Consider the following 72,089-nt stretch of genomic DNA (forward strand, 5'->3'; position numbering starts at 1 on the left):
ACTGGATTCACCGGGCAATTCCCGGCATAAAGGTCCGATGCCTGTTTATGCAGTTCACCAAGCACCTGCTTGTGTTTTTTCGCTTCATACGGCTGGGTTCTCAGGTGCCGTATTTCCTCAAAATGCTTACGGAGATGACTCCTTAAGCCCCTAGGCGGTGCTGGTTCATCAATCAGATGTCTGTTGGGATGCCCAGGTTTCTGGGTATTCAACAGGAACTGTTTGGTCAGCATCTCATTTCTCTCCCTGATGGGGAGTATTCTCGCCTCATTATGCAGATGGTGTTCTGGGGACATAAGAAGACAGCCCGTGGCGATTCTGAGAGCAGTATTTTGGCAGGCCTGTAGTTTCTTCCAGTGGGTAATTTTTAGGCTTGGCGACCATATGGGTGACGCGTAGCACGTAATCGGCATTGCTTTGTATGTTGTCATGAGCGTTTCTTTATCTTTTCCCCAGGTACTGCCAGCGAGGGATTTGAGGATTTTGTTACGGCTCTGAATTCTCGGAATAATTGCGGCTGTGTGCTCACCAAAATGTAGATCCTGATCAAACGTCACACCCAAGATTTTGGTGTGTAGGACAGTCGGTAGCGTAGTGCCATCGACGTGGATGTTCAAAATGGTCGACATATGGGACGTCCATGTTGTAAATAAGGTCGCGAAAGATTTAGTCGGTGATAATGCCAGGTTTCGCGAGGCAAAAAACTGGAGAGATCAGGGAGGTAGCCGTTTATTTTATTGCATAGCGCATCGATCTTTTGGCCTGGGCCTGTGGCCATTATTGTGCAGTCATCGGCGTAGGAAACGATTGTGTCTCCTTCCGGTGGTGAAGGTAGCTTAGATATGTAGAAATTAAACAAAAGGACACCACCCTGTGGCACCCCTTGTTTAATTCTCCTTGGTTTTGATGTTTCGTTTCTAAATTGCACCGATGCCTGCCGACCACCCAGATAATTTGCGGTTCACCTTTTAAGACATGGGGGAAGGGTAGACCCTTCCAGGTCTTGCAGTAACGAGCCATGGTTGACCGTATCAAAAGCTTCTGATAGGTCTAACGCTACGAGTACTGTTCTATGGTGGGGGTATTGATTTAAGCCGCAATTTATCTGGGTACTAATGGCATTTAGCGCGGTGGTAGTGCTATGGAGTTTTCTGAAGCCATGCTGATGAGGGGCTAGCTGCAAATTTGCTTGGAAATAAGAGAGCAAAATGGCCTCAAGCGTCTTTGCCACTGGCGATAGGAGAGATATCGGACGATACAACTCACCTATTTTGGCTGGTTTCCCAGGCTTTAGTAGCGGGACCACCTTGGCCATTTTCCATTTCTCGGGTATGACAAAGGTGGGAAGAGACAGGTTGAAGACATGCGCTTAATATTTGAAACCCTCTTTCCCTAAGCTTTTAAGCATCGGCATGGCTATGCCGTCTGGGCCCACTGCTTTGGATGGTTTAGCGCGACCAATGGCGTCCTCAACCTCTTTAGCGGTGATGGTGATTGGTGACGCGCTGAATTTGTTTTTATGTGCGTGTCTATTGGCTCTCCGCCTATCTTTTTCGACCGTAGGATGCATTACATATTGTCGGCAGAAAGCGCTCGCGCATTTTTTCGCATCCGACAGCACTTTGTCGCCAAAGGCGATGGAAACTTTGTTGTTGTTGTTGTTGTAGCAATGCTCGCCCCACCTAATAGCCGCGACCAATCACAAATTGTCATCAATATCCTCTAACGGGAGTCCAAGGAAACTTGCCGTTTCAACAGGGGTGGACCATGAGGAAAGGGGTGTTAGAGGCGTTGGTTCCACATTACAATTGAAGAGATGGTTGGTGTCATGTGGGGACACATTGCAAGCGGGGCATACATTTTGTATGTCGGGGTTGATTCTGGATAGGTAAGAGTTTAACCTGTTACAGTATCCAGAACGAAGTTGAGCAAGAGTGACACGCGTTTCCCTGGGGAGTATGCGTTCCTCTTCCGCAAGTTTTGGATAATTTTCGTTAAGTACTGGATTCACCGGGCAATTCACGGCATAAAGGTCCGACGCCTGTTTATGGAGTTCACCAAGGACCTGCTTGTGTTTTTTCACTTCATACGGCTGGGTTCTCAGGTGCCGTATTTCCTCAAAATGCTTACGGAGATGACCCTTTAAGCCCCTAGGCGGTGCTGGTTCATCAATCAGATGTCTGTTGGGATGCCCAGGTTTCTGGGTATTCAACAGGAACTGTTTGGTCAGCATCTCATTTCTCTCCCTGATGGGGAGTATTCTCGCCTCATTATGCAGCTGGTGTTCTGGGGACATAAGAAGACAGCCCGTGGCGATTCTGAGAGCAGTATTTTGGCAGGCCTGTAGTTTCTTCCAGTGGGTGATTTTTAGGCTTGGCGATAATATGGGTGACGCGTAGCACGTAATCGGCTGGCTAGTTGCTTTGTATGTAATCATGAGCGTTTCTTTATCTTTTCCCCAAGTACTGCCAGCGAGGGATTTGAGGATTTTGTTACGGCTCTGAATTCTCGGAACAATTGCGGCTGCGTGCTCACCAAAATGTAGATCCTGATCAAACGTCACACCCAAGATTTTGGGGTGTCGAACAGTCGGTAGCCTAGTGCCATCGACGTAGATGTTCAAAATGGTCGACATTTGGGACGTCCATGTTGTAAATAAGGTCGCCGAAGATTTAGTCGGTGATAATGCAAGGTTTCGCGAGGCGAAAAAACTGGAGAGATCAGGAAGGTAGCCGTTTATTTTATTGCATAGCGCACCGATCTTTGGGCCTGGGTCTGTGGCCATTATTGTGCAGTCATCGGCGTAGGAAACGATTGTGACTCCTTCCGGTGGTGAAGGTAGCTTAGATATGTAGAAATTAAACAAAAGTGGGGATAGGACACCACCCTGTGGCACCCCCTGTTTAATTCTCCTTGGTTTTGATGTTTCGTTTCTAAATTGCGATACGACTCACCCTTGTTAGCTGGTTTCCCAGGCTTTAGTAGCGGGACCAACTTGGCCATTTTCCATTTCTCAGGTATGACAAAGGTGGAAAGAGACAGATTGAAGACATGCGCTAAATATTTGAACCCCTCTTTCCCTAGGTTTTTAAGCATCGGCATGGCTATGCCGTCTGGGCCCACTGTTTTGGATGGTTTAGCACGACCAATGGCGTCCTCAACCTCTTTAGCGGTGATGGTGATTGGTGACGCGCTGAATTTGTGTTTATGTGCGCGTCTATTGGCTCTCCGTCTATCTTTTTCGACCGTAGGATGCATTATATATTGTCGGCAGAAAGCGCTAGCGCATTTTTTCGCGTCCGACAGACTTTGTCGCCAAAGGCGATGGAAACGTTGTCTTTGTGCTTAGTCGGATTCGATAGGGACTTTACGGTGGACCAAAGTGTACTCACACCGGTAGAGAGGTTACAACCTCTTAGGTGCGCCTCCCATTTCGCCCGCTTGTGTTCATCTACAAGCCATCTGATGCGTTGGTTTATATTCCTTTATTTGGGGCCGCCTGGGTCAAGTTGTCTTATAAGGTCACGTTCTCTCGCTAAGTTTGCGGCCTCCGCCAGGAAGTGGGGCCGGATTTCGGGAATTCTCCCGGCGGGAATGAAATGTGCCGAGGCGGATTTAATGACCTTATGGAAGGCACGCTCCCATTGGCGGGCATCAGTCGGGATAGGGAGGGCAGCTAGGCGGCTGTCTGTAAAGGATTTATATTCTTCCCACTTTCCTTTTTTGAAGTTTATGAAAGTGCGTTTTTCAGTGACGATGAAGTCGGCGTTACGCTCAAGCGAAATAAGTATGGGCAGATGGTCGGATGCCAATGTTACCATCGGCTGCCAGTTGACGCAGTTTACGAGTTCTGCGCTCACGATTGAGATATCTGGCGAGCTGTGACAGCTTCCTACCATACGTGTGGGGGCGTCTCCGTTTATTGTGCAGAACGTCGTTTCTTCTATTTGATGCGCCAACATCGCACCCCTACTGTCCGCCCGCAAGTTTGAATGCCATAGATCATGATGGGCATTGAAATCGCCTAAGATAATGCGATTGTTGCCAGTGAGTAAGGACCTGATATTAGGGCGGTATCAACTGGGGCAGCAGGCGGCAGGAGGGATGTAGATGTTGATGATTTCTAGGTTTGCATCGCCTGACCGGACAGATAGGCCTTGACGTTCTAAGACATTGTCCCTGCGGTCGATGCCAGGATCAAATATACAATATTGCACAGAGTGGTGTATGATAAACGCGAGACTGCCTCCATTTCCGCTCTCGCGGTCTTTCCTGTGGACGTTATACCCAGAGCAGGTCTGCAATGCAGATCTTGCAGTGAGTTTAGTCTCTTGAATCGGAGCAATGCGGAAGTTGTGCCGCTTCATGAAATCGACTATCTCCGTAATCTTCCCAGTTAGTCCATTACAGTTTAACTGCAGAATTCTGAAGTGCATAAGGGGAGACGTCGCCACTCTAGGGGTAAGTGACGGGTGACTACGCCTGGGTTGGGGAAGGCCAGGACGTAATTGCTGTTGTGGCCCTAGGACTGGGCGTCCTTGGGCAAGCATTGGGGTACCCGGATAATTTGGGTTTGCGACCTGGCAACATGGCGCGATGAAAGCCGTCGGGGGGTTGCCGTCGCGGAGACCAGAACATCTAGGGGAGTGGCACCACCCAAGGCAGGAGCTGCATTGGGCGGATGTCGCAAACATATATATTCTGTGCTGGCAAACGGTGCAAACGGAGGTAGGGACTAAGAGTCTGTTTCCCTGACCTACACGATTGCTGCCGGAAAAGAGGGGGGGGAGAAGACGGGGGCAGGGGCTGTTGCTCAGCATTGCTTCCGACTCTACAACGAAGATTGTAGTTATGAGAGGTAGCAGCTGTTTGAGTTGTTGGCGCCGTGGGGCGCGAGCAGCAGCGGGTGCTTGTTGTGGCTTGCTGAGCAGCGGGGCTGCTGGAAGGTAGTGGGGGGGGGGGGGGGGGGGGGCGCTTAGACGTAGACTACGGGACGCCCTTGGGCGTGAACAGCAAGGAGCCACGAAAGATTTATAAAAGTTACGTGGACGTCGGGTTTTGGGATCAAGCCCAGAACAACCTGTCCGATGCAACCATCCCTTGCACGAGACACACTGAACAGAGTATGACCGTCCTAAAAAGATTCTTTTCCGGCAGATGCAGCAAAACCATGTCTCAGGACCGGGGTCAGGAGACGGACCCGGATTGGATTCGATGCCTTCCCGGAGTAAGAGAATATGGACCAGTCCTGCTGCAAGGAGCTGCTGGGAGGATGACAATTTGTGGGAGGGACGAAACAAATTAGATGGGGTCACACTGAAATGACAGTCCTTGGTCGGGAAAAATCCCGAGTCGCTCCGGTACATAGAACCGACTGCCTTGGGAAGCGATGCAAATTTTGTCTTTGTGCTTAGTCGGATTCGATAGGGACTTTACCGTGGACCAAAGTTTACCCACAGCGGTAGAGAGGATACAACCTCTTAGGTGCTCCTCCCATTTCACCCGCTTGTGTTCGTCCACAAGCAATCTGATGCGTTGGTTTATATCCCTTATTTGGGGGTCGCCTAGATCAAGCTGTCTTATAAGGTCACATTCTCTCGCTAAGTTTGCGGCCTCCGCCGGGAAGTGGGCCGGATTTTGGGAATTCTCCCGGCGGGAATGAAACGAGCCGAGGCGGATTCAATGACCTCACGGAAGGGACGCTCCCCTTGGCGGGCATCAGTCGGGATAGGGAGGGCAGCAAAGCGGTTGTCTGTAAAAGATTTATATTCTTCCCCACTTTCCTTTTTTGAAGTTTATGAAAGTGCGTTTTTCGGTGACGATGAAGTCGTCGGTACGCTCGAGCGAAATAAGTATGGGCAGGTGGTCGGATGCCAATGTTACCATCGGCTGCCAGTTGACGCAGTTTACGAGTTCTGCGCTCACGATTGAGATATCTGGCGAGCTGTGACAGCTTCCTACCATACGTGTGGGGGCGTCTCCGTTTATTGTGCAGAACGTCGTTTCTTCTATTTGATCCGCCAACATTTCATCCCTACTGTCCGCCCGCAAGTTTGAATGCCATATATCATGATGTGTATTGAAATCGCCTAAGATAATGCGATTGTTGCCAGTGAGTAAGGCCCTGATATTAGGGCGGTATCCACTGGGGCAATAGGTGGCAGGAGGGATGTAGATGTTGATGATTTCTAGGTTTGCATCGCCTGACCGGACAGATAGGCCTTGACGTTCTAAGACATTGTCCCTGAGGTCGATGCCAGGATCAAATATATAATATTGCACAGATTGGTGTATGATAAACGCGAGGCCACCTCCATTTCCGCTCTCGCGGTCTTTCCTGTGGACATTATACCCAGAGCAGGTCTGCAATGCAGATCTTGCTGTTAGTTTAGTCTCTTGAATCGCAGCAATGCGGATGTTGTGCCGCTTCATGAAATCGATTATCTCCGTAATCTTCCCAGTTAGTCCATTACAGTTTAACTGCAGAATTCTGAAGTGCATAAGGGGAGACGCCGCCACTCTGGGGGTAAGTGACGGCTGACTACGCCTGGGTTGTGGAAGGCCAGGACGCAATTGCTGCTGTGGCCCTGGGACTGGGCGTCCTTGGGAAAGCATTGGGGTACCCGGATGATTTGGATTTGCGATCTGGCAACATGGCGCGATGAAACCCGTCGGGGGTTGCCGTCACAGAGACCAGAACATCAAGGAAAGTGGCACCACCCAAGGCAGGAGCTGCATTGGGCGGATGTCGCAAACCTATATATTCTGTGCTGGCAGACGGTGCAAACGGAGGTAGGGACTAAGAGTCTGTTTCCCTGACCTGCACGGTTGCTGCCAGAAAAGAGTGGGGAAGACGGGGGCAGGGGCTGATGCTAAGCATTGCTACCAACTCGACTACGAAGGAAGTAGTTATGAGTGGTATCAGTTGTTTGAGTTGTTGGCGTCGTGGGGCGCGAGCAGCAGCGGGTACTTGTTGTGGCTTGCTGAGCAGCGGGGCTGCTGGAAGGTAGGGGGGGGGGCGCTTAGGCGTAGACTACAGGACGCCCTTGGGCGTGAACAGCAAGGAGCCACAAAAGATTTATAAAAGTTACGTGGACGTCGGGTTTTGGGATCAAGCCCAGAACAACCTGTCCGATGCAACCATCCCTTGCACGAGACACACTGAACAGAGTAGACCGTCCTAAAAAGATTCTTTTCCGGCAGATGCAGCAAAACCATTTCTCAGGACCGGGGTCAGGAGACGGACCCGGATTGGATTCGATGCCTTCCCGGAGTAAGAGAGTATGGAGCAGTCCAGCTGCAAGGAGCTGTTGGGTGGATGACAATTTGTGGGAGGGACGCAACAAATTAAATGGGGTCACACTGAAATGACAGTCCTTGGTCGGGAAAATCCCGAGTCGCTCCGGTACATAGAACGGACTGCCTTGGGAAGCGTCCACCTTGTCACAGTTATTGATGGAGAAAATGCGAAGGCCATATTTACCATCCAATACCGAAATGGAACTGTAGAGGAAGAAACATTTTATAAAATTTAATAAAATCAAAAAATGATAGTTGTGCTAAAATGGGGCAAAGTATTGTATGTTAAAGTATAGCGGTGTCTCAGCGCCTTTGTTCTGGTCAAAATTGAGTTTGAATAGCTTTTATTCTTCATTCTTAGAAACATGTACGAAGGTACCTGGTAAGATATTAAAAATCCTCAACGCTTTTTTTGCAATAACATAAAAAAAAACTCATATTCAAACTTCTGCTTAGCTTCTACATATCAATAGCTACTTTTACCACCAGGAGTCACTATTGCTTCTACGCCTATGCTATTGTTTCCTACATCGATGAGTTTTGTAATAAAATAAAAGCTATCTCCCCAATCTCTCCAGTTTTGTCGCCTCGCGAAACCTGATATTGTCACCAACCAAATCATCGGTGACCTTATTTAAAACATGGCCGCGCCAAATGTCGACAATATGACATTACCCTACCGACTGTCTTACACCCTAAAATTTTGGGTGTGACTTTCGATCAGGATCTACATTTTGGAGAGCATGCACTAGCAATTGTAACGAAAATCGTTGTTGGTGTGAGGGCTTAGCCGATCTCCATAGCGTCCGAATATGAGCCGGAGCTGTTTAGGACTGGCATCTACGCCGTTTCGCCTCATAGGAGGGCGGCGGGATGTCGGTGACCAAGAACTGTCAATCCCCTAATCCAGGGTGTTATGCGGACCGTGCCTTTGGACCATAGAAAAAGACAAGTAGGCCCAAAGCTGTAAGACAGATGGGCCCCAATAGCGAGGTAGCAACTACCTCGAAGGCTGCGAGTCAGAGGGAAGTTCCAACTATGGAAGTAGGAGATAAGCCAAAGGGAGATAACGCTAAGACTCCGACTTTCTCGAAGGTGCTAAAGGGAGCTAAGACTACGGCTTTCTCGGAGGTGCCAAAGGGAATTAAAACTAAGACGCCGGCTTTTCCCGAGAAGATGAATGATGTGGCAAAGCAGTCACTGACTGTGGCGCTGGTTGATCGTAGCGGTCCTTTCGAACAGATGACTAGCGGAAGGTGGAGATCTGTAGAAAGGGAGCTTATTAGCATAATGCTTAAGATGATGCGGAAATAACCAAGTAAGCGCCTTCCAACCTTTGATTCGGGGGGATGGTATAATGGTATGAAGATGATAGCTTGCGACAACATCGCGAGTTTGCGTGGCTGGAGGAAATGGTTCCAAACCTCCAAAGGCAAGTCACGGACGCGCGGTTTGAGGTGGTGGATAAAGCGCAAATCCCCACGGTACCAAAAGTCAAGGTATGGATACCATGCGTGATGAAGTCGGAGGATGCACTGCGACCTTTGCAGAATCAGAATCCGAACATACCGACATAGGATTGGAAGGTACTTACTGTATCTCGGCCTACGGAGGAAGGTCAGTTATACATCTTCCAAATAAACAAGCAGACGGATGATATATTGTACACGCAGCTTGGAAAAATGTCCTTAGCTACAGGCAAAATTTATATGCGACTCAGGAAAAGAAATCCTGGGTATTAAAATCCTAACACGCTGGAAGTGGCCGAAGTAGAAAAGGACCTCAAAAGCCTAAGGGAAAAAAGACAGGTGGAGGTAGCCCACGTCACCACGAAGGTGTTAGAAGGGGACCAACCGCCAGATGGTGCTGTGAGTCGCACAGAAGAACACCCGTCACAACAGTTACAAGAGGCTGAAGGGGGTTTCGAACACTCTAAACCAAAAGGGCAAGGGGAGGACGACGACGTCACGATGAAGGTGCTGGAGGGGACAAGCAGACCATTTGTGCTGCGAGTCCTACAGATAAACCTCCAACAGAGTAAAGTGGCGTCGAGCGAAACCCTCTCAACCCTTGAAGTGGGTTCGTTTGACGTGGCGTTGACCCAGGAGCCGTGGTCTCATCGGGAGGAAAGGTTTCTGGACTTAGCGCGCGCGGATTTGGCGTTTACTATGCGCAAACGGAAGGACGGGTGCGAGCTGTAGTAATGGTAAGGAAACAGCTGCATTCATATATGCTGCCTAATTACCGTACTGAGGACCTCGTAGTGGTGGTGAAATCGCCGGGCTCAGATGGTATATGTCCGGCCACGCTACAAGTTTCAAGTAGGGTGGTCGTGGGATGGCTTAAAATAATATTCGATGGGTGCATAAACTGAATCTTGTACCGCACTCTTGGAGAACTGCTCGTGCAGCTTTCCTACCAAAGGCGGGGAAGATCGGTCACGTGTATCCCAAAGATTATAGACCCAATAGCTTAACATTATTTCTGCTCAAAACCTTTGAGAGGCTGATAGATGTGTACATAAAGTCCAACGTGGATGAAAAGCTGCTCTCCACAACACAACAGGCGTACACCAAAGGCAGGTCAGTAGACACCGCATTGCATAGGGTGGTAATAAGCATAGAAAAAGCCCTGGAATATAAGGAATATGCTCTAGAAGTCTTCTTAAACATTGCCGGGGTTTCCAACTTTCTAAATGGGCGATTATGGATGGTCTTAATTACGTTAAAGTACATCCAGCCTCACCCAGATGGATCGACTGCATGTTAAACTACACTAAGATTACATCGCAATGGGGATTGTACGCGGCCACGAAATTAGTGAACAGGGGCACTCCGCACCTCTGCTGTGGACGCTGGTCATTAAGCAACTGCTCAGGTGATTCTACGAGGGACCAGCAAAACTTACGGTTTAAGCAGATGACGTTGCATATGGTCTTGTTTACAAAGAGGTACAAGCTCCCTAATTGGACCAGGCCTAAGTTAGGAGGGGCGACCCTACGGGAGAAACCTTGCACAAAATATCTAGGAATGATCCAAGACAGTAAGCTGTCATGGAAGCTCAACGTGGAGGAGAGGGTGAGGAAGGATTCAACGGCAGTTTATGCATGTAAAAGAATCAAAAGAACCGGTATATAATATCAGAAGGCACTCGAAGACGATGTCTCAAAACTAACAACCAAAAGCAATAATTATCATTTCACTGACACAAATTTTATAGTTTTATTCTTCGGGATTTGGACACAATGTTGTTCTTGTTGTTGTAGCGATAAGGTTGCTCCCCGAAGGCTTTGGGGAGTGATATCGATGTGATGGTCCTTGCCGAATACAGATCCGGTGCGCTCCGGTAACACAGCACCATTAAAGTGCTAGCCCGACCATCTCGGGAACGATTTATGTGGCCACATTAAACCTTCAGGACATCCCTCCCTCCGCACCGCCAAGTTCCATGAGGAGCTTGGGGTCGCCAGATCCTCGTCTGTTAGTGAAACAGGATTCGCCGCGGATAGGTGAGGTTGGCAATTGGGTTTGGAGAAGCTATATATTGCGCTGGCAACCTGAAGGGTTGCGCTACACAGGCCCTTGAATCTGGTATTTTAGTCGCCTCTTACGACAGGCATACCTACCGCCGGTAAATTCTGACCCCCTAACCCGCTGGGGGGTATTTGGACACAATCTTTTCATTATATTACTTAACAATTAAAGGCTTCATTCTGTATTGCGAACGATAGCTCAGACGAACGATTCGCCCCCAAACGATTTCGTCTAGCAATGGTATTCTCTATCATATTCGTTCGGTCTTTACGTTTCTAACTAACAGGAAGGCAAAAGTAATTGTCAAGTGATAAGTTGCCATTGTTTAACATAGTGCAAATACACTAGCGATTCGTCTTTGATCCGCAACGAAAGTTCGTTTCGTAATACAGAATGAGACCCTAAGACTAGAAATTTTTTTCAATTTGTATTTTGACTTACCAGCAACAACAGAATCATGTTTAGTTGTACGCCGCACATGCATTATAGCATCATGTAACGAAGCTCAGTTTCTTCGAAAAATTGTTCAACACTGCCACGTAAATCAATGTACATGTTCTATCATTAACGCAACCTTTAAATAATTATAAACTATAAAAATAAAATGTATGTCAAACCCAATATCAAACCTTGGAAAATGTTGAAAGGTTCACCACCAACCTGACGTTCTTCAAAGTAATTACATTGACCCAAAACACTTGAATTAATATCATTAGCTGTAGTCATAACAGCACCACCACAAGCTTTCATTCTACGTTTCCAATCTTCTTCTGGTACATGAACAGCACAGAACATATCACGATCTGCAAAATACTGTGTAGCAACATCACCAATTGGTAGTTTAGAAAACACAACATTGGCGCCTTACTTAGCTAGTTTATTGTACAGATACTCTTGGACATTGGAGGACATTGCTGTGGCAGAGCATTTTTCCAATAAAGCACTTTGTTGTTCCTTTGATTGGCGCTTCGACATGTACAGCCATGTCATATTTTATCAGCTTTATGCCAATACAAGTTCAGGACGTTCATATTTATCGACACGCTGTCCGGTGTGGCCCAAATGTTGGAAATATGCAGTTGGCACTGCTGAGAAAAAATATGAATCAATGAACACAAGTAAAAGTGAACAATTTTTTTTTTACCATCTGTTGTTACTTTACACATTAGACATTGGAAACGACGACCAGGATCTACAAGTTGCATATGAGCATTGCAACGGTTACATCGAATTGCACCCAATTCACCAAAATTTACAATGGGTGGCTCGTATTCACCCTCAACCGTGTGTGCCATTGGTGAGACGGTAAGTGTAATGGACAAAGCTGTTGTTTTTAATAAATCAGCTGTTGCAGGTATGCAATACAAAGAGGACCTGCAAAGAAGAAAGTTTAATGTAATTGCCAAACAAAACATTAATTTCGAATAGCGATACCTAACGTAACTTGGCGAGGAGTTACCCTGATCTTCTACCACATATTTTGTGGTCACCAATGGTGGTAATAAACCCTAACTAACTACTAATGAAACAAAAGCACCACCAGCGCTATGTTATTATCGGATTTGGCATCTGATCGGGATCTAAACGGCCTTGGGCTTGATCATACTGTTGCGGCTGTTGATATTTACCAGTAACAGGTGCAGCTGGTTGCTAAAGAAAATAACACAAAAATAATCATCAGCAAATTTTTAAATATATTAGTTGTATTAGCATACATTATAAACAGGACGTCCGGACGTGTCCGGGTATTGGGGGTTTACCCGGCTTGGGTGGTTGACTGGGCATTGGCGCCTGTCCAGATTGTGTTGGTGGCATCATTTGACCCATGTAACCACGTGGTGCACCTGGTTATTGTAGAGGATAACCTGGCTGCTGAGGTTTTCCATTTGTGCTCGACTTCCAGACAACGAAGCGTATTATGTTGTTGATTTCATTTGTTGGAGACGTTCGTGCACGTGTGTGCAACAATTGTTTTCTGGAAAAATATTAGAATTTGTAATATTGTACGACTACAAACATAATTACATATTAAATTCACTTTCCAAACACTTACATCCAATATCGCTAAGTTATTTTAATTTAATTTAAAGCTCCAAAATTAACACAGGCCTGCAGCTCAATTCGCGGAAAATGGCGGACTCGCTGAAAATTTGTTTCCACACAAAAATGACATATTTCACAATACCTATGAATATAGTAGGTGCGAGAGAGCACGATACATTATGGCAAAGCTAAATTTGTCAAGATGCTATTTCATTTGGAGAATTTTTCATTCCAAATCGTCACCCCTGTCAAAAATTCGTGTGGCTGTGTGCGTTTTTGGTCACACGATTTTTGCAGGGAATACACTGCCTCGATTGGAAAACGCCGACGCTAACTTTTTTTGCCGCCTCAGCTCAGATGCACACGTCATCACCTCCCGCAATCTCCTAGGCAAAGTTTCATGAATATTTACCGTCCCATAGCCAGGCAAATCAATGTCAGAGGGCGTCAGTGATCTCTTTTTAGACTTACAAAATACAGCAAACCGATTTTAGCAACTGATTGCGGTAAGGTGCAGAGAACAACTTTATAACAATGGGAGGGGAAGTGTTGGGCTTCTTTTGTTTATTATTATTCCCACTGTTTCGCAATCGGAACGCATCGCGCATGGTGGTGCTTTGCTATCAGTTACTCTGCAGATCTTCGAAAATAGCTCAGGTAAACACTCACTTGCTGCATGTGGGACGCCAGTAATTATTAAGTCAGTGGCGAATGCGCTGGCTTCGAGTGCATTAATGTGGCCCTGAGCTGCAATCAACTCATTTCGCACCAAGAGAACATCAGAGCACGCGTTCTCGACGGCACCAACTCTCTTCTCGACTGCAGTAATGCGGTTTTTCAAATTTGCAGTTTCAGCAGACAACTCACCAAATTTTTGCATTATACGCTCTTCGGTTTTCCTTAATTCTGCAGTCAGTTCTTTGACAATTGATTGTCTCTGTACCTCCAGTTGCTTCGCCAACACAGTTGATGATGGTGTGAGAGGGGTTGTTGGGTATCTTTTTGCCATTGTTGTTATTATATACACTCGCTCGTTTAAAATTTAATTGTTTATTGCTTTTATTATTCTTGTTCTTAACTCACTGATTTTAATTAGTATTTTTTCTGACTAATATCTATTATCAGGAGCTCTTACCGTTGGAATCAGCATAAAAATCTCTATAAAATCCGATTTTTTATTTTTATTTTTATTTTTTGACAAATGTATGTATTCTGCACTTGTTCCAATTAAATACATTAATTTCAAATTATTGAAAGAATTACAAAACAAAATACATTAATAGTGTATGTTTGTTTGCATTTATGTCCACGTGCCACCACCTTATAATGTTCTACCAAGATATTGTTGCGGAGCTGGCAACACTATTCACCACCTTCATTTGTTTTCGTTTGTTTAATTGCAACAAAGAAAAAGCGACAATAGTATCGACGTTTTTCCCCGAATAACTTTTAAACGAGATAAAAAATATAGTTTCTGCTTTCTTGACGCAAATACGCGTCTTTTGATACCGCTATCGACATGTGCGACCCGAATTTTAAGTGCAGGACTTAAGTTGAAATTTTACTAAATTTGGAAATTAAAAAGCTTATATTTCATAAACTAAGTTGGTCCAGATTTGCGGCTTAGTTTTTTTGCGGTTTCACCAACTTAGTTACTTAACGAAATTGACATACAACAACCCTATCAGCTGTTTTATACATAGTAGTATTTTTTGCTACTCTTTAGTTTCACGCAACCCAATACAGTTGAAGTATTGTCAGTTACGGCTGTCAGCTGCGTATTGGCAATTTTTGATAAAATTATAATAAAAATAATAAATTGTGCATAAAGTTCAAAACGCATTATATAAATTGTCAACTTTTGCCTAAAACTGGATTTAAAAAAAGGAAAATATTAAAGGAAACTTTTGTGCGACGGGTATTTACATTGCGGCATGTGTTAGCTGCTTAGGCACATCTAGGAAAAAAAAAATATGTGCTCAATTTGCGCACGTGCTGGAATATTTGTGAATTTTAGAATTTATTGTAAATTTATGGTATTAAAAAACCGGCATGAGCAAGAAAAGCAAAACCAAGTCCGGCAATCTGGGACGAGCATTGATAAAAACTCGCTTCGGGCATCAATTCCGCCGTAAAGTGGATAACGACAGTATGGTAAACAAAAACTGCATTTGGATAAACAATGTTTAAGCTAAAATTTATTGGTAATTTTTATTTATTGGGGTTGATACAGCTCCATACTACCGAAATCCAAGATGGCTACGATTGGGGACGGTTAAATTTGGCATCTGTTACTGAGGAATCTTCATTTCATGATTTTTTACGCACTGCTGAGCTGGCGGGCACTGAATTTAAAGCTGAGAAACTGAATATCACATTCATCAATCCAAAAACGGGCGTTGGTGTACTCTCGAAATCACAAATGAAGCAAATGCAACAAAAACATAGGGAAAATAATAATATGCTAACAGTGCCACGCCGTCCTAAATGGACAGCACAAACAACCGCAGAGGAATTGCAAAGAGCTGAAAATGAAAGCTTCTTAGAATGGTGTCGCAATTTGGCGCTGCTCCAAGAAGACAACGACATCTTACTTACACCTTATGAAAAGAATTTAGAATTTTGGTGTCAGTTGTGGCGTGTTGTCGAACGTTCAGATGTTGTTGTGCAGATTGTGGACGCACGTAATCCACTGCTCTTTCGCAGCGTCGACTTAGAGCGGTATGTAAAGGAAGTAAATCCGAATAAAATGAATATGATTTCTTCGCCACAAATTTGCATTGCAAAAACTTTAGTAAAATTTGGATTCTGTTATATTATCTCCCTTCTCCAATCTCTAGATCGATTCAAAACCCAATTCAAAGGAGATTGATAAACAGTTTTTGATTCAAACAATAGCAAAGCTTATGTGAAAGGACGCACTAACTTTCCACATATTCGTCTGGCCAGCGATGGTAGCTTGGTGAGTGCGTCACCTACAGAGAAACCTTGGTGTAGCGTGAAGAAAGAACGTCGTGAGAAATTGCGCAAGAAGTTCTCGCATTTGGATAAGCACTGATGCCATAAAACCCATCAAGGATTGTAATTCTAGTAGCACTGCATAGATCTTCGTAAGGCAGTTTCTTTTATTTTTGTTAAAAAGGAAACCCTATTGTAAAGCAGTCTGGATTCGGCTGCTGCAGAATCCACTTTTAAATGAATTACCCTAAACTATGTATTGTGGATATGCTATTAACTGTGTAAATATGAATATTAGATAGTTTTTAAATGATAACTGTACAAAACCTCGGTTCCGCTTAGTTTTTATTTCCACGAGGGGCGACCCCGCCCCAACTTAAAGGCTTAGCCTTCTTGAGATTGCATCGCTTTCCAGGAGGATATGTTTAGCCGTATCCGCTTATCGATCACAGAACCCGCAGGTATCACGATTATTTGCCCAATTTTTGCATGTGGCTGTTGAGTCTGCAATGTCTTTTAAGAAACCTGTTAAAATTCTAATTTTATTTTTTGAAGGGCGTATGATTGCTGCCCTTGCGATTAAGACTACATCCTCCTGCAGTAACTTAGATTGTTCAGAGTGCGCCAGTGTTCTTATATATCTGTCTACCAGCAATATATGCCACCTTATTTTTATTATTTTTTTTTAGCGAACTGGCAGCTGCCGCTTGGGCCCAATAGGCCGTACAGTAGCTCCCTCTCTCGCTAGAACGTTCGCCCGCTTATTACCATCCACTCACCCCTCTGTGGCCTAAAACCCACGCCCGCAGTACTACATTGTGGGTTCGTAGTTCGTTCAGCTCATATTGTGGCTTCGGGCCCGAAGACACCAGCTCAAATCGCCTCTGATGTTTTCGATTACCACCATAAGATCTTGTGTAGACATGGAATGCTCTCTAGCCTGGTTGCATTCATAGACAAGATAACAGTCTCCGCATTCCACTTAGATAGATAGATAGATAGATGTTGTGAGGTCAAGCACTGTGACCTATTGGTCTATTGGTCCCTCATTCTCTTAACAACACCTCATCCAAGCCGAGTTCTCTGAGAAAATTCAGAATGCTTCTCGGATTCAGAGAGTGTATGTTACTATTTCCTACTTTGGATGTTGCTAGCACCCCAAGTCTTCGTCTCGCGACTGCATCGCATTCCTTCAGGATGTGTTCTGCAGTCTCATCTTCGCGATCACAGAACCGACAGAGGCTACTAGACGACATCTCCCCAGCGGGTTAAGGGGTCGGAATATACCCGCGGTAGGTATGCCTGTCGTAAGAGGCGACTAAAATATCTGATTCGAGGGCTGTGTAGGCCAACCCTTCAGGTTGCCAGCGCAATATATAACTTCTCCAAACCCAATTGTCAACCTCACCTATCCGCGGCGAATCCTGTTTCACTAACATACGAGGCTCTGGCGACCCCAAGCTCTTCATAGAACTTGGCGGTGGGGAGGGAGGGATGGCCTTAAGGTTTAATGTGTTAGTGTAGTTTTCTACTGCAACTGGCCTAGGCAGCTCGGAGCGGGCGTGCATGCTTGCGTTAACCGGGCATAGTTACTCGGGAGGTCGGGATTCTTGCTGCGATCCACCCTAATATGAATCTTTTCATCCGAATTTACAATATGTCTCCTCCGCATGCTCATGTATACAGTTTCTTTGTGGTGATGCATACCTTTCCGTGACACAGTATAACTTTTTTCACTTTTAGGAGGTCAAAAGTCCAAAAAACAATGTTCTCCAATCTCAAAAATGTTTTGACATGCAACAGATTAATAACCAACCAAAATGTATACAAAGCAAAGTAAAAAGCCCACGATTACCATGATAAGCATTATGAAACTTGGATAATTGAAACAAGTGTAAAAATCATTTCACGGTCCACAATTTTTTTGACTGGGATTTTGGTTTCCAACTACTTTTCATTTGAAATAGAGTTGAAGCAATATATGTTTATAACACTCTACCAGTGAACTGGCTTTGGATAAGTTGAGTGTTTGCAAATAATAGCAGTTAGCAAAGATCCAAAACGAGATATTTAGAATCTTACTTTTGGAGCTTCCAATTTTTTTTTCAATGCTAGTTTGGACGAGTAACGGAATTTAGTTTGGATGCGATTGGTCGTCGATTTCACCAACTCAGAAAAGTTAGTGAATTAGCGATATTGGAACAAGGTTTTCTTAGTTATAAATAGTATACCTTGCCAGTTGTTATCCCCGAAATACATTTAGTTCTCCCTTACCCTTTTTACATCAGCGTGTGGGTACTCGTGCTTGAATGTGAAATAGTAAGAGAGATAAGAAAAAATTTTGCACCAGCTACATTGTTTTCTTTAAATGTGCATTAGAAGAATTTGTATACCAGTTCATTCAACTCACGACTTTCATTGACTTACTAGACCTATATTTTTGATGATATAGCTTATACATAGAAACTTACATTTTTTTTTTCTTTTTTTTAATTGCGTGTTTGGGTAATTGAATCCTAATAAATTTAAAATGTCGGTAGGCCACAGTAATGAGAATTTAAGCAACCACCCAACACCAGGTAATACCTGTGCGATTTGTAACGAGGAGATTACAAACTTTAATTTTGTCTCCACGCCATGTTTGCACGGTTTTCACCGATCGCGTTTAACGATCTGGCTAACAGATAACGACTCATGTCCATTATGTCGAGGATTGACACCCCGAACAATTTATTTATTTATTACAGCTTAATTAAACCTAGCTTATATGTATTTACAATGTATATATATATATTAATCTGAACTAGACTAACATATAATTCTAACCTAGTTATATCTATGAACTATCGTATGGTGCTGAACTGTGGCAGACCTCCGAATCATGCCAACATTATTTTGATGCCAGTTATCTCTGATATGAAGGCCGTTTACGAATAAGCATGAAGGCGATGCACTGATATGATCAAGTGATGCGTTGCAGTATGTGCTTCGGCGACTTTTACGCATGTTCGTAAAGCGCGAAGGAAACATCCGAACGGCGATGCACTGATATGATCGAGTGATGCGTTGCAGTATGTGCTTCGGCGACTTTTATTGTATGCGCACGAGAACTTGGGAGGGAAATTGTTGGAAGACGCTTCATATCAGAATACATAGCAGGCATACATTTTTATTGATTCTATGGAAGCCTGCCTATACAGTACTAAAAATTGGTAGTGTTTTGCAATGAATATACAATTTTTTTTTAATCTATTAGCATTACATGATTTGATATCATTGGGTAGCTCGTTATAGCATTTTAATCCCTTATAATACAAGTTACATTTGTCTGCTTCAGTTTTATAAGTAGCTAGGTTGAAGTTATTTTTGCTTCGAGTATTTACAGAATGCATGTTTTTTACATATTTGATGTAAAGGGCGAATTAATGGTGACTTATAATCATAAAGCCATAACCAGTGTTTAGGCCACAAGCCTAAATATGGCGGTGCACCCTCGTATCGCTTTACTTTTCCTTTCATTTATTCATATCGGTTTATACCGATAACCGTTTACCCCGCCGGATAATAGTTAAGCCTAGGATTCGGCGGTTGCCGCGAACTAAAGTCTTTTTACCTCTTTCACTTCTTTTGCGAACGTTTAAGAAACCGCCAGCAGCCAAGCCACCGAAGGTAAGTCTTTTTTAATCAAAATTATAAAATTCATTTTATACACTTCTGTAATCTGAAATTTTGAATTGTTACTAATTGGATTAACTCTGAATATGCATTTACTTTCACTTCAATAAACGTTATTGTGTATCTTTTTATAACGAATTCGTTTGTGTTTTTTTCCTTTCTTTTCTCACCACCATTATTACGAGCGCGCCCTATCTGTGGTCTTGCCGCCGTAACAACCAGATAAAACAGCTGATTACACCTACCTTATGGAAATCAGTGTAATCGAGTTAGCGATATGGTATGGCACCATTAATCGATTACATTGATTTCCATAAGGTAGGTTCGATCAGCTCTTTTATCTGGTTATGGCTTTATGGCAGAGCTGTAAAAAGATTGAACCAATTGAGTGTGCATTCTCTCAGCATTCTTTTAAAAATTTGTGATTTTTTGGTTGCATATTATATATCTCCATTCCTGAATGGCTTAAAATACTTTAACTCAAAGCTAAAGTGTGTGTGTTATTGAATGGTAAAATATAATTCAATATAGATTGTGGATGTAAGAACCATTCCCAATCTTTAATGAATGTAAACTTGAAATGAATGCACACTTTTTTTCCATTCAGTACTAAATACTTTTTCCCCAAGGTTATTTTTTGTATACTTTCATTGCCATCAGATATGTTAAATCAATTTACGAGTTGGGTGCAAAAAAGGCGTAAAATTGGTCAATAGCAAAAATAGCCCCTTCTAATTATTCAACTAGTTTAATATTTAAGAATTCATGAGCTTAACGCCGGCTTATAATTATTGAATATGAATTATTATGTTTGTTTAAGAGCAACTGAAAATAAAGAAGCATTTACTGGTATATTGCGACGGTACCATTTCGAAAACAAATAAGCAAGTAGTTAATTATAAACCAGGAAAGTCTTAAATCATTTTCATGGTGACCGAACATAACCCTGCAAAAATCGTGTGATCAAAAACGCACACAGCCACACGAATTTTTGACAGGGGTGACGATTTGGAACAAAAAATTCTCCAAATGAAATAGCATGTTGGCAAATTAAGCTTTGCCACAATGTATCGTGCTCTCTCGCATCTACTATATTTATAGGTATTGTGAAATATGTCATTTTTGTGTGGGTGAAAAAAATTTTCAGCGAGTCTGCCATTTTCCGTAAAAATTGAGCTGCAGACCTGTGCTAATTTTGGAGCATTAAATTAAATTAAATTAAAATAACTTAGCGATGTTGAATGTAAGTGTTTGGAAAATGAATTTAATATGTATTTATGTTTGTAGCTGTACAATATTACAAATTCTAATATTTTTCCAGAAAACAATTGTTGCACTTCGTGCACGTCTCCCACAAATGGAATTAACAATACAATACGCTTCGTTGCCTGGAAATCGAGCACAAATGGAAAACCTCAACAGCCAGGTTATCCTCTACAACAACCAGGTGCACCACGTGGTTACATGGGTCAAATGATGCCACCAACACAACCTGGACAGGCGCCGATGTCCAGCCAACCACCCAAGCCGGGTTAACCCCCAATACCCGGACACGTCCGGACGTCCTGGTTATAATGTATTCTAATACAACTAATATATTTAAAATTTGCTGATGATTATTTTCTTTAGCAACCACCTGCACCTGTTACTGGTAAATATCAATAGCCGCAATAGTATGATCAAGCCCAAGGCCGTTTAGATCCCGATGAGATGCCAAATCCGATAATAAAATAGCGCTGGTGGTGCTTTTATTACTAATGAACAGGGTTTATTACCACCATTGGTGACCCCAAAATATGTGGTAGAAGATCAGGGTAACTCCTCGCCACGTTACGTTAGGTATCGCTATTCGAAATTAATGTTTTGTTTGGCAATTGCATTTATCTTTCTTCTTTGCAGGACCTCTTTGTATTGCATACCTGCAACAGCTGATTTATTAAAAACAACAGCTTTGTCCATTAGACTTACCGTCTAACCAATGGCACGGTTGAGGGTGAATATGAGCCACCCATTGTAAATTTTGGTGAATTGGGTCCAATTAGATGTAATCGTTGCAAGGCTCATATGCAATTTGTAGATGCTGGTCGTCGTTACCAATGTCTTATGTGTAAAGTAACAACAGATGGTAAAAAAAATCTTGCACTTTTATTTGCTTTCATTGATTCGTATTTTTTCTCAAGAGTGCCAACTGTATATTTGCGACATTTGGCCCACACCGGACGGCGTGTCGATAAATATAAACGTCCTGAACTTGTATTGGGTACATATGAGTTTTTGTGTAAAAAATGTGTGGGTACCGATAGCTCTCAAGGTAAACCTCAACTCATATCCAATAACGATGCCTCGCAATCAATTGTGGACGCTGTACGCACTATATTGGGTCCACGCAGTATGGATAAGCATATTGTTGATTCCAGTGGTAAGGTCACAATTTCAAATGATGGTGCTACCATTATGAAACTATTAGATATTGTGCATTCAGCCGTAAAACTCTAATCGACATCGCCAAATCTCAAGATGCTGAGGTAAGTTTTTTGTTATATTAGAATGTGTAGAATAAAAATGTTTCAGGTCGGCGATGGCACCACTTCATTAATACTTTAAGCAGGTGAAATCTTAAAACAAGTTAAACCATATGTTGAGGAAGGCGTGCATGCACGTATCATCATTAAAGATATACGCAAAGCATTATAATTATGCATGACCAAAATATGACATGGCTGAACATGTGGAAGCGCCAATCAAAGGAACAACAACGTGCTTTATTGGAAAACACGCTGCCGCAGCAATGTCCTCCAAACTTATTCATCAACAAAAAGATTTATTTTCTAAAATTGTTGTGGACGCTGTACTTTCCTTTGACGGACCCAACGTCATACAAAAAATGTAAAATCGCATTATTAACTATAGTTTTGGAATTCAAGGCTGACCGTGATAATTCTGAAACGTACGTGTTGATAATGTTCAAGAGTATCAGAAAATTGTTGATGCTGAATGGCGTATTCTGTACAATGAACTAGCTAAGTAAGGCGTCAATGTTGTGTTATCTAAACTGCCAATTGGTGATGTTGCTACACACTATTTTGCAGATTGTGATATATTCTGTGCTGTTCGTGTACCAGAAGAAGGTTTTAAACGTACAATGAAAGCTTGTAGTGGTGCTGTTATGACTACAGCTAATGATATTAATTCAAGTGTTTTGGGTCACTGTGATTACTTAGAAGAAGTCAAATTGGTGGTGAACGTTTCAACGTTTTCCAAGGTTAGACAGTGGGTTTGACATTGATTTTATTTTCAAAGTTTATAATTATTTAAAGGTTGCGTTAATGCTAGAACATGTACATTGATTTTACGTGGCGGTGCCGAACAATGTTTGGAAGAAACTGAGCTTCGTTACATGATGCTATAATGATTGTGCGGCGTACAATTAAACATGATTCTGTTGTTGCCGGTAAGTCAAAATACAAATTGAAAAAAGTCTAATCTTAGGGCCTCATTCTCTATTACGAAACGAACTTTCGTTGCGGATCAGAGACGAATCGCTAGTGTATTTGCACTATGTTAAACGGTGGCAACTTATCACTTGACAATTACTTTTGCCTTTCGCCTTGACGATTCGTTCGTCTGAGCTATCGTTCGCAATACAGAATGAAGCCTTTAAATTGTTAAGTAATATAATGAAAAGATTGTGTCCAACTCCCGAAGAAAAAAACTGTAAAATTTGTGTCAGTGAAATGATAATTATTGCTTTTAGTTGTTAGTTTTGAGGCATCGTCTTCGAGTGCCTTCTGATCGTATATGTCGGTTCTTTTGCATTCTTTTACATGCATAAAGTGCCGTTGAAGCCTTCCTCACCCTCTCCTCCACGTTGAGCTTCCATGGCAGCTTACTGTCTAGGATGATTCCTAGATATTTTGTGCATGGTTTCTCCCGTAGTGTCGCCCCTCCTAATTTAGGGACTTTGTACCTCTTTGTAAACAAGACCATATGCAACGCCAACTGCGTAAACCGTAAGTTTTGCTGGTCCCTCGTAGAATCCCCTGAGCAGTTGGTTAATGACCAGCGTCCACAGCAGAGGTGATAGCACCCCTCCCTGCGGAGTGCCCCTGTCCACTAATTTTTGTGGACGCGTACAATCCCCATTGCGATGTAATCTTACTGCAGTTTAACATGCAGTCGATCCATCTGGGTAAGGCTGGATGTACTTTAACGTAATTAAGACCATCCATAATCGCCAATTTAGAAACACTGTTGAAAGCCCCGGCAATGGTTAAGAAGACTTCTAGAGCAAATTCCTTATATTCTAGGGCTTTTTCTATGCTTATTACCACCCTATGCAATGCGGTGTCTACTGACTTGCCTTTGGTGTACGCCTATTGTGTTGTGGAGAGCAGTTTTAATCCACGTTGGACTTTATGTGCACATCTATCAGCCTCTCAAAGGTTTTGAGCAGAAATGATGTTAAGCTATTGGGTCTATAATCTTTGGGATACACGTGACCGATCTTTCCCGCCTTTGGTAGGAAAGCTACACGAGCAGTTCTCCAAGAGTGCGGTACATGATTCAGTCTTATGCACCCATCGAATCACTAATTTTCTCGGGAAAAGCCGGCGTGCACCTCCGAGAAAGTCGGAGTCTTAGCATTATTTCCCTTTGGCTTATCTCCTACTTCCATAGTTGGAACTTCCCTCTGACTCGCAACCTTCGAGGTAGTTGCTACCTTGCTATTGGGGCCCCTCTGTCTTACAGCTTTGGGCCTACTTGTCTTGTCTATGCGACTGCCCTGCCTCGCGGCTCTGGGACTGGGTCCTTTCTGCCTCTTGGAAGCAGGCTTCTCGCCTACCGCCGAACGTTGCCTCTTCATTCTACGATTCGACGCTTCTTTCTCGTACCGGTTGCAGAACCGAGGGTTTCTAGCAGCAAACCGTTTGAACGGCTTTCGACCTACTTCTACCGCCTCATGGGCCCATTCCAAGCGCTCGATCTCCACTTCTGTTGGGTCGACCACTGCTCTCAGGCGTTGAACAAAGCTTATTGCTGCACGGTACCGCGAGAGCCCCTGCTCCGTACCCTTCTCCACTCTTCTACTCATTTGTGTGCTTTTCCAACACGGAGTTCATTGATTCAGCACTACTCTCGCTCGCCGAGTCCGACGCATCCCTTAATGCGTATTCGTCGTCCTTGGCTTGCGACTCAGTCCTCTTATCATCCTCCTTATTTGGTAAAGAGGTTTCATCTCGACCACCAGCCCGACAAGGCGGGCTCAGCGGCCCAGTATTATATAAGGGGAAAGAACCGTCAGCCACAGCAGCGCCCCTTACTGTGGTAAGGCCATCAATACTTCCCGAGGTGGCCCGGTATCGGGAAGGCTCCGTTCGAATACAGTAAATTGTCCAATAGGCATGGTCCGCATAACACCCTGGATTAGGGGGTTGGCAGTTCTTGGTCACCACAATCCCGCCACACTCCTTTGAGGCAAAACGGCGTAGATACCAGTCCTAAACAGCTCCGCCTCATAGTCGGGCGCTATGGAGATCGGCTAAGCCCTCACACCAACGACGAGATGCCTACCCTAGTGAGAGAGAGATTTTATTACAAAGCTTATCGATGTAGGAAACAATTGCATAGGTATAGAAGCAATAGTGACCCCTTCTCGTGGTAAAGGTAGCTATTGGTATGTAGAAGTTAAATAGAAATTTGATGAATATGAGCTTTTTTTTAAGTTATTGCAAAAAAAGCGTTGAGAATTTTTAATATCTTACGAGGTACCTTCGTACATGTTTCCAAAGGAGAAGAATGAGACCTATTCAAACTTCGCTATACTTTAACATACAATACTTTACCCCATTTTAACACAACTATCATTTTTTGATTTTATTAAATTTTATAAAATGTTTCTTCCTCTACAGTTCCATTTCCGCATTGGATGGTAAATATGGCTTTCGCATTTTCTCCATCAATAACTGTGACAAGGTGGCCTTCCACAACCTAGGCGTAGTCACCCGTCACTTACCCCTAGAGTGGCGGCGTCACCCCTCATGCACTTCAGAATTCTGCAGTTCAACTGTAATGGACTAACTGGGAAGATTACGGAGATAGTCGATTTCATGAAGCGGCACAACATCCGCATTGCTGCGATTCAAGAGACTAAACTCACAGCAAGATCTGCATTGCAGACCTGCTCTGGTTATAATGTCCACAGGAAAGACCGCGAGAGCGGAAATGGAGGCGGCCTCGCGTTTATTATACACCACTCTGTGCAATATCATATATTTGATCCTGGCATCGACCGCAGGGACAATGTTTTAGAACGTCAAGGCCTATCTGTCCGGTCAGGCGATGCAAATCTAGAATTCATCAACTTCTACATCCCTCCTGTCACCTGTTGCCCCGGTGGATACCGCCCTAATATCGAGGCCTTACTCACTGGCAACAATCGCATTATCTTAGGCGATTTCAATGCCCATCACGACCTATGGCATTCAAACTTGCGGGCGGACAGTAGGGGTGAGATGTTGGCGGATCAAATAGACGAAACGACGTTCTGCACAATAAACGGAGACGCCCCCACACGTATGGTAGGAAGCTGTCATAGCTCGCCAGATATCTCAATCGTGAGCGCAGAACTCGTAAACTGCGTCAACTGGCAGCCGATGGTAACATTGGCATCCGACCACCTGCCCATACTTATTTCGTTCGAGCGTACCGCCGACTTCATCGTCACCGAAAAACGCACTTTCATAAACTTCAAAAAAGGAAAGTGGGAAGAATATAAATCTGCAACAGACAGCAGCTTTGCTGCCCTCCCTATCCCGACTGATGCCCGCCAAGGGGAGCGTGCCTTTCGTAAGGTCATTGAATCCGCCTCGGCACATTTCATTCCCGCCGGGAGAATTCCCGTAATCCGGCCCCACTTCCCGGCGGAGGCCGCGAGCTTAGCGAGGGAACGCGACCTTATAAGACAGCTTGATCCAGGCGACCCCCAAATAAGGGATATAAACCAACGTATCAGATTGCTTGTGGACGAACACAAGCGGGCGAAATGGGAAGACCACCTAAGAGGTTGTAACCTCTCTACCGGTGTAGGTAAACTTTGGTCCACCGTAAAGTCCCTATCGAATCCGACTAAGCACAAAGACAAAGTTTCCATCGCCTTTGGCGATAAGGTGCTGTCGGATGCGAAAAAATGCGCGAGCGCTTTCTGCCGGCAATATATAATGCATCCTACGGTCGACAAAGATATACGGAGAGCCAATAGACACGCACATAAACACAAACTCAGCGCGTCACCAATTACCATCACCGCTAGAGAGGTTGAGGACGCCATTGGTCGCGCTAAACCATCCAAAGCAGTGGGCCCAGACGGCATAGCCATGCCGATGCTTAAAAACCTAGGGAAAGAGGGTTTCAAATATTTAGCGCATGTCTTCAACCTGTCTCTTTCCACCTTTGTCATACCCGAGAAATGGAAAATGGCCAAGGTGGTCCCGCTACTAAAGCCTGGGAAACCAGCTAACGTAGGCGAGTCATATCGTCCGATATCTCTCCTATCGCCAGTGGCAAAGACGCTTGAAGCCATTTTGCTCCCTTATTTCCAAGCACATTTGCAGCTAGCCCCTCATCAGCATGGCTTCAGAAAACTCCATAGCACTACCTCCGCGCTAAATGTCATTAGTACCCAGATAAATTGCGGTTTGAATCAATATCCCCACCATAGAACAGTACTCGTAGCGTTAGACCTATCAAAAGCTTTTGATACGGTCAACCATGGCTCGTTACTGCAAGACCTGGAAGGGTCTACCCTTCCCCCATGTCTCAAAAGGTGGACCGCAAATTATCTGGGTGGTCGGCAGGCATCGGTGCAATTCAGAAACGAAACATCAAAACAAAGGAGAATTAAACAAGGGGTGCCACAGGGTGGTGTCCTATCCCCGCGTTTGTTTAATTTCTACATATCTAAGTTACCTTCACCACCGGAAGGAGTCACAATCGTTTCCTACGCCGATGACTGCACGATAATGGCCACAGGCCCAGGCCCAGAGATCGATGAGCTGTGCAATAAAATAAACGGCTATCTCCTTGATCTCTCCAGTTTTTTCGCCTCGCAAAACCTGGCATTGTCACCGACTAAATCTTCCGCCACCTTATTTACAACATGGACGCCCCAAATGTCGACCATATTGAACATCCACGTCGATGGCACTACGCTACCGACTGTCCTACACCCCAAAATCTTGGGTGTGACGTTTGATCAGGATCTACATTTTGGTGCGCACGCAACGGCAATTGTTCCAAGAATTCAGAGCCGTAATAAAATCCTCAAATCCCTTGATGGCAGTACCTGGGGAAAAGATAAAGAAACGCTCTTGACCACATACAAAGCAATTAGCCAGCCGATTACGTGCTACGCGTCACCCATATGGTCGCCAAGCCTAAAAACCACCCACTGGAAGAAACTACAGGCCTGCCAAAATACTGCTCTCAGAATCGCCACGGGCTGTCTTCTTATGTCCCCAGAACACCATCTGCATAATGAGGCGAGAATACTCCCCATCAGGGAGAGAAATGAGATGCTGACCAAACAGTTTCTCTTGAATACCCAGAAACCTTGGCATCCCAACAGACATCTGATTGACGAACCAGCACCGCCTAGGGGCCTAAGGAGTCATCACCGTAAGCATTTTGAGGAAATACGGCACCTGAGAACCCAGCCGTATGAAGCGGAAAAACACAAGCAGGTCCATGGTGAACTCCGTAGACAGGCGTCGGACCTTTATGTCGGGAATTGCCCGGTGAATCCAGTACTTGAAGAAAAATATCCAGAACTCGCAGAAGAGGAACGCATACTCCCCAGGGAAACGCGTGTCACTCTTGCTCAACTTCGTTCTGGATACTGTAACAGGTTAAATTCTTACCTATCCAGAATCAACCCCGACATACAAAATGTATGCCCTGGTTGCAATGTGTCCCCACATGACACCAACCATCTCTTTAATTGTAATGTGGAACCAACGCCTCTAACACCCCTTTCCTTATGGTCCACCCCTGTTGAAACGGCAAGTTTCCTTGGACTCCAGTTAGAGGATATTGATGACAATTTGTGATCGGTCGCGGCTATTAGGTGGGGCGAGCATTGCTACAACAACAACAACAACAACAAGGTGGAAGAAATCTATGCGCGTAAATCGCAACATATTATCTTGGTCGAGCGTTTCTTCAATAGCTTTCTAGTGTTGATGGTGACAGCAGAGAATCCCAACTGCTTACAAATGTTACACTTTAAAAAGAATCAAAATATCTGCGTCTACGGCTCAAATACCCACAGTATATGAATGAATCGAACGCACCAAATTGTCTGCCTAATGGATAGCATACATATCCATCAACGAACTGGGTCTGAATACTGAAATAGTACACATATTCAAAATCGATGAGAAGGCTGTGATGATGGTATAGGGTGAGTTGTTGAATAACATACGAAATCCACTTTAACCCATCTATATATGTATTTGCATTACAGCTAAAGTTTTACAAACAGCATAAATTGCTGGCGCCAAGCAATTGGAAAAGGCAGTGAAGCATTCATCAAACTGTACGGATGGTGCAAAGTTAGAAACTGCTGTTGTAACTGCTGCCACCGACACAACGGTCATCTCTACTTCGCCGAGTAGCGGCTCGTCCGACTATCTATCGAAGACAGTATAATCATATCTTTTGCCAACACAGGTTAGCGATGTGCTTGCACAGGAAAATATTTCAATTGGAAAACGAAAACCAATTAAGCGAGTTTATGTTATTATTAAAGTACTTACTTCTTTTTTATATGAACTGTATTAATTTAAGTAACAATTTCATGTACATATATAATAAAGTATGTCGTGGTACGATTGCTGTTGGAATTAGATTTGAAACAAATCAATACTTCTGCTAAGGGTTGCAGAATTATTGCTGGAATGGTTAGATTTAGAACAATAATAAGTCTGACTCAATTACTAGTCGTACATTTTTAAGTTCTCCAATTACGACAGCAATCGGATACCACGACACCTTTGAATATTCTTGATCTGAAAAAAGAGTAAACCTAATCTGAATTTCTACTAAGCTTTAAGTTGTAGATTATTCAAATAATTGGAGTTTTTTCTAAAGCTTAAAATTATTTTCTGCTCGCTTAGAAAATATTTCAATTGGAAAACAAAAACCAATTAAGCGAGTTTATTTATTATTAAAGTACTTACTACTTTTTTATATGAACTGTATTAAGTTGCAATTTCATGTGCATATATAATAAAGGATGTCGTGATACGATTGCTGTCGGAATTAGATTTGAAACCAATCAATGATAAGGGTTGCAGAATTATTGCTTGAATGATTAGATTTAGAACAATAATAAATCTGACTCAATTACTAGTCGTACATTTTTAAGTTCACCAATTACGACAGCAATCTGATTGCACGACACCTTTGAATATTCTTGATCTGAAAAAAAATAAAGTTAATCTGAATTTCTACTAAGCTTTAAATTGTAGATTATTCAAATAATTGGAGTTTTTTCTAAAGATTTAAATTATTTTCTGTTCGCTTGGAAAAGATTTCAATTGGAAAACGAAAACCAGTTAAGCGAGTTTATTACTAAAATACTTACTTTTCTTTATATGAACTCTATTAGTTTAAGTTACAATTTCATGTACATATATAATAAAGTATGCCGTGGTACGATTGCTGTTGGAATTAGATTTTAAACCAATCAATACTTCTGCTAAGGGTTGCAGAATTATTGCTGGAATGATTAGATTTAGAACAATAATAAGTCTGACTGAATTACTAGTCGTACATTTTTAAGTTCACAAATTACGACAGCAATCTGATTGCACGACACCTTTGATTATTCTTGATCTGAAAAAAAAGTAAACCTAATCTGAATTTCTACTAAGCTTTAAGTTGTAGATTATTCAAATAATTGGAGTTTTTTCTAAAGCTTAAAATTATTTTCTGCTCGCTTAGAAAAGATTTCAATTGGAAAACAAAAACCAATTAAGCGAGTTTATTTATTATTAAAGTACTTACTTCTTTTTTATATGAACTGTATTAACATAAGTTCCAATTTCATGTACATATATAATAATATTGGAAATAATAAATATTGAAAATTCAATCTTTTTGGTTCATATTTTATTCATATGGCTGCTCCAGGTAAAGTAAATCGGCAGGTAAAATTCAAGTTATATGGCGGTTATATAAATGGTACAACCGCAGTAAAATTTATTGTCAAAAGACTGGAAAATGTAGAGTGAAATGACCAAAGAAATGACCGCCATTTGACGAGCATTGTGACGCGTGTGAGCAGAACAGTGCTATGTTCATATCCTATAAGTGGGAGCGGAATGCACGATCACATTAATAGGAACGAAACGAAAATTTGGTCATAAAGGTGCATCGCCCCATGCAAAAATTACTATGAATATAACCGCTGAAGAAAGTCACAATGGCCGTAAAATGACTAGTCAAATGGCGTGGAGCGTTTTTGTAGGGAAGACATACAAGAAATAGTACTTCATAGCAGATTTTGTATACTTCCCCTGCAAAAATCGTGTGACCAAAAACTCACACAGCCACACGAATTTTTGACAGGGGTGACGATTTGGAATGAAAAATTCTCCAAATGAAATAGCATGTTGACAAATTTAGCTTTGCCACAATGTATCGTGCTCTCTCGCACCTACTATATTCATAGGTATTGCGAAATATGTCATTTTCGTGTGGAAAAAAATTTTCAGCGAGCCCGCCATTTTCCGCGAATTGAGCTGCAGGCTTGTGCTAATTTTGGTGCCTTACACTAAATTAAATTAAAATAACTTAGCGATGTTGGATGTAAGTGTTTGGAAAGTGAATTTAATATGTATTTATGTTTGTAGTTGTACAATATTACAAATTCTAATATTTTGCCAGAAAACAATTGTTGCACTTCGTGCACGTCTCGTTTCGTTGCCTGGAAATCGAGCACAAATGGAAAACCTCAACAGGCCAGGTTATCCTCTACAACAACCAGGTGCACCACGTGGTTACATGGGTCAAATGATGCCACCAACACAACCTGGACAGACTCCAATGCTCAGTCAACCACCCAAGCCGGGTCAACCCCCAATACCCGGACACGTCCGGACGTCCTAGTTATAATGAATGCTAATACAACTAATAATTTACAAATTTGCTGATGATTATTTTTGTGTTATTTTCTTTAGCAACCACCTGCACCTGTTACTGGTAAATATCAACAGCCGCAACACGCAACAGTATGATCAAGCCCAAGGCCGTTTAGATCCCGATCAGATGCCAAATCCGATAATAAAATAGCGCTGGTGGTGCTTTTATTACTAATGAACAGGGTTTATTACCACCATTGGTGACCCCAAAATATGTGGTAGAAGATCAGGGTAACTCCTCGCCACGTTACGTTAGGTATCGATAATCGAAATTCATGTTTTGTTTGGCAATTACATTGATCTTTCTTCTTTGCAGGGCGTCTTTGTATTGCATACATGCAACAGCTGATTTATTAAAAACAGCAGCTTTGTCCATTACACTTACCGTCTCAATTGTAAATTTTCGTGAATTGGATGCAATTAGATGTAATCGTTGCAAGGCTCATAAGCAACTTGTAGATGCTGGCCGTCGTTTCCAATGTCTAATGTGTAAAGTAACAAGAGATGGTAAAAAAAAATCTTTCACTTTTACTTGTTTTCATTGATCCATATTTTTGCTCAACAGTGCCAACTGCATATTTCCAACATTTGGGCCACATCGGACAGCGTGTCGATAAATATGAACGTCCTGAACTTGTGTTGGGTACAAGAGTATTTGTGTAAAAAATGTTTGGGTACCGATAACTCTCAAGGTAAACCTCAACTCATATCCAACACCAATGCCTTGCATTCAATTGTGGACGATGTACGTAATACATTGGGTTCACGTAGTATGGACAAGCATATTGTTGATTCCAGGGGTAAGGCCACAATTTAAAATGATGGGGCAACCATTATGAAACTATTGGATATTGTGAATCCAGCCGTAAAACTCTAGTAGACATCGCCAAATCTCAAAATGATGAGGTAAGTTTTTTGTTATATTAGAATGTGTAGAATAAAAATGTTTGTCTTATCAGGTCGGCGATGGCACCATTTCAGTAGTATTTTAAGCATGTGAAACCTTAAAACAAGTTAAGCCATATGTTGAGGAAGGCATGCATGCACGTATCATCATTAAAGCTATACGTAAAGCATTAAAATTATGCATGATAAAATATGACATGGCTGTACATGTCGAAGCGCCAATCAAAGGAACAACAAAGTGCTTTATTGGAAAAATGCTCTGGCACAGCAATGTCCTCCAATGTCCAAGAGTATCAGACAATTGTTGATGCTGAATTGCGTCTCCTGTACAATAAACTAGGTAAGTAAGGCGCCAATGTTGTGTTTTCTAAACTACCAATTGGTGATGTTGCTACACAGTATTTTGCAGATCGTGATATGTTCTGTGCTGTTCATGTACCAGAAGAAGATTGGAAACGTACAATGAAAGCTTGTGGTGGTGTTGTTATGACTAAAGCTAATGATATTAATTCAAGTGTTTTGGGTCAATGTGATTACTTTGAAGAACGTCAGGTTGGTGGTGAACGTTTCAACATTTTCCAAGGTTTGATAGTGGGTTTGACATTAATTTCATTTTCATAGTTTATAATTATTTAAAGGTTGCGTTAATGCTAGAACATATACATTGATTTTACGTGGCGGTGCCGAACAATTTTTGGAAGAAACTGAGCTTCGTTACATGATGCTATAATGACTGTGCGGCGGACTCGTTCAGTGTAATGTGTAATGGCGACCCCAAATTCCTCGTGGAAATAGGGTGTGGGCGGGATGGCTTGGAAGGTTTAAAGTCATGATATTAATTGTTCCCGAGATGGTAGTTGTTGTTGTAGCAGCGCTTCGCCCCACCTAATAGGTGCGACCGATCACAAATTGTCATCAATATCCTCTAACGGGAGTCCAAGGAAACTTGCTGTTTCAACAGGGGTGGAGCATAATGAAAGGGGTGTTAGAGGCGTTGGTTCCACATTACAATTAAAGAGATGGTTGGTGTCATTTGGGGACTCATTGCAAGCGGGGCATACATTTTATATGTTGGGGTTGATTCTGGATAGGTAAGAGTTTAACCTTTTACAGTATCCAGAACGAAGTTGAACTAGAGCGACTCGCTTTTCTCTGGGGAGTATGCGGTCCTCTTCCGCAAGTTTGGGGTACTCTTCTTTAAGTAGTGGATTCCCCGGGCAATTCCTAGCATAAAGTTCCGACGCCTGTTTGTGGAGTTCACTGAGGACCTGCTTGTGTTTTTTTGCTTCATACGGCTGAGTTCTCAGGTGTCGTATTTCCTCATAATGCTCACCGAGATGACTCTTTAAGCCCCTAAGCGGTGTTGGATCAACAATCAGATGTCTGTTGGGATGCCCAGGTTTCTTGGTATTCTACAGAAACTGTCTGGTTAGCATTTCATTTCTTTCCCTTATTGGGAGTTTTCTCGCTTCATTGTGCAGGTGGTGTTCCGAGGACATAAGAAGGCAGCCCGTAGCGGTTTTGGTGGCAGCATTTTGACAGGCCTGTATTTTCTTCCAGTTAGTAACCTTTAGGCTTGGCGTCCATATCGGAGACGCGTACCATGCCAACGTCTATTTATATTTACCCCAAGTATTGCCGATTTATCGAATTATATTAAATGTTTGTTACAGCTCTGGATTTTCGTTACAATTGCTAGTGCATGCTCTCCAAAATGTAGATCCTGATCGAAAGTCACACCCAAGATTTTAGGGTGTAAGACAGTCGGTACGGTAATGTCATATGGTCGACATTTGGCGCGGCCATGTTTTAAATAAGTTCACCGATGATTTGGTTGGTGACAATATCAGGTTTCGCGAGGCGACAAAACTGGAGAGATTGGGGATATAGCTGTTTATTTTATTACAAAGCACATCGATGTAGGAAACAATAGCATAGGCGTAGAAGCAATAGTGACTCCTGGTGGTAACGGTAGCTATTGATATGTAGAAGATAAACAGAAGTTTGAATATGATTTTTTTTAAGTTATTGCAAAAAAGCGTTGAGGATTTTTAATATCTTACGAGGTACCTTCGTACATGTTTCTAAGAATGAATAATGAGACTTATTCAAACTCAATTTTCACCACGACAAATCCGCTGAGACTTCGCTATACTTTAACATACAATACTTTACCCCATTTTAGCACAACTATCATTTTTTAATTTTATTAAATTTTATAAAATGTTTCTTCCTCTACAGTTCCATTTCCGTATTGGATCGTAAATATGGCTTTCGCATTTTCTCCATCAATAAGGGATACGTTCTCTGTAGGATGGATAGAAAGGTAAATAAAGGTGGTGGTGTTGCTATGTATTGTAAGAAACTTCTCAAGTCGAGAATCATATCAAGTATAGGCTGTTGGCGTCACTTAGAACTTGCTAGTTGAAGTGTCTAGTTCAATGTCCAAAGTCCTTTTTTCGTGCGTCTATAACCCTAATAAATTGTGTAACGTGAAGGAATATTTTACAATGTTTTCCTCGGTCGCAGTTGATTACACTGATATAATTTTCTGCGTCGATTTTAATGTTAATCTCTTATGTAGTTACCCGTATACCTGCCGTTTGTTAGACGATGTTTCAAGTGTTGGTCTCATGGTACAATTAACAGGTAGAAGCATTAGCGAAAATGCAACCCTCCCGTGTATTTTGTTGTTGCCAATTGTAGATAAACTGTCAATCGTTCTTTCAGTTTCTTCTGTCAAAAGGGATGGAAGAAGAAAAATGTCACATGTAATTTTCGTCAACAAAGCCAAAACAAAAAAAGAAAAAAGTTGGTTTGCTGATGAAGCTGGAGGAAAAAGGCATTTTAAATGGAAAATAAAGGTAATTAGCTGATTCTTAAATGATATATATTTAATTTATTGTTATTATTTTTTTACATATAGCAGCTGAATTACCTCGTCAACGTTTCCAGCGCATCAACTCTTGGTAATTCTATACGACAGCATGACACTGATAATATGCGTCCATAAATATCGAGAGAGGTGTTAAAAGACGCGCATTGACCTCGACAACAATAATCAGAAGGCGGAGGTAAAATATTTTGTGTTGGACAAGAGATATTTGCAAAAGAAGTTGAAAATTTTCAATTGAAAATTTTCATGTGCGCGTTGTAATGTTGATGATATTTGTACCCACAAAAAAAATTGTGGACATAAGTGTTTTGCGCAGATATAGTTTTGGTCTCCAAACCGGTGTTGGACCCACCCAGATTAATTTTTTATAAGCGCGGCCGAAGGCCGCCAGCGCAAAAATACTATGGATCCCACCCCGGTCTCGAAGCACTCCGGGGTAATTTTTGGTTTTTTGGGAATATCGTTTGAACGAGCTAAAATTTGTCTTTTCCGCCTTCGGATTATTGTTATTGGATTTGGTGCTGCATGTTATCTTGCACTCAAAGAAATGGAATATGATAAGAAATTTATAAATTTCCTGTCGAAACGTTTATATGATCGCATCACTTCAAGATTGTCACATGGTATATGTAATGGTGATCCAGAGCAAAGGTATAATTATTTATGGCCTTAAAAGATGTGGCGTTGTCTAGTGGCTCAGCATGTACCTTTGCATCACTAGAACCTACGTGCGATTGGAACTGATGAGGATTTGGCACATAGTTCAATAAGGTATACGAGTTTACCTTACTGAATTGTTTAGTTAATTTGAAAGTAATTTATTGTTAAATTTTTATAGATTTGGTATTGGTTGTTTTACCGCCATTGAGGAGGTTGATTATATTACAGATACCTGCATCAAACATGTCGAACGTTTACGTGAAATGTCTCCATTATGGGAGATGGTGCTAGAACCAATTGATTTGAAAAATATCCAGTGGTCGCAACATTAATTTTGTTTATGATATATAAATAAGGGACGGTTTTGTATTGTATGCATCTTTTAGTGTATGTGTTTATATTCCAAAGCAGTTTAATGTAAAGTGAGATACAACTTTTTTGGAATTATATTGTTCCTACTTTATCTGCCTAAGGTCGTTATTTTGTAGTATTAAAATTATATTGGGAAATGCTATTGCTAAATGTTTTTTGTAGTGGACCTTATTTTCAATACATGTATGTATGAGTGCTAACGTTACTGTCTCCAATAGATGTTGAAAATTTGGGATGAGATTGTATATAAAATGCTGAGTTAATAGTATGTTCATGAATAAGTACTGATTTATTTTAAAATTTCATGTATTTTGTAAAGTAAAAATTAAGTAATTTAGTAACCTAATAAATATCGAAGATACATATATACATAATAACGTTTAACGTTGGAAACTCGTCGTGTCGGTATTTGAGGTGCAGATTTCTTTGAAGAATATGTACTCCATGTCTTTAGATGTAATCTTTTTTAATTAAAAAAAGCTTTTCATAGGTATAATTATTTAGCTTTTTTTTTTCTCTTTGTTGACTAGTGGTGGCGCTGATAAGGGCCGTTTTGCGTATACTTGTAAAGCATATTTTCGCTCTTTGTAAACTAATGGTGGCCCTGAAACTAGGGGAGGTTACTGCGTCTGGGTTTCACGGCTTATTCGTGGTACATCATGCATATCCGTTTGTGTGCTGCAGTTGTTCCGTGCGAAGTGTTGACCTTTCGCTCCAACGGTGTCACTTAAAAAAAAGCGAACATGTAGAAGGGACTTTATTATTTATCCTTCGTCCTTCCTTCACGTTGTAGCGGCGAAAGTATTGTCCGATATTTTGGTAGATAACTGTAGGAATGACCGTTGGGGACGATGAGACAACTTCCTTTTTTTGCAAACTCTTGATTAGCACTGCTAAGTCATACATAAAATTATATTATATTTTTTATCTTACAACATTCGGGAAACAATATTTACATCAAAGACGGTAAATATAGCGATGGAGTGGAGTTGGGCATCAAATTTACTCTCTTAGCTCCCACAATAAGGGCACAGGCCTGAAAATGGAGCGAAAACGTTAAGCCATTTTAGGGAAGCTAACGCCACAAGCTTTTTCCAAATTTTTCCTCTTCCTTGATCTTGCGGGGTAATTCTTATTTTAGCTCACAACTGCAAAAACTCGTGCAAAAATATCGGGAGGTGTCAAAAAAATGTGTTTTGGACTCAGAACGACGAATCCGAAAGCGAGAATTAAAAATTTCATTTCTCTCAAAAAATATTCCCAAAAAGCTGAAAAATGGCACCGGAGCGCTCCGAAACCGGGGGTGGAATCCATAGTATTTTTGCGCAGGTAATAGTCTAGTTGAGGGACTGCTAATACGCTACCAAAAATATCGAGAGAAGTGTCAAACAACGCGTCTTGACATCAGTATTAATAATCTGAAATATTGTATAAATAAAAATTGTAATTCGTCCAAAAGATATTAACGAAAAACCAAAAAAAGACCCGCGGGTACATCCGAAACCGGGGGTGGGATCCATAGTAATTTTGCGCAGAAGATCTTTCTGCGATGGTGGCCTTCGGCCGCGCTTATAAAAAATTACCATGGGAGACCAAATCTACATCCACGCAAAACACTTTTACCCACAGTTTTTTTGTGCGTAGTCAACACCATCAAAATTACAACAGCCACGTGAAAATTTTCAACTTTGTAAATATATCTGGAAAGAAATAAAATTTTCAATTTCCGTTTTCGGATTCGTGGTCCTGGGTCCAAAGCACGTCTTTTGACACCTCTACCGATATTTTTGGACGAGTTTTAGTAGTTGTGAGCTAAAGTAAAGAATTACCTAATAAATTTTCACATCAAAAGTAAATAAACAGAAAATGTAAACATAAACAAAGTTTGACATTTTATGACCACCTTCGAATGAAAAAACATGTAAAATGCAACTCTGATGCTTTTACCTGGTTATTGCACCATGGTTGGTCTTGAAGTGGTTAATGTGTGCGTACCAACAAGGTATGGACAGAACCGCTGCTCCAGCCTTCTTGACTATTTCATTGTGTCCGATACGTCTAAAGTCTTAAAGTTTGATCAATTATCCTTGATCTCAGACCATGATCTAATTTTCTGTTCATTTGATGTAGTGCTCGATAACCACAGTGCAGTAGCTAGACCATCCATTTCACCAGATTATCGACGACTGGACGTAAATAACCTTCTTGGAGACATCTCCAGCATAAATTGGTCTTGTTGGAGCTTGAGTTCGGTGCATGAAAAGCTGAGATTTTTAAATGAAATTATTTTATATCTCTATACAACTCACGTTCCATCTCGGGTATATAGCAACAGATCTTCCTCTTGCCCTTGGTTTAATAGATCCGACCGTGCTATGATTATCAAGCGCAATAAGCTTTATTCCCTCTGGAAGAAAAACCGAAGCGACGCAAATTGGCGTGCATACAAACTTACACGAAATGAGACCACAGCCTATATTAGGAGAGAAAAATGCAAATACTACAGTAAAATGTTGAATATATCGTTGCCTAATCATGTTTTGTGGCGTAATCTGAAAAAACTTCGTGTACATGTGAGTGAGAGTTCTGACTGTTCCCTTAATCCTGAAGATCTTAATGTAGCTTTTGTGAGCCAAGCTAACCCTTCTTGTCTTAACACCAGTTTCCCAACCCCTTCCTTATATGTGGTTCCTGTTTGTCAAGTATTTGAGTTTACAGCTGTTTCGGAACTTGATGTGGCGAGATGCATAAATAAAATAAGGTCCAACGCAATCGGTCAGGACAATATACCGCTCAAATTTGTTAAAATAATTGCCCCGTACATTCTTCCTACATTGACGCATATTTTCAACCACAGTATTACTACCTCCTGCTTCCCTGATATGTGGAAGGTTGCCACTGTTATACCCATTGCAAAGACTAAGTTTGCAGATTGTCCTAGTGACTTTCGGCCTATCAGCATTTTGCCAGCACTCTCGAAAGTCTTTGTTGTCGGAACAAATTCAAGACCATGTTAGCAAACATAGTCTGCTATCACCATTCCAGTCAGGCTTCCGATCAAAGCACAGTTGCTCCACGGCTATCATAAAAATTTTAGACGACATCAGGGCACCCTTTGACAAAAACCAGTTGACTTTATTATGCCTACTTGACTTCTCAAAAGTCTTCGACTCTGTGAACTATGACCGGCTGTGCTTAAAATTAAAAAATTATTTTGGTTTTGATGACTCCGCAGTGCGGCTCATGCGAAGTTATCTGACGGGTAGATCCCAGCTTGTCAAAGTCGGCTCCGAAACTTCAGGTCTAAAACCACTATTGGCAGGGGTACCCCAAGGCTCTATCTTGGGTCCACTACTTTTTAGTATTTTTATTAATGACATGTTTAATGCATGCCAGCATGCTCATATACATGCATATGCTGATGATGTCAAACTATATTTGTCGGGAAATCATGAGGGGACAAACGATTTATGCTCAAGATTGAATAATGACTTAACGTCCATATTTGAATGGGCTAGGAAAAATGACTTACGCATGAACAGTGAGAAATCATACGTGTTGCCTATATCTAAAAAACGAATAAGTTTCTCAAGTATTCCGCCCTTTCGCGTTGCCAGTAAATGTCTCAGACTCGGTTCAACAGTGACTAATCTTGGTTTTGTTATTAACACGACGCTGTCCTGTGATGATCATGTAAATTCGGTGGTTAAGAAAGTATACAATATCTTAAGAAACTTACGAATGTCTGCTATTTATACTCCGGTCAATGTTAGAAGAAAACTTGCAATTCAATTGATTATGAAGATTATTTGCTACTCTGAGCTAGTGTACAGTAAGCTGAGCTCCCAGTCTGCTCATAAAATTGATGTAGCATTTAATCATGTTACATGTTATGTATTCGGCTTAGCTAGATTTGATCATATATCCAGCTGGAGACCGCGTCTACTGGGCTGTGAAATCTTCGAATATCTGAAAGCTAGAAACAGCATTTTCCTTTGTCAACTTATCATGTATAAGGCGCCTAGTTACATATGACAAGCTAATATTCCCCAGGTCTGCTCGAATCAACGACCTAATAGCACCAACTTATAACTATCTAACATCTGGACGGCTATTCTTTGTCAGTGCTATTCACCTATGGAACTCTATTCCAGTATCCATTCGTAGTAGTCTAAATAAAAGCAACTTTAAAAATGTTCTTTATGCTCATTTTAGTTGAAACCATTATACTTCTTGAGTTTTCGTCATCAATATGTATGAGTGTATACAATGTTTTGTTATTGAATTTAATTATTTGTTTATTTTAGATACTAGTAAATTAAGATACTTCTCTATGTTTAATATGATAATTTAACCTACATAACCCTCTGTTATGACTTTTGTTCTTTTTTACATTGCGATTTATCTTTTTGTTGTACTATAAAAGATCCTAGATCTTATTGTACTAATACTATTTTTGCAATAAATGATGATGATGATGATAACTGTGACAAGGTGGAAGAAATCTATGCGCGTAAATCGCAACATATTATCCTGGTCGAGCGTTTCTTCAATAGCTCTCTAGTGGTTATGGTGACAGCAGAGAAACTCAACTGTTTACAAATATTACACTTCAAACACAATCAAAATATCTGCCATTGCGTCTACGGCTCAAATACCCACGGAATGAATCGAACGCACCCAATTGTCTGCCTAACGGATAGTATACATATTCATTAAATCGAAAATATTGCACCAAACGAACTGGGTCTGAATACTGAAACAGTACACATATTCAAAATCGATGAGAAGGCTGTGATGATGGTATAGGGTGAGTTGTTGAATAACATATGAAAACCACTTTAACCCATCTATATATTTGCATTACAGCTAAAGCTTTACAAACAGCAAAAATTGCTGGCGCCAAGCAATTGGAAAAGGCAGTGAAGGATTCATCACACTGTACGGATGGTGCAAAGTTAGAAACTGCTGTTGTAACTGCTGCCACCGACACAACGGTCATCTCTACTTCGCCGAGTAGCGGCTCGTCCGACTATCTATCGAAGACAGTATAATCATATCTTTTGCCAACAAAGGTTAGCGATGTGCTTGCACAGGAAAAGATTTCAATTGGAAAACGAAAACCAATTAAGCGAGTTTATGTTATTATTAAAGTACTTACTTCTTTTTTATATGAACTGTATTAATTTAAGTTAGAATTTCATGTACATATATAATAAAGTATGTCGTGGTACGATTGCTGTTGGAATAAGATTTGAAACCAATCAATACTTCTGCTAAGGGTTGCAGAATTATTGCTGGAATGGTTAGATTTAGAACAATAATAAGTCTGACTCAATTACTAGTCGTACATTTTTAAGTTCACCAATTACGCAGCAATCGGATTCCACGACACCCTTGAATATTCTTGATCTGAAAAAAGAGTAAATCTAATCTGAATTTCTACTAAGCTTTAAGTTGTAGATTATTCAAATAATTGGAGTTTTTTCTAAAGCTTAAAATTATTTTCTGCTCGCTTAGAAAATATTTCAATTGGAAAACAAAAACCAATTAAGCGAGTTTATTTATTATTAAAGTACTTACTACTTTTTTATATGAACTGTATTAAGTTGCAATTTCATGTGCATATATAATAAAGGATGTCGTGATACGATTTCTGTCGGAATTAGATTTGAAACCAATCGTTGCTCCTGCTAAGGGTTGCAGAACTATTTCTTGAATGATTAGATTTAGAACAATAATAAGTCTGACTCAATTACTAGTCGTACATTTTTAAGTGCATCAATTACGACAGCAATCGGAATCCACGACACCTTTGAATATTCTTGATCTGAAAAAAGAATAAGCCTAATCTGAATTTCAACTAAGCTTTAACTTGTAGATTATTCAAATAATTAGGGTTTTTTCTAAAGCTTAAAATTATTTTCTGCTCGCTTAGAAAAGATTTCAATTGGAAAACAAAAACCAATTAAGCGAGTTTATTTATTATTAAAGTACTTACTTCTTTTTTATATGAACTGTATTAATATAATTTGAATTTAAAATTCAATTTTTTTGGTTCATATTTTATACATATGGCTGCTTTAGGTAAAGTAAATCTGCAGGTAAAATTCATGTTATATGGCGGTTATATAAATGGTAAAACCGCAGTAAAATTGCTTGTCAAATGACTAGAAAATGTAGAGTGAAATGACTGAAGAAATGACCGCCATTTGACGAGCATTGTGCCGTGTGTGAGCAGAACAGTGCTATGCTCACATCCTATAAGTGGGAGCGGAATGCACGATCACATTAATAGGAACGAAACGGAAAATTTGGTCACAAAAGTTAATCGCGCCCATGGAAACGTGACTATGAATATAACCGCTGCAGAAAGTCACAATGACCGTAAAATGGCTAGTCAAATGACGTGGAGCGTTTTTGCAGGGCAATTACGACCGACGGTCATTGTGACTTTCTGCAGCGGTTATATTCATAGTCACGTTTGCATAGACGTGGTGAACTTTTGTGACCAAATTTTCCATTTCGTTCCTATTAATGTGATCGTGCATTCCGCTCCCACTTATGGGATGTGAGCATAGCACTGTTCTGCTCACACACGGAAAAATGCTCGTCAAATGGCGGTCATTTCTTCAGTCATTTCACTCTACATTTTCGAGTCATTTGACAAGCAATTTAAGTGCAGTTTTACCATTTATATAACCCCCATATAACATGAATTTTACCTGCAGATTTACTTTACCTGGAGCAGCCATATGAATAAAATATGAACCAAAAAAATTGAATTTTAAATTCAAATTATATTAATACAGTTCATATAAAAAAGAAGTAAGTACTTTAATAATAAATAAACTCGCTTAATTGGTTTTTGTTTTCCAATTGAAATCTTTTCGAAGCGAACAGAAAATAAATTTAAGCTTTAGAAAAAACTCCAATTATTTGAATAATCTACAACTTAAAGCTTAGTAGAAATTCAGATTAGGTTTACTCTTTTTTCAGATCAAGAATATTCAAAGGTGTCGTGGAATCCGATTGCTGTCGTAATTGATGAACTTAAAAATGTACGACTAGTATTTGAGTCAGACTTATTATTGTTCTAAATCTAATCACTCAAGCAATAATTCTGCAACCCTTAGCAGGAGTATTGATTGGTTTCAAATCTAATTCCGACAGCAATCGTATCACGACATCCCTTATTATATATGCCCATGAAATTGCAACTTAAATTAATACAGTTGATATAAAGAAAAGTAAGTACTTTAATAATAAATAAACTCTCTTAATTGGTTTTTGTTTTCCAATTGAAATATTTTCCTGTGCAAGCACATCGTGGCAAAAGATATGATTATACTGTCTTCGATAGATGGTCGGACGAGCCGCTACTCGGCGAAGTAGAGATGACCGCTGTGTCGGTGGCAGCAGTTACAACAGCAGTTTCTAACTTTGCACCATCCGTACAGTGTGATGAATGCTTCACTGCCTTTTCCAATTGCTTGGCGCCAGCAATTTTTGTTTGTAAAGCTTAAGCTGTAATGCAAATATATAGATGGGTTAAAGTGGTTTTCGTATGTTATGCAACAACTCACCCTATACCATCATCACAGCCTTCTCATCGATTTTGAATATGTGTACTGTTTCAGTATTCAGACCCAGTTCATTGATGAATATGTATACTATCCGTTAGGAAGACAATTGGGTGCGTTCGATTCATTCATATACTGTGGATATTTGAGCCTTAGACGCAGATATTTTGATTCTTTTTGAAGTGTAACATTTGTAAACAGTTGGGTTTCTCTGCTGTCACCATCACCACTAGAGAGCTATTGAAGAAACGCTCGACCAAGATAATATGTTGCGATTTACGCGCATAGATTTCTTCCACCTTGTCACAGTTATTGATGGAGAAAATGCGAAAGCCATATTTACCATCCAATACGGAAATGGAACTGTAGAGGAAGAAACATTTTATAAAATTTAATAAAATCAAAAAATGATAGTTTTGTTAAAATGGGGTAAAGTACTGTATGTTAAAGTATAGCGAAGTTTGAATAGGTCTCATTCTTCATTCTTAGAAACATGTACGAAGGTACCTAGTAAGATATTAAAAATCCTCAACGCTTTTTTTGCAATAACTTAAAAAAAAACTCATATTCATCAAATTTCTGTTTAACTTCTACATATCAATAGCTACCTTTACCACCAGAAGCAGTCACTATTGCTTCTACACATATGCCATTGTTTCCTACATGTTGTCGTTGTGGTTGTAGCGATAAGGTTGCTCCCCGAAGGCTTTGAGGAGTGTTATCGATGTGATGGTCCTTTGCCGGATACAGATCCGGTACGCACCGGTACCACAGCACCATTAAGGTGCTAGCCCGACCATCTCGGGAACGATTTATGTGGCCACATTAAACCTTCAGGTCATTCCCTCCCTCTCCACCCCCAAGTTCCATGAGGAGCTTGGGGTCGCCAGAGCCTCTTCTGTTAGTGAAACAGGATTCGCCGCGGTTAGGTGAGGTTGACAATTTGGTTTGGAGAAGCTATATATTGCGCTGGCAACCTGAAGGGTTGCGCTACCCAGCCCCTTGAATCTGGTATTTTAGTCGCCTCTTACGACAGGCATACCTACCGCGGAAATATTATGATCCCCTAACCCGCTGGGGTATTGTATCCTACACCGATGAGCTTTGCAATAAAAAAAACAGCTATCTCCCCAATATCTCCCTCACTAGGGTAGACACCTCGCCGTTGGTGTGAGGGCTTAGCCGATCTTTATAGCGCCCGACTATGAGGCGGAACTGTTTAGGACTGGCATCTACGCTGTTTTGCCTCATAGGAGGGCGGCGGGATGTCGGTGACCAAGAACTGCCAACTTCCTAATCCAGGGTGTTATGCGGACCGCGCCTATTGGACAATTTGCAGTCAGGGGATAAATTTGGCTGTATTCGAACGGAGCCTTCCCGATACCGGACCACTTCGGGAAGTATTGATGGCCTTACCACAGTAAGGGGCGCTGCTGTGGCTGACGGTTCTTTCCCCGTATATAATACTGGACCGCTGAGCCCGCCTTGTCGGGTTGGTGGTCGTACGACCAAGATGAACGACTCATTACCAATTGTAATACGGAGGATGATAAGAGGAGGACTGAGTCGCAAGCCAAGGATGACGAATACGCATTAAGCGATGCATCGGACTCGGTGAGCGAGAGTAGTGCTGCTTCAATGAACTCCGTGTTGGAAAAGCACACAAATGAGTAGAAGAGTGGAGAAGGGTAAAGAGCAGGGGAAGTAAAAGAGCTCTCTCGCAGTACCGTGCAGCACTAAGAATTGTCCAACGCCTGGGAGCAGTGGTCGACCCAACAGAAGTGGAGAGCGAGCGTTTGGAATGGGCCCATGAGGCGGTAGAAGTAGGTCGAAGGCAGTTCAAAGGGTTTGCTGCTAGAAACCCTTGGTTCTGCAACCGGTACGAGGAAGAAGCGTCGAATCGTAGAATGTAGAGGCAACGTTCGGTGGAAGGCGACAAGCCTGCTTTCAAGAGGCAGAAAGGACCCAGTCCCATAGCCGCGAGGCAGGGCAGTCGCATAGACAAGACAAGTAGGCCCAAAGCTGTAAGACAGATGGGTCCCAATAGCGAGGTAGCAACTACATCGAAGGCTGCGAGTCAGAGGGAAGTTTCAACTACGGAAGTAGGAGATACGCCAAAGAGAGATAACGCTAAGACTCCGACTTTCTCGGAGGTGCACGCCGGCTTTTCCCGAGAAGTTGAGGGATTCGATGGGTGCATAAGGCTGAATCATGTACCGCACTCTTGGAGAACTGCTCGTGTAGCTTTCCTACCAAAGGCGGGGAAGATCGGTCACGTGTATCCCAAAGATTATAGACCCAATAGATTAACATCATTTCTGCTCAAAACCTTTGAGAGGCTGATAGATGTGTACATAAAGTCCAACGTGGATTAAAAGCTGCTCTCCACAACACAAGTCAAATAGACACCGCATTGCATAGGGTGGTAATAAGCAAAGAAAAAGCCCTGGAATATAAGGAATATGCTCTAGAAGTCTTGTTAAACATTGCCGGGGCTTTCAACAATGTTTCTAAATGGCCGATTATGGATGGTCTTAATTACGTTAAAGTACATCCAGCCTTACCCAGAGGGATCGACTGCATGTTAAACTGCAGTAAGATTACATCGCAATGGGGATTGTACGCGGCCACGAAATTAAAGGACGGGCACTCCGCAGGGAGCGGTGCTATCATATCTGCTGTGGACGCTGGTCATTAACCAATTGCTCAGGGGATTCTACGAGGGACCAGCAAAACTTACGGTTTGCGCAGATGACGTTGCATATGGTCTTGTTTACAAAGAGGTACAAAGTCCCTAAATTAGGAGGGGCGACCCTACGGGAGAAAAAAAAATTTTAAATTAATGTAAGGCGCGATAACCTCCGAAGAGATTTAAGGCCGAGCTTCTCTTCCAATTTGCGTCGTGCTCCTCTTGCTTTTCCCTACAAATTGGCCGGACGGGACCTACATGTTTTATGCCGACTCCGAACGGCATCTGCAAGGCAGATGAGTTTTCACTGAGAGCTTTTCATGGCAGAAATACACCCGGAGCGCTTGCCAAACACTGCCGAGGGGTGACCCCACTTAGAAAAATTTTCTCCTAATTGAAAAATCTTATTTCTAAAATTTTGATGTAGCTTTGCCCGGGGTGTGAACCCAGGGCATACGGTGTGGTAGGAGGAGCACGCTACCATCACACCACGGTGGCCGCCTCCCTACGGGAGAAACCGTGCACAAAATATCAAGGAATCATCCTAGACAGTAAGCTGTCATGGAAGCTCAACGTGGAGGAGAGGGTGAGGAAGGCTTCAACGGCACTTTATGCATGTAAAAGAATGCAAAAGAACCGGCATATACGATCAGAAGGCACTCGAAGACGATGCCTCAAAACTAACAACCAAAAGCAATAATTATCATTTCACTGACACAAATTTTATAGTTTTTTTCTTCGGGAGTTGGACACAACTTTTTCATTATATTACTTAACAATTTCAAGGCTTCATTCTGTATTGCGAACGATAGCTCAGACGAACGGTTCGCCTCCAAATGATTTCGTCTAGCAATGGTATTCTCTATCATTTTTGTTCGGTCTTTACGTTTCTAAAAAACAGGAAGGCAAAAGTAATTGTCAAGTGATACGTTGCCATCGTTTAACATAGTCAAAATACACTAGCGATTCGTCTCTGACCCGCAACGAAAGTTCGTTTCGTAATAGAGAATGAGGCCCTAACATTAGACATTTTTTTCAATTTGCATTTTTACTTACCAGCAACAGACGATGAGTGCTTACAGGAGTCCCTGTCTTGGCAGACCTACCTCCGGTGTAAAACACAGATCAATGTCCGTTGATCTTCGGCCCAAAAAGTTGGTACCAATCGGTGAGCTGGGGTGTTCAAGTCAACCAGCCTTGGTTTGGCCGAGGAGGACTATCCATCCTCCCCTTCCATTTTCGGGTAATGGCACCCGGTTGCACGGCAACTCCACCGCGAGTTCCGTGCTTGCCTCAGAGTCCCTCTTTCATTGATTTTGATATCTCGATATCTGATTAACATGTTAATCAGATTGAGATATTGTGTTTTGTCGCAATTTAGGAATGTGACCAACCTTTCCTGTCCTACAGTGTAACAACAATGTAAACATTGTTGACGACGGAGCTGGTTTTGCTTAGATATTGCTTAAGGGCCGCAGTACGTTGACAAACAGAGTGAGCTTGGCACCAATTATGCTCCGTCTTAAACTCCATCACAATTAAAATCAAGGGATGTGACCAACCTTTTCCGCACACAGGCTTGTGAGTGCCGAGTGCCCGCCTCAACAATGCCCCTCGACATCGCTTGAGGCCACACTACGTTGACACACATTGTGTGCCATATTGTGCTACTATTGGCTTCCATTTTTGCTACTATTATTTCACTCCAATTTTCACTCAATTACGCAACAATTATGCTCAATTTTGCCTCCAATTACACTCCTAACACAATTAAAAGGATGTGTCCAACCTTTTCCGCTCACAGACCTGTAAGTACCGAGTACCTGCCCCAGCAACATCTCTGCATTGCAGTCCGCCACACTGCAGTGATTTGGCAGCGTCAAATCTTTCCACATTTTTGGATGTGGCCATCCATTCCGCGAACGCTCCTATTCGCTTACGCAATCTAAAGCAGCCTCAAACATCTCAAAAGACGAGATGAGCACCGGCCCACTCGTAGAATTATCGATTGTTTTTCGGCTGACGATAGACATGCATTTCTTCACCATCTTTCGTCACCGTTTTTCAGCATATATAACCGGCATCTCCGGTTGCCACAATTAAGGGATGTGACCAACCTTTCATCTGCCCCTCAGGGTCAGTTTTTCAATGAAATTGGGATTGCTGTGGCAAGCATGAGACCGAATTCCCTTGCGTTTGCACGCCCCAAGGGAAAACAAGTCTACTCAGAGCGTGTGTCATAAGTGAACCCTATTTGAAACCACAACCACCGCGATGCTCCCACAAGGGGGCCATCCCAGGACAGGAGGTGAGACCTGAATACAAAGCATCGTTCGATGCAGTGCATCAGATCACACTGGCTTCTCCTGCTCCCGCGGTAGCAGTATTTATAAAGACCTTGCCTAGGGTCCCACAGGGTTATACCCGCGTCCACCCTGCTACTTTTCGAGTAAAACATCTTACTCATGGATTGGTACCCATGATATTATGGTCGCCTTTTACGACCGGTATACCTACCGTGGGCATATTCTAACCCCTAACCCACAGGGGGAACTTACCAGCAACAACAGAATCATGTTTAATTGTACGCCGCACAATCACTATAACATCATGTAACGAAGCTCAGAACCTTTAAATAATTATAAACTATGAAAATGAAATCAATGTCAAACCCACTATCAAACCTTGGAAAACGTTGAAACGTTCACCATCAACTTGACGTTCTTCAAAGTAATCACATTGACCCAAAACACTTGAATTAATATCATTAGCTGTAGTCATAACAGCACCACCACAAGCTTTCATTGTATGTTTCAAATCTTCTTCTGGTACACGAACAGCACAGAACATAGCACAATCTGCAAAATAGTGTGTACCAACATCACCAATTGGTATTTTAGATAACACAGCATTGACGCCTTACTTAGCTAGTTCATTGTACAGAATACGCCATTCAGCATCAACAATTTTTTGATACTCTTGAACATTATCAACACGTACTTCTCAGAATTATCACGCTCAGCCTTGAATTCCAAAACTATATTTAATAATGCGATTTTACATCTTTTGTATGACGTTGGGTCCATCAAAAGAAAGTACAGCGTCCACAACAATTTTGGAAAATAAATCTTTTTGTTGATGAATAAGTTTGGAGGGCATTGCTGTGGCAGCGTGTTTTCCAATAAAGCACGTTGTTGTTCCTTTGATTGGCGCTTCGACATGTACAGCCATGTCATATTTTGGTCATGCATAATTATAATGCTTTACGTATAGCTTTAATGATGATACGTGCATGCACGCCTTCCTCAACATATGGTTTAACTTGTTTTAAGATTTCACCTGCTTAAAATACTACTGAAGTGGTGCCATCGCCGACCTGATAAGAGAAACATTTTTTTTCTACACATTCTAATATAACAAAAAACTTACCTCAGCATCTTGAGATTTGGCTATGTCGATTAGAGTTTTACGGCTGGATGCACAATATCCAATAGTTTCATAATGGTTACACCATCATTTTAAATTGTGGCCTTGCCACTGGAATCAACAATATGCTTGTCCATACGCGTGGACCCAATGTAGTGCGTACAGCGTCCACAATTGATTGCGAGGCATTGATATTGGATATGAGTTGAGGTTTACTTTGAGAGCTATCGGTACCCATACATTTTTTACACAAAAACTCATATGTAACCAATACAAGTTCAGGACGTTCATATTTATCGACACGCCGTCCGGTGTGGCCCAAATGTTGCAAATATACAGTTGGCACTGTTGAGAAAAAATATGGATCAATGAAAACAAGTAAAAGTGAAAGATTTTTTTACCATCTGTTGTTACTTTACACATAAGACATTGGTAACGACGACCAGCATCTACAAATTGCATATGAGCCTTGCAACAATTACATCTAACTGGACGCAATTCACCAAAATTTACAATGGGCTCATATTCACCCTCAACCGTTCGTGCCATTGGTTAGACGGTAAGTGTAATGGACAAAGCTTTTGTTTTTAATAAATCAGTTGTTGCAGGTATGCAATACAAAGAGGACCAGCAAAGAAGAAAGATCAATGTAATTGCCAAACAAAACATTAATTTCGAATAGCGATACCTAACGTAACGGGGCGAGGAGTTACCCTGATCTTCTACTACATATTTTGTGGTCACCAATGGTGGTAATAAAACCTGTTCATTAGTAATAAAAGCACCACCAGCGCTATTTTATTATCGGATTTGGCATCTGATCGGGAACTAAACAACCTTGGGCTTGATCATACTGTTGCGGCTGTTGATATTTACCAGTAACAGGTGCAGGTGGTTGCTAAAGAATATAACACAAAAATAATCATCAGCAAATTTTTAAATATATTAGTTGTATTAGCATACATTATAACCAGGACGTCCGGACGTGTCCGGGTATTGGGGTTAACCCAGCTTGAGTGGTTGACTGGGCATCGGCGCCTGTCCAGGTTGTGTTGGTGGTATAATTTGACCCATGTAACCACGTGGTGCACCTGGTTGTTGTAGAGGATAACCTGGCTGTTGAGGTTTTCCATTTGTGCTCGATTTCCAGGCAACGAAGCGTATTGTGTTGTTGATTCCATTTGTTGGAGACGTGCACGAAGTGCAACAATTGTTTTCTGGATAAATATTAGAATTTGTAATATTGTACAACCACAAACATAAATACATATTAAATTCTCTTTCCAAACACTTACATTCAACATCGCTAAGTTATTTTAATTTAGTTTAATTTAATGCCCCAAAATTAGCACAGGCCTGCAGCTCAATTCGCGGAAAATGGCGGACTCGCTGAAAATTTTTTTCCACACAAAAATGACATATTTCACAATAGCTATGAATATAGTAGGTGCGAGAGAGCACGACACATTGTGGCAAAGCTAAATTTGTCAACATGCTATCTCATTTGGAGAATTTTTCATTCCAAATCGTCACCCCTGTCAAAAATTCGTGTGGCTGTGTGCGTTTTTGGTCACACGATTTTTGCAGGGTGGGTTGATTTTTTTAATTAATCGTGTGAGATCAAAAAATGTTAGGCTCTTGTGAGTTGATTGGTTTCCTTTTTAGGTAAATCTCGCGGATAACTCGCTTACATAAAATTATAGGGCTCTTGCCCGAGTGCACGGAATTGGTAAAATATTGAAATTGTAATTCTACTTACCTGAGCAGATTTGTATTCAAAGTTAATTTCCTTGCTGTCAAAAAAGCTACAACTACCTATAGAGCCTACTTTAAATGGCTGTAATTACAAACTATTGTGCTTAGAAGAATATTTTTCTTATACAATAGGATATTGCTATTGCAATTAACTCACAAACCAGTATAGATATAGTATTTGACCATATACCGCTAGGAAGAATATATGGAGGAACTTAAGAGCTTTTATAATGTATTGCCTTTTCTTTACATGTTTAATCACCAATTGAGGACGTGTAAATGTAGGCTAATACTTTTTAATGCAAGCCTTTTATATGGCACATTAGCAACACTCATTTAGAACGATGACAATTTTCGGAACAGAGATGTTGAAATATTTGTAATTTCCCTTTTTTGTTATTATTTAAAAATTTCAATATGAATACTTTTCCAGTTAACTTCTTCGTACTTTATTGGTATTTAAATATGGAAAAGACTGGTCATCACGGACAATAATTAAATTTTTGTGGTGATATTTTGAAGTGGCTTTAATTAAATGCAACCATGTGCTATTTGAGCGGGTTTTGTGCATGTCCGACATTTTTCATAATTGATTGGTACTAGAAAAGTGTGTGCACACTCACCAAAGGCTGCATTCATTTGTATGCTTATTCTGTGTTGAAAAATGTTTGTGTTTCATTCAATTACTTCATTCTTTCTTCGAATGAGTTAAGGAGTGCATTCTTTTTTTTTCCGCTACTGAATGAAGATTGGGTTGACTTTTAAGCCACATTCCTTAGCAAAGAATAAATGAATGAAGAGAAATAATTGTTCAATCAATGATATAAAATATCAAATGATTGCACACTTTTACAGCTCTGCTTTATGGTTATAAGTCACCATTAATTCGCCATTTATTCTTTAAGTACGCAGGCAAATTACCGTCTATTATGTTCTTAATAAATTTCATGGTAAAAAAGTTGCTGTCTAATGCTTAGCCAATTTAGAGCAGAGAGCATGTCTCTGATAGGTGTGTCATAGCGGTTTTTGAGAATGAATATCATAGCTCGGTTCTGTTGCTTTTGTAGCTTGTATATCTGACTATCCCGCAATATGAAAAATATAGTCGGGCAGTAAATAAAATGTGGTTCGATTATTGATCTATAGACCATTACTTTGTATTTCTTATTTAAATATTTGCAGGTTCTCTGTGTAAAATATATTTTTCTAGCTATTTTTCCCACTGTATAATCAACGTGCTCATTGAAATTGAGTTTATCGTCTATTTTTATTCCCAAATATTTGATGGTGTTGAGTTTTTCGATTACTTCGTGGCTAGTATTTACATTTTGCAGGTCACTATTCCGGAAGTTTCGTCTGAAAATGACCATAAATTTGGTTTTGTTGACATTAAGTTTAAGTGTGTTCACGCATAACCAATCATAAACACTATTCAGATCTTCTTGAATTTTTTTATATATTTCAGTTATATTTTCTCCACTAAGCATCAGTAGTGTATCATCCTTGAAGAGTTTAATGTCACAGTAGTTTATAGAATTAGTTATATCATTGATATAAATATTGAACAGTATTGGTGCCAGCACCGATCCTTGCGTTAGACCAACTGGTACTTCTCTTTTCTCCGATAAGGCTTTTCCAACTATTGTTCTTTGATTTCTTTTAATGAGGAAGTCTTCAAACCATCTTGACTCATTACCAGTGATACTTATGTTGGCTAGCTCTTTTATTAGTAGCTTTTGGTCCATCGTCTCAAATGCACGTTTTAAATCCAAAAATGCAGCTATTATATGTTTATTCCTGCTTAGGTCTTCTTTCCAGTTCGCTATAACTAAACTCAAAGCACTTTCACAGGAATGCTTCTTCCGAAAACCTGATTGCTGCGGGATAATAATTTCCTTATCTTCTAAGTATTTTACAAGCTGGTTTTTTACCGCTGTTTCTAATATTTTCTCGTCATATTGTAACGTATTAATTGGTCTGACCTCATCCGCTTTAGTGGTATTTTTAACCTTTTCTATTGGCACAACTACGGAAGATTTCTATAACTTAGGAACTATACCTGTATCTAAGCTTTCGTTAACAATTTGAGCGTAAAAAACCCTGTATAAGTTATGGAGTCTTTAATAACTCTGTCACGTACACCTGTTGAAGGTGAATGCGCCCCTTTGCGCAATCAAGGTGGAATGTCCCCCAGGTAGCTCAGGGCGAGAGGTCGAGCCCTTAACCCTTGTCCACCTTGATGCGGGGCGGATGTCACAATCACCATTATATTCACATCCATGCACGCCCCTCGCAGGAAGCCCACCCAGCCTTGGACCGCTCGATTTTCTGCCCTCAGCAGGTCCCCTTTCCGATGCTCCAAAAGACCCTAACTACTCACCCTTGCGTCATCCTTCCCCACCCCAACCGATTAATTTTAGCACGCCATTATATCCTTTTTTTCAATCTAACATATTATTTATTTAAGTATCTTAACCTATACAAACTCGAAATAAAAACTTTTGATATCAATTATAATTTGCTTTTAAAACTTTTGGAAACTGAATATGACTGCATGAACGTGTGTATTCGTATCTTTTCAACAACGTATTTCCACAATACTAACATCTAAAGGTATATGTATTAGGACAAGAATTCTCTTATTTATTTGACAAAATAAACTTTTATTTAAAATCCCATTATCTTTAAATTTATCACACTGAAATCACGATATATATATCGAATCGAACCTTGAATTATATATATATGAATATGCCAATCGGCACCATGCAGATTGAGCATGTAATTACATAAACAGATTTAATGAGAATCAAATTATACACAAACTAAGAAAAAAAGCTTGAATCTTGTCCAGACTGAAGGACATATATATATATATATATATTTGTGAGTTTCACAAGGATCACATTGGAATTCTGGGTGAATGTGTATTCTTACAATGTACAAAAAAAATAAACATAATTTTTAAAACTAAATCTTATCACGTACAAATTAAAATCTTGGCAGGAAATCATGTGTACTAAGAAATATATATCCCAGTATTACAAGCAATATGTTTGCAAATAAATTAACAATCGAAAATTTTGCAGTTCGTTGACGGCCTTTTTGGTAAAAAAAAAAACTCGTCCAAACGCTTAAGAGCTCTATTGGAGACAACTATATAACTAATAACACACCCTAGTGCCTATCTAGAAGAGCGCTCTTATAGAAGGGGTCCAGGGGTTACTTGCAGGGTTCATAGGCCACTGCACCATAAAAAACGTAATTTTACTCGAAAGACCCTTTTGGTAGGTTTTTTTTGTCCTATAGGTGCCACGTAAATTTACACAGCTGAATTTTGCATAAAATTAAATTTATAAACGCATGCAACATGTATACATAAAAAATAACATAAGATGGCCTATTTGGCATGAAACAGCTATGTTCCTCTTATTTCCGCTCCTCGTAGTTATTTTAGTGCACTGCAGTAATTTTGAAGTCGCGGTCTCCACTGCTGTAGGAAATTATAGTTACAGGAGGCTGTTATAATGCAGCCGGTTCGGTAAAAGAAACTGGTACAAGTGCTCTGTATAATAATCTGGTATAAATGCCCGGTATAAAAATCACCTGGCGCTGGTAAAGCTTTTTGGTCATCCGTGGTGACCAGATGGCATTTATCAGAGGAATAAAGAAAATAGCATTCAGCGCGGCTTAATTGAGCTGGTGCGGTATTTCACGCCAATTTTGGCGTTCACGCGTTGTTATGACGGTGTCTCTAACACCACAAAAAATAGCAAAATTTATTGCACAAAACTAAAATTTATAAAAAAAAAGATGTACTCAATACTAAGAGAATTAAAAAAAAATAAAAAAAAAGAATTACTTTCGGAAAAATGTTTAGATGTTAAATGGGGATTTGAATTCAGAAAGACAAACGGTGAAGTTTCCCCTACAAAATTAGAATTTAGACAGGAAAAAGAATTATTTCAAAAAAGAAAATAATTAAACTTTAACGGGGGGGATTAGAACTCGGAAAAATCAATGACCGAAGTCGACAAGGGGGTTGCGTGCACCCCAAAATGGCGTAAAGAAAAAGGAATTTGAAAAAAAAAAAAATCTTTAAGAAAAAAAATTTGGGGTCTGGCACTTACCCATAAAAAGTTATTCCACATCCATTATGCAGCCTTTTTGGATTTAATTAGTTCACCGACGGAAACCGAAATGTGTTTTGAGGCCAAAAGCTTTATATATCTTTCTATGCACAATTTTTAAATTCAAATCGTTCGATTTAATTTTACTTTCCGCGCACAGGGAACTACTTCATATCAAACTAAAATTTTACATATGTATTTTGTAGAACAACGGACCGCGCAGCGCAGGCGGATAGGCGCAATGTACTTTATGACTAAACTCTTTTCAACAAATACCTCCTTTTTATAGGGAGCAACTAATGAGAGACACCGTTTTACTGTGCCGTTTTCCATTGTCATTCCCAGCACTCAACCGCAACCATTTCCACTCTATATTCATCTCTTTCCTCTATTCACAACTCTAAATGGCCATCTGGCAACCCTTGGAAAAGAGCTTTTGCCACTTGCTCTATCGTGAACCTACCTCGTGTTTGACGTTTCGAAATACATCTCGATGTGGTTACCTTTTCTTTTTTTTTTTGTGTAATTATTTCTTTTTACAGCCAGTGGTGAAGTGAATTTTGTTGAGAAAAGAAACCCCCCATGTTCTATGCCGCCCTTCGTACCAGATAATATGCGTCTGGACTGCCTGTGGAACAGCCACGGTGGTTCTTTACATTCGCTCACCGCTGTTGTGACTCGCCCAAGAAATATTGCGACAGGTGTCCAATACGCGTTTTAGACCCAGGATCACGGATCCGAACGCGGAACCCAAAAATTATATATCTGCCAAGAGATATTTCCGGAAGAAATTAAAAAGAAATTTCATATGGATGTTGTAGTTTGGAAGGTTTTGTTATCCAACACAAAAAAATTGCGCACCTATTTAACTGTTTTGCTCAGTTTTTGCTTTGTGTTCTTTTTAGATACTTTTCGGAATGAGCGCTTTTTGGAAACATCCATCCCCGCCGACTTGACCCTCATCGACGGAGTGGTATTCACGCAAGTATTGAAATATCTTTATATAAAGTTTATTACATTTTGTTCCTTTTTCAGGTCATCGGAGCGGCTTTCTAGTAATAAGTTATTTAGTATACAATTATGTAGATTTAAGTTATTTAACCGTAAGTTATTTAGTTCTAGGTTAACTAGTATTAAGTTAATTTTTAAGCGTTAGGTTTTGTAGAATTAGGTTCTTTATCCTTAGAATATGTCGAATTAAGTTCTTTAGGATTCGATTACTGTTTAAGGTCCTTCGCGTGCCAGACCCCTAGAATTTTCCCTGCCAGTGACTCTAGTAGGTACATATTGTTACCCAGCGCCTTAGCGATTTGGCACTTTGTGAACTTTCGACAAAATTTAGCATTTACATTTTGTTTAAAGTCGCTAAGTGCAATATTCCGTTTATAAATTTCTTGGCCAGGCTTAAACTGTATTTCGCGAATTCTTTTATTGTAACAAGCTGCGTTACTTTCGTATGCTTCATGTAAATTCTCTTGTATTTTCTCACGCATTAACCTAATCTTGTCGCTATGATCAGGTGCAAACATTTCATTGTCATTAAGACAACTCAATTTCCTTGCGAGGGCATAATCTGCGCCCTTCGTGAAAATATTGAATCCGAAGAGTGTAAAGTATGGTGAAACCCCGGTCGCGGAATGCACTGCACTCCGAAGAGAACATTCGATCTCAATTAGGTATAAGTCCCAATCTCGATGGTCGTTTTCTAAATACGATCTGATAGCGGCTAACACCGATTATTTGCCCTTTCGGCGGCATTCGATTGCGGTGAATAAACAGCAGTTTTTAGGTGTCTAACCCCGTACGTTTCTAATAGTTCCGAGAACTGTTTGGATACAAATTGTTTACCGTTATCGGAATGTACTAATTTCGGAACACCAAACTTATGAAATATTTTTTCGGTCAAGAACTTAACCACATTACTAGCGGTGGCTTCGCGCATTTCCTTCAAAAAAATAAAATTTGAAAAATGATCGATAATGATAAAAATAGAACAGTTTCCTCGTTTCGATCTCGGATATTTGCCTAAAAAGTCAATGTATAATTTTTGAAATGGGCGGACTGTTACTTCACTTCTTTTCCGATCCCTTGCTTTAAAATTGCATTACAAGGTTTTGATTCCTTGCAGGTTTGACATTCGCGCACGTTGCGTACCTGCACCACCATGCTAGGCCAATAGTACAGCCTCCTCAATCGATGTAACGTTTTCGCCATTCCCCCGTGCGCAGCTATCTCTGGACAGTGTGCATTTTCGATGAGCGTTGACGTCAAAGCTTCAGGGACCCACAATTTCCACTCATTCCCTCTAGTTCTACGTTTTTAGAAAAACAATTTTTAAAAACCATGCCGTCTTCTACCTTTAGATCAGGCAACCTTTCTCTATTGTTTTCTATCGTGTTGATTAGCTCTTTATACTCTTTCGATTCGAACTCAACTGTATCCATATTTGCTATTGGAGATTCTGTGACCTCTTATATGCAACGCGAGAGCGTATCAACCACTATATTGTCTGCACCTTTACGGTGTTCTATTTGAAAATTAAAAGCTTGTAGTTCATCTCCCGTTGAGATCTTTTAAAAATATTAGCCATTTAAGGCTAGCGTGATCAGTCACTATCGTAAATGGCATTATGTCTATATATGGTCGAAATCTCTTGACGGCCATCACCGCTACAAGGCATTCCTTCTCCGTTGTACTATATTTTTTTTTTGAAATTCGTTGAACTTTTGTGAAAAGTATGCGATTTGCTTCTCTGCACCATCACTTTCTTTTCGGTAGAGTACTGCACCCACACCATAATCCGACGCATCGCATTGTACAAAATTTTTTTTTTGAAAAGTCAGGGTGTTTAAGAACTGGGGCGCTCGTACGAGCTCTTTTTAGGCTACTGAATGCTTCAATAGCTCCTTCAGAAATTTCAAATTTGTTTCCCTTCCTCAACGAATCTGTCAAAGGTGCTGCCATTGTGGCGAAATCTTTTATGAATCTCCTATACCATCCTGCCGTTCCGAGGAAACTTCGCACCTGTTTTACCGTTTTCGGAACAGGGATTCTCTGTATTGCTTTGATCTTTTCAGGATCTCTTTTCATTATACCTCCTCCTAAAATATAACCTAAATATGTGCATTCTTTGAAACAAAATTTCGATTTTTTCAACCCTATTGTAAGGTTTGCGTCTCTTAAGCAGATTACGACTTCTTGTAAAATCCGAAGATGCGAGTCAAAGTCAGGGGCGATGATTAAATCATCCAAATAAATAAAGACGTTTGACTTTAGCCTATGAGGAATGACACGGTCCATTAGACAACATATTCTTTGGGCTACATTGCATAATCTAAACGGCATTGTAACGAATTGGTAGAGTGGACGTCCAGGCACGGTAAAAGACTAGCTTCGTCTAGCTCGATTTGCCAAAACGCGAACTTTAGGTCAACGCTACCTATAAAGTGTGTGTCGTCAATGCGACTTAGTATACCCTCTATATTTTGTAAAGGGTATGCATCTTTTACGGTGACGGCGTTTAGTTTGCGAGCATCTAAACAACAGCAATTTTTCCCCGATTTCCTCACCACTGTCGTTCGGCTACTCCAGGGACTCTCACTCGCCTCTATAACGACCAACTCTAACATTTTATCGACCTCTTCGTATACGATGGCTTGCATCGCCGGCGAAAGAGGGTAATGTCGCTCCTTAATAGGTACTGCTTCGTCGACCAACTTTATTGTATGCTTTTCCAAGCTAGTTCGTCCTAACCCGTGATCTTCATATGTCCTAAAACCCTTAACTACGTTTTCCAAACGCTCTTTCTGCTCTGGCGTTAAACTGTGTAAAACACGACGTTCGTTCCTGTCTTCCTCAGACACCATCCCCTGTTCTATTTTTGTTAAGTCGATTGCATCTACGGTTATAACATCAGGTGCCAAATTAAACGCCCTCCAAAAGTCGACCCCGAGGTAGATCTTTTGCTCTAGGTACGGGCATAAGAAAAATGTAATTTTTTGTTCTACTGTATTGAACTTTACCGGTAAAGTTATTTTGCCTAAGACATTATGTCTGCGGCCGCCTGCAGTTTTGACAGAAGACACATAACGTTCGATAGGAACTCCTCATTCTTCTACAAGCTCCCGACAGCCACGGCCTAGAATGCAGACGGAGGTACCAGTATCTAGTAAGCCGCGTGTTCTTATGCCCTTTATATCTACATATATCCGCATACACCCGCGGGTCTGTGTTACTTACTTTCTTAATGGATGCCAATACCTTCTGTCGGAGTTTTCTTCTTCTTTGAAATCATTCCCTTGCCTTCTGAATTTTACGCGAAACTACCCGACGTCCCATAATAATGCTTTCTGCAAAAATTCTTTCCCGAGTTTCTAAATATTTTCTATATCGTTCTTCGTAAGATATCGTCCTTTCTTTTCTAGTATTCGATGGCTTTACGGTTTTCTTATTTTTATTAAAAATGCAAATATCAGTTGTAACTTTGGGTTCCATATACGGTTCTGTATTGGTTGACGAGTCTACTCTGACGAGGTTTGGGTGGAGCGCGATTCCCCGTCACAATCGCGTTCCTCAAAGAGTATCCCGCTCGGTTACACATTGGGCATTTAGGAGTGATAACATCCTGTTTTCACGTTTATAACAGAAAATGCGTCGCTGAAGCGACATACATTCGGTGAAAAAGTGGCCGTCAGCACCACAATTCTAGCACGAAACGTTTCTACGAACGCCCGACTGCTTATTTGAAGACTGATGACCTATTTCCTTCACGGTGACTTGACCCTCATCACCGGGAGTAAAACGCTCATATCTTCAAATTGGTAAACTTCATTCATATATTGTGTGCGTGGCGTAAAACTACTCAACGGCGAGCGGTCCTGGCGCGGGAAACATCGCTCGACCTCCTTGCATTCCATTCTTAATTGGTCTAGGGAATATGCCGAAATAGGGTAAACCATTTTAGCTAGCGATTCGCGCAAGTTCCCTTTTACTAATCGTACTATCTCGTATTCGGGTGTTGGATTTTTAAGTCGCGAACGTAAAATACCAACTGCGTGGAAATACTCGTTGATATTTTCTCCCGGCCTTTGCTTCCTCTCTGTCAATTCCCTAAGGATATCAAAATCTGTACGCTGTGATGAAAATTGGCGTAGCAGTCCGAGCTGTAAACTCGGCCAATCGACTCTGCCGTGCGACTTTATATAAAGCCAGTACCACTCGCGTGCTTCGCCGCTCAGTCCTGACGCTTTTTGATGCCCTGCAGAGATAGCTGCTTACGCGCCTTCCTCAGCAATTTGGGGTTGACGAATTGGTGGTGTGTTATTGCGCGTATAGGCTGCTGAATTGGCCATGTGGCGATTGTTGTAGTATCTATGCATGCTGTTATTGTTAACATGTTGTTGTAGCCCTACCTCGGCAGAACGCCCGGACTCGCGTGACTCAATACTCGAATTGTGTCTTTGTCGTTTATTATTTCGATTCCGCGTATAATTATTACCCCCTGACGGCTCGAACGCTGCCTCTGTATTTGGACCTGCCTTAGTTAACTCCGGTAAACTATCGCGAATTTCGGTTATAATCGCTTGCTTCGCCTCAACCATTAATTCTTTTAAAATTAGTGCTAACTCATCCCTAAGCCCACGAGGGTTGATTATAGCAGCACGGTTTGGTTCAATACTATTGGTAGCTGTAGGTTGCGGGAAATTCAGGTTCGATGGTGGAGCTTGTAATGGTTGCGATTGCTCTTTCGGCGCTTTCGAAATAGTACCGGTGCACTTGTTTGGCTCTGATGAAACGTTATTAGTATTCACTTGGCTATTCTTTCCGCCTGCGGCTACAGCAGTGCTACCACCTCTTATTCGTTCAGAGAGATCTATAAAGGTAAAGTCCTGGATGCTGCTTCGCTTGGGGTTTTCCATTTTTGAAAATTTTAACTTTTTGTTTGTTTCTTTCTGGATCGGGTGTTATAGGGTTCGCCGCGTGTCATCCAATTAACGTTTTATTCCTTTATTATTACAAATTTGTTTCGCACAAAAACAAGGTAATTCGATTTCAAAATGTTTTGATCACCATTGTAAAATAGCCATCATTCGATTTCCAAAATCAATTTCAAAATATTTAATTTACAATTATGTTACAAAAAAATCTCAAATTTTAAATTTCATATCTATAGGTTTGGGGTGGTTCAGATGACATTCAGGCCTATCAAAAAAAAATGTTGACGTAAGGATTCATTGGACAAACTCTTGCGTTCCTACGAGGGCGTATGCACTTCAGTATTTCATAAAAAAAATCAATATGTGGATGTGTTTTAAAATTTGTATACATTGTGCAACACCAGCTTTCTGTAGCAAACCGCTTGAGGTCATAATGTATAATTTTCATAATTAAGGAGCAACTTATTAACAAAAAAACTTAATAAGGACTTCCCTTTTTCCTGAAGCTAAAAAAAATTGATTGTATTGTAATGAATCAAAAAGAAAGAGATTTTTGGGAACTTAGAAAAGAAGCGAATAGCCGGCCACCCTAATGCCATCTGCTTCCAATTCCTGTCTCGGTGCAATTAAATTTTTTTGGATCAAACACCTTGCATAAGCCACCTAGACAGGGTGATGGTTGCATCTGGCTAGACCCGTTTAACTCGATGATTGTATACGCCAAAATGTATATATATATTTTAAAGACTGAAATATATTTGTAATTTAAAATGAGTATTTGGTTATTAATGTCGAATTAGAAGTTATATTCGAATTCGCGATTTACTCATTGGTGGGCGCCAATTTCAATCTTAGGCGCTGCTGTCAAATCCTCACGATTTCGCTTTAGTACAATATAAATATTGTACTCTAAATTTCCATTTTGTGGGCGCTATACTGAATATAGCGACCCCTCTTTTTTCTTTTGTTTGGGCGTTATATTAATAATAATTGTCACGTACACCTGTTGGAGGTGAATCCGCCCCTTTGCGCAATCAAGGTGGAATTTCCCCCAGCTAGCTCAGGGCGAGAGGTCGGGGCCCTTAACCCTTGTCCACCTTGATGCGGAGCGGATGTCACAATGACCATTATATTCACTTCAATGCACGCCCCTCGCAGGAGGCCCTCCAAGCCTTGGACCGCTCGATTTTCTGCCCTCAGCAGGTCCCCTTTCCGATGCTCCAAAAGACCCTAACTACTCACCCTTGCGTCATCCTTCCCCACCCCAACCGATTAATTTTAGCACGCCACTATATCCTTTTTTTCAATCTAATATATTATTTATTTAAGTATCTTAACCTATGCAAACTCGAAATAAAAACTTTTGATATCACTTATAATTTGCTTTTAAAACTTTTGGAAACTGAATATGACTGTATGAACATGTGTATTCGTATATTTTCAACAACGTATTTCCACAATACTAACATCTAAAGGTATATGTATTAGGACAAGAATTCTATTATTTATTTGACAAAATAATGTTTTAGTTAAAATCCCATTATCTTTAAACTTATCACACTAAAATCACGATATACATATATATATGAATATGCCAATCGGCACCATGCAGATTGAGCATGTAATTTCATAAACAGATTTAATGAGAATCAAATTATACACAAACTAAGAAAAAGACTTGAATCTTGTCCAGACTGAAGGACATATATATATATATATATATATTTGTGAGTTTCACAAGGATCACCTTGGAATTCTGGAAGAATGTGTATTGTTACAATGTACACAAAAAAAATAGACATAATTAATAAAACAAAATCTTATCACGTACAAATTAAAATCTTGGCAGGAAATCATGTGTACTAAGAAATATATATCCCTGTATTACAAGCAATATGTTTGCAAATCAATTAATAGTTCGTTGACGGCCTTTTTGGTAAAAAAAAACTCGTCCAAACGCTTAAGTGCTCTATTCGAGACAACTATATAACTACTAACACACCTTAGTGCCTACCTAGAAGAGCGCTCTTATAGAAGGGGTCCAGGGGTTACTTACAGGTTTCATAGGCCACTGCACCATACAAAAAACGTAATTTTACTCGAAAGACCCGTTTGGTAGGTTTTTTTTTGTCCTATAGGTGCCATGTAAATTTACTCAGCTGAATTTTGCATAAAATTAAATTTATAAACGCATGCAACATATATACATAAAAAATAACATAAGATGGCCTATTTGGCATGAAACAGCTATGTTCCTCTTATTTCCGCTCCTCGTAGTTATTTTAGTGCACTGCTGTAATTTTGAAGTCGCGTCTCCACTGCTGTAGGAAATTATAATTATAGGAGGCTGCTATAATGCGGCCGGTTCGGTAAAAGAAACTGGTACAAGTGCTCGGTACAATAATCCGGTATAAGAATCCCCTGGCGCTGGTAAGCTTTTTGGTCATCCGTGGTGACCAGATGGCATTAAACTAGATTAATAAAGAAAATAGCATTCAGAGCGGCTTAATTGAGCTGGTGCGGTATTTCACGCCAATTTTGGCGTTCACGCGTTGTTATTACGGTGTTTCTAACACCACAAAAATAGCAAAATTTATTGCACAAAACTAAAATTTACAAAAATAACATGTACTCAATACTAAGAGAATTACCTTCGGTAAAAGTTTAGATGTTAAATGGGGATTTGAATTCAGAAAGGCAAAAAAAAACGGTTAAGTTTCCCCTACAAAATTAGAAATTAGACAGAAAATTTCTGCGACAAAAAAAAGGAGAATTATTTCAAAAAAGAAAATAATTAAACTTTGACGGGAGGGATTAGAACCCGGCAAAATCAATGACCGAAGTCGACAAGAGGGTTGCGTGAACCCCAAAATGGCGCAAAGAAAAAGGAATTTGAACTTACCCAAAAAAATTATTCCACATCCTTTTTGGATTTAATTAGTTCACCGACGGAAACCAAAATGTGTTTTGGGGCCAAAAGCTTTATATATCTTTCTCTACACAATTTTTAAATCCAAATCCTTCGATTTAATTTTACTTTCCGCGCACAGGGAACTACTTCATATCAAACTAAAACTTTACATATGTATTTCGTAAAACAACGGACCGCGCAGCGCAGGCGGATAGGCGCAATGTACTTTATGACTAAATTCTCTTCAACAGTTACCTCCTTTTTATAGGGAGCAACTAATGAGAGACACCGTTTTACTGTGCCGTTCTTTATTGTCATTCCCAGTACTCAACCGCAACCATTTCCACTCTATATTCATCTCTTTCCTCTATTCACAACTCTAATCCATCTGGCAACCCTTGGAAAAGAGCTTTTGCCACTTGCTCTATCGTGAACCTGCCTCGTGTTTGACGTTTCTCATTTGTTTATATTTTTATACGTGCGTGATAAATCTCGATGTGTTGCCTTTTCTTTTTTTTTTTGTGTAATTATTTCTCTTTACAGCCAGTGGTGAAGTGAATTTTGTTGAGAAAACAAACCGCCCATGTTCTATGCCGCCCCTTCGTACCAGATAATATGCGTCTGGACTGCCTGTGGTAACAGCAACGGTGGTTATTTACATTCGCTCACCGCTGTTATGACTCGCCCAAGAAATATATCGACAGGTGTCCAATACGCGCTTTGGACCCAGGATCACGGATCCGAACGCGGAAACCAAAAATTCTATATCTGCCAAGAGATATTTCCGGAAGAAATTAAAAAGAAATTTCATATGGTTGTTGTAGTTTGGAGGGTTTTGTTACCCAACACAAAAAAATTGCACACTTATATAAGAGTTTTGCTCAGATTTACGTTTTTATGCCCAATATAATTTTTTTTCTTTTTCAGTTTGGGCCTTAGGAAGATACGGCTTAGGGCCCTTTACTCCCTGCTGCCACAATCGAGCGGGACAAGGTGCTCACAAAGCCCAACGCGGGGAACACCCACACCCTGACAACTCCTTCCGAAATAAGCTTTTTCCCTCCAATTTTGTCTTTGAGCCTGCTTACTATTTCAAGTACGTCAGCTGTAAAAACTTTTTGAAACATAAAAACATTTGTGCCATGTTGCACACCTAGAGAACTATCATAATTAATGGAAATAACCGGGATATGCAGGCTGATTTCCAATATACTGTCAATAAAGTAATCATATAAAGACTGCGCTATTTCAATTTCCTGATTATAAAGTTTGTCGTTTATTATTATTTTTTGAATGCCATTATTTTCTTTAGCCATGCTAATGCAATTCTTTATGCTTTTCCACATGGCCTTGCTGTTACCTTTCTGTTACAATCGATTTTGTGTTCCATATACTTCGGTTTTTTAATCTTAATTAGCTGTTTATATTTACGTTTTATAGCGATATATTCATTCCATTCCCCAGTTGTTATAGCGACTTTGTAAAGATATAGTTTATGCTTGTTCAAATTTGAAAGTTCAAAATCATACCAATTGTTAATAAGCTTAACACTGACTTCTTTGGAGTATGTCAGTGTGGCCATTGCATTTGACAGGGTATTAGGACCGTTGCATTGGTTTATCGAGCTCTGGCTCTGGCTCAAATCTCATTGGAACGATCTGGATCAACGTTATGAGAGTTGGTAGCACTAATATAAAACATCTGTTTTGTTGAAAATAAGAACAAGAAAGGTACACAAAAATGAATGATAGAAAAACGCAAAATTAAATAAAGAGAAAATGGAAAACAATTCTTTGAAGTAAGTTATACCAAATATTTTAAAGGGATTACTATAATTTTTCATTATAAATTTATAGATGATATGTGAAACGTCATCGTCCGTCGGCAAACATCAGCGGCAGGTCGGAGGAACTGCTAAATTCTTCTGTGAATACAGTAGACTCCTCTGAAAATGAAGAGGAGTGAGAAAAAATAACAAATTTTCTAAAAGTTATAGAAAGTTATACTGACCAAGAGTTCAGACGGCATTTTAGACTGAATCGCTCAACGGCACGTCTGTTAATTGGTAAAATTTACATAAAAAAGTTCTTTAATTATTTATACAATATCTTGGTAACTATGCAGAGGCACACCACAGGGTGGGGTGCTTTCACCTCTGCTTTGGTTGATCACCATAAATGAAATCCTAGGAAAACTTAACGCAAGGGGGGTTAAGATCGTGGCGTATGCCGACGACGTGGCGATCTGGTCCTTTCCCCTCCGTAATGAGCGAAATCATGGAAAGGGCCTTGGCTAAACTCAGCAGGTGGGCACAGGGATGGGGCCTTAGGTTAATTCCCGACAAGACGGACCTGCTTCTCTTCACGAGGAAGTACAAGCCACCTGCTTTCAGACTACCATTCTTAAACGGCCAGCAATTAACCCTGTCATCGAGTACCAAGTATCTGGGACTAACAATTGACTGCAAGTTGAATTGGAAAGTATGCATCGAAAAGCTGGTACGGAAGGCCTGCATCGCCTTCTATGCCTGCAAATCAATGTTTGGTAAAAAATGGGGACTCAAGCCAAGCATGGTACTTTGGATGTACGAGGCGTTGGTGCGACCGGTCCTTGCCTATGGTTCCATAGTCTGGTGGGAAGCTCTAAGTAAGAGCTACAATCTCACCAGCCTGCAAAAAGTCCAGCGTACTGCGTGTGTTGGTGCCATAGGGGCCGGACGCACTTGCCCCACAGCTGCTTTACACCCCATTTTGCACCTGCTTCCGATCGACTTGCATATACTTTGTACATCGTCACAAACCGCACTGAGACTCAGGGAGTCTGGGTCTTGGGAGGATACCCAGCAAGGGCATAGTTGTATCGTAAAAAAACATCCGGATGGTACATGTAGTACCGAGACAGATTATTACCCTCGCAAACTGAAGTTTGTGTACGGCTGTAATACCGCCATTCCAAGCAGGGATGAGTGGAAGAGAAACCCGGGCATAAGGGACGACGTCCAAATCTAAACTGACGGCTCCAAGATGGAATCGGGAGTGGGGCCGGAGTCTTCTCTGAGTCCCTAGATTTGTCTGCATCATTCAGACTCCCATCGCACTGCAGCGTGTTTCAAGCAGAAATCCTCGTGATTTGGCAAGTCTGTAAATCACTGGAGAGCTTGAATGTAGCTGGTAAAGTTTGCGTCCTGTCGGATAGCCAAGCAGCGATAGAAGCGCTTTCCTCGCCACACATTAACTCAAAATTAGTGTGGGCTTGTAAGCGACTCATATCCCAGTTATCCTCCAATCTAGAACTACGCGTTATCTGGGTCCCGGGTCATAGGGAGATTGAGGGTAACGAGAAAGCCGACGAGCTAGCACGCAGGGGCTCATCGGGGATGAACGAGGAAATAATCAGTGTCGAAATAGGTATACCCTTAGCTGTAGCCAAGGGGAATATCCAAAGCTTCTACTTGAAGAAAGCACAAACAAAGTGGAATAACATCCCCACCTGTGCAATATTTATTTTTTATTTTTTTATATTTTTTTCTCGGACGTTGTGGCAGCGCACTGCCCTCAAGTGGCAATATCAAAATCTATTTGGCCAAAATATGATGGAAATAGGACGACAAGTCTTCTGAACAAATCAAGGACTAACACACGCAAACTGATAGCAGTCTGCGTCGGTCATTGGGCAGTAGGTACGCATGCGGAAAAGATGGGCATTCCGTATAACGAATACTGCAGAAGCTGCAAAGATCCAAATGCCAGGGAGACAGTAGAACACTTTATGTGTAAATGCCCGGCTCTAGCTAGAGCCCGGCTCAGGTTCCTTGGAACCCCGTTTCTAGAGGGTTATCTGCGATAGCAATCCCGAATATTCTTAATTTTATCAACAACTCTGGCTGGTTGTAATACATTGACCGTAACATTCCGTAGGTTTTTAGACGAGTTACATGGCATCAAAACGGCTTTAAATAGCTACTTGGGCGACCAGGGTCGCAGCCATTTTACCTACCTATACAATATCTTCTTTTTTTTTATAGATCGCTATAATACAAGCTCTTTTTATACACACAAGGGGCATGATGGTTTGGCTAAGGTTGGTGCATCCAAAGAAATATATATACTACTATGGTATATGGAAAACGCGAATACTTTTCGTGAGAATGCAAATCTTTTCAATATGTCCAAATCATCCGCATGGAGAGTATTAAGGAGAGTGGTCGAGTGGTTGTTGTCGATTGACCATGAATTATTCATTGGTCTTCTGCTTCCAAGTTATAAGATAATATGCGAAAATTTAAAGCTATGAAGAATATACCGAATGTTGTGGGATGCATTGATTGCTCTCATATTAAAATCAAAGCTCCAGTTTCAAATAAAGAGGCTTATTTCAACTGAAAGCACTTTTATAGTCTGCAGTTCCAAGCCGTTGTGGATGTGGATAAAATGTTTATAGATGTATTCGCCGGGGAACCAGGCTCGTTACACGACAGTCGAATTTTGAGACGCTCCAATTTATATGAAAGAGCGACGGGTAATATGGAATCGGCCTTTCATTTTAACTCGTTTTTGCTTGGGTACTCAGCGTATGGAAATTCCCAATGGTTAATAAGTCCCTTTCGTGATAATTGATTTTTGACACCGGCACAGAGGCACTTTAATTTTATACATTCTTCAACAAGAATTGTTGTTGAAAATGCATACGGACTGCTCAAAACAAGATTCCGACGATTACTTCACTTCAACGAAATTGTAGACTCAAGTTCAGTAGTCAAAATAATTATATGCGGATATATTCTTCACAACATTTGCTGTTTAGAGCACGACAGTATTGAAGATGAATCGTGGATAGAAGAAGAGGTTGTGAATATTGGGCGTTCTCAAGACTATGATAATTCATTTGGAAATCGTCGTGACCTAATTTTTCAAGGCTTATAAATTCAAATGTTATCCATTTACCATAGCATTTCTCTTGCTTCAAATATAAACCATATATAAGAAAATAATGGGAATAGAGATTTGTATGGTATAATAAATAAATCGTTTGCTTTTATTTAAATAATTCAAGGCAACAAAAGCTTTTGACAGTGGCGCAAAGTTTGCAATAAAAATATTACATATTTACAATGTTCAAAATTAAAATATCGCAGACTTCACTTTTCTTAAAACTATTATACACATAAAATAACTCTGATTAAAAATTTCTTAAAACCATTCTATTTACACAAGACAACAAAAACGAGACTTCAATTATTCTTATAAGTACCTCTAATATATACAGATAAAATATCACATATTTACATTCTAACTAGTTAAAAAAAAAAACACTTCAATTATTCTTATAAATACTTTCACCATATATAGATAAAATATCACATATTTGCATGTTAACTAAGAAATTAATTTCTCTATAAAAACAAAATACATTAACCATAAACACGGTCACATCTTTCTCGAATCCATGAACGCTTTCAACATGGCCATTTTATTTCATGGCGTTTCTGCTTAAGCTGCAGCGCCTGTTCCATTTTCTCCAGCTTCTAGAAGTTTCAGTTTTTTATCAGCAACTTCCTGTCTATGCTGCAACTTTATGGCCAACATTTTTTGCTTAAAATTGGGTCGATGTCTACTACCATTTGTTTGCTGCAAACTCGAAGAAGCTACGCTTGTAGTGCTTGGCGTAGTCTGCGAATTGTTTGGTGTTGGCTGCGAACTGCTGGAATCAGAATTTGAGCTTTGTGAAAAGCTAAGTTTTTGGTGCTCGTCGGCGTGTGTTTCTTTAGGGCTCAAAGGTTTTCCAAACAAATTAATTGAGTGCTTGTTGGAAATTACAGGACTATCTCCAAATATCTCGTCCAGAAGATCCGAATATGGCGCATTGCAAGGTGTATCGCCGGTTCTTCTTTTGTTGTCGATGCTCTGCTTATACGTCCTCACCAGATTTTTAAATTTGGATACGAGCATGTCGACAGTAGTTGGATTGGCTCTGTAAAGATAGTACAAAGTAAAATGTTTTGATCAAATTGAACCATATTTTAATCTTACCAATACACCTTGACTCTCCAAATCTAGCAGCACATTCTGCATTCCAAATTTCCTCTTGCGTGCATGGAGAAATTCATCTTTTCTCCTATATATGCACTTAGGAACGCTCTAGTCTCTTCCATGGTCCACATTCTCTTTTCTCTAAAAGAGAAATTTATTTTAGTAACACTTAAATAGTTTCGTACGTAAACAAACAATTTTTCTTACATTTTCTTTAAGTTATTTAGTTTTTCGTGTTTTTGCTTTTAAATATGGCGAACTCTTTTATGAATACACGTACATATAATTATTTCAGTGCTACCAACTCAAAAGTGGTTAGCTGTCAAAAAATCTGCCACAGAAAACGAAACGAACAGAACCGCCATACGGATCAGAAGTTGAACCAGATAAATATCAGGATCACAACGTTGTTGTTGCATTTGCATTTTAAATTTCTGTCCGTATCTGGCTCACGCTTCAATGGAAAGTAACTATTATGTAGGTAGCAAGTAGCTTTATTTTCGATACTCAAGTTTTCAAAGTCAGTGAAGTTTAACTGTCGTAATTGGTTAATAAGACTGTCACATGTATAATTTTTCCAAGAAATTACGGTTTTCCTAGTTCTCATTTGAAGTAATTTATCTAACTTGATTTTAAATTGAATAGTTTTTTGATCTGAAATCTGATATTCTTCTAGGTTTGCACATGATATTGAGCTATTATCTGTAAATAATAAGTATCAATGTTTCGGTGTTATCGTCCTTTCGCGTGTAAAAATTTTATTTTTGTTCCAGGGTTGAGTCATTTTGAAATAAAACAAATCAAAATAAAAATAAAAAATTATTCATCACTTTAAATTTTTTGATTGACGAATAAAAAGTTTTTTTTTATTCAAGCATTTTTGAATAATGAATAACATTTTACCGTTATTCAAAATATCCTGAGTGATGATAATCGGTAATTCTTATTTTTGTAATTTTTGAGTAAAGAGTTGAGTTATTATTCCTTATTTAAAAAATATGGAATAACAATAAAATTTCAATTTTTATTCAGTTATTCAAAAATAAAAAAATAACCCTTCCAGAAGCTCTTAAAATATACCCATATGC

At 40.6% G+C, this 72,089-nt stretch overlaps 1 protein-coding gene, 1 long non-coding RNA gene and 1 pseudogene across 9 annotated transcripts; 2 read left to right on the top strand and 1 right to left on the bottom strand.

Annotated features, from left to right (window-relative positions):
- Window positions 1-11,273: 11,273 nt before the first annotated feature.
- On the bottom strand, window positions 11,274-12,468 carry LOC137249948 (uncharacterized). Of its 4 annotated transcripts, XR_010952637.1 has the most exons (5): window positions 12,267-12,468; window positions 11,977-12,206; window positions 11,701-11,917; window positions 11,493-11,645; window positions 11,280-11,423 (listed from the first exon to the last, which is right to left on the bottom strand). It is a non-coding gene; the product is annotated as an uncharacterized lncRNA (long non-coding RNA). The 4 variants fall into 4 exon arrangements; XR_010952636.1 differs by having other exon boundaries at window positions 11,274-11,406; window positions 11,462-11,917; XR_010952634.1 differs by having other exon boundaries at window positions 11,493-11,917.
- Window positions 12,469-21,806: 9,338 nt separating this feature from the next.
- On the top strand, window positions 21,807-58,713 carry LOC137249944 (T-complex protein 1 subunit eta-like; annotated as a pseudogene).
- Window positions 32,070-51,588, top strand: LOC137249947 (T-complex protein 1 subunit eta-like). 5 transcript variants are annotated; one of them, XM_067782046.1, is made up of 8 exons: window positions 32,070-32,215; window positions 32,274-32,614; window positions 32,668-32,954; window positions 33,024-33,197; window positions 33,253-34,940; window positions 49,655-50,799; window positions 50,849-51,125; window positions 51,190-51,588. In XM_067782046.1, the coding sequence occupies exons 3-5, from the start codon at window positions 32,807-32,809 to the stop codon at window positions 33,342-33,344; spliced, it is 414 nt and encodes a 137-aa protein (XP_067638147.1). In that variant the 5' UTR covers window positions 32,070-32,215; window positions 32,274-32,614; window positions 32,668-32,806; the 3' UTR covers window positions 33,345-34,940; window positions 49,655-50,799; window positions 50,849-51,125; window positions 51,190-51,588. The 5 variants fall into 5 exon arrangements, 4 of the variants coding, with proteins under 4 accessions (XP_067638147.1, XP_067638148.1, XP_067638145.1 ...); XM_067782047.1 differs by having other exon boundaries at window positions 33,253-33,705; window positions 34,856-34,940; window positions 49,907-50,799; window positions 50,849-51,588; XM_067782044.1 differs by having other exon boundaries at window positions 50,849-51,588.
- Window positions 58,714-72,089: the final 13,376 nt, after the last annotated feature.

This window comes from Eurosta solidaginis, chromosome 4 (genome assembly GCF_040869045.1).
Source record: "Eurosta solidaginis isolate ZX-2024a chromosome 4, ASM4086904v1, whole genome shotgun sequence".
NCBI classification, from domain to species: Eukaryota; Metazoa; Arthropoda; class Insecta; order Diptera; family Tephritidae; genus Eurosta; species Eurosta solidaginis.

Excerpts from the sequence above, each read along its gene's own strand:
- LOC137249947 (XM_067782044.1), top strand. The coding sequence starts at position 32,807 with ATGACATGGCTGTACATGTCGAAGCGCCAATCAAAGGAACAACAAAGT. Across the intron at positions 32,955-33,023 it reads TCTCCTGTACAATAAACTAG|ATCGTGATATGTTCTGTGCT; the intron begins GTAAGTAAGGCG and ends AGTATTTTGCAG. Across the intron at positions 33,198-33,252 it reads ACGTTTCAACATTTTCCAAG|GTTGCGTTAATGCTAGAACA; the intron begins GTTTGATAGTGG and ends AATTATTTAAAG.